Raw genomic sequence first — 72,089 nt, 5'->3', positions numbered from 1 at the left:
TGGGAGCCAAACACGTAAAATATAAAAATTATTATCTGAAAACTAGTTTCAAATTCAATTTTTGAAAATTGTTTTTATACTGTTTTGAAAACAAAAACAAAAAAAATCCTCCTACCAATTAGGCCCTAAAAATATAAGGAAAAATAAATGGATATCCAAATTCTATACTGGAAAAGTAGCAAAGACCAAGCCGCCATAGAGTAAAATTAAAAGTACAAATTAAAGAGAAGTCATAAGCAAGTATGCCATAATAATAATAATTAAGTTGGAGTGTCAAATTTAAATATATAAAAATAAAAGAAAAATAGATAAATAAAAGAAACAACTAATGAACAATGTGATTCATCGATTTGTTGATTGTTGTAATGGAATGGAAATGAATAAAACGAATAATTTTATAATATTCTTTTATTTCCTTATTTGAGAGTTTTAAGGGAGGGAATGGAAAGTCCATTCCATTGTTTGAGAGTTTAAGTGGGGGGAATGGAATGGGTGAGAAGGAATTGGAACCAGATTTAATGAATTTTTTACTAAAACTCCCAAAATACCCCTATATATTCAGCCATATATTTTAAAATAGGAGTCTGATAGTAATATTGTTGTAACATGATTTCATTCATTTCTATTTATGTTACTTTCAAACAAGATTACTTACATTCCATTCCTTTATTATAAAACATCTTACTTAATTCTATTCCATTCATTTCTTTTCCATTCTTATCCCTTACTTAAATAGATTCTATTCCTTTATGATTATTCCTTTCAATTCTGTTACATTCCTTTATGAACTCCCAAACAAAGCCTAAATGCTTCCTTCTTGCAGGCTGGCTCCATGGTCTCCAGTTAGTCTACAATCCAAAATTAAAATTAGTTAACATATATATATATATATATTTATATGTGGGTGGTCAGTAATCAGTGTGTATATATATATACCTTTGAGGTTTTCTTATTCCATGAGTGTGTAAAGTACGTACCTCTCATGCATGTCTATTAAAGATCATGGTGAGAGCTTGAAAGTGCTGCTAGCTAGCTAGTTCCTCTCCTTGCTTCTTCAACGTTGTCAAAATGAGAGAAAGGTAGGAGATAAAGAAGGACAAGGTTTATCGGGAGGAAAGAGAGAGTTTATGGGTGGAAAGTCAAAAACTTAAGCTAAAAATTTAATTTAATAAAAAAATAATAATAATGAGGTGTAAGTTTGTGGAGGCTGCAAAGCTGAAGTGGCAGACTCTCAAAGGGTCAAAAAAAGTTGAAGACTTGGGTTATATAGTAATTATATATTATAGATTACTTATCACCTTTACTTTAGTTTTTTTTTTTTTAATCGTTTTTTATAGAGATAAAGAAGGACAAGGTTTATCGGGAGGAAAGAGAGAGTTTATGGGTGGAAAGTCAAAAACTTAAGCTAAAAATTTAATTTAATAAAAAAATAATAATAATGAGGTGTAAGTTTGTGGAGGCTGCAAAGCTGAAGTGGCACTCTCAAAGGGTCAAAAAAAGTTGAAGACTTGGGTTATATAGTAATTATATATTATAGATTACTTATCACCTTTACTTTAGTTTTTTTTTTAATCGTTTTTTATGTATATCATTTCACTATATGATATATATATATATATATATTTAAAAGGCTTAAGGCCCCTGTACTATATGCATGACAAAAACTTTAAAGAAGATAATTACCATTTACTTACATTGATGATCTATAGGACTGTAAAACTTGCTTCCTTTGCCATGTAAACAACGTTGCTGTCATCCCTTCCCCTGAAATTGCTAGCAATGATCACTTCAAAATGTTTTTCCCTTGAGGCAGCGACTTGTTGGGTATACACGTGTGAGTAAAGCCCTACATTGAATAATGATGAGAAGAATGAGTGGTTAATATAACATATAATTGAGCTTATACACATAGGGCTTAGGTTTTTTGGGTTAATTGCATCTCTATATGTTATATTAATTATTCAAGGAGTCTCCTCAAAGTGTTTATCTCTCCATTGAGTGGTATCAGAGCTTGGTTGATAAAATTTGTGTGAAGTTGAATTTATTCAACTATGTCTTGGCTTTATTCCGTGCCAAATTTGCTTGTAATTCAGCATTTAGAAACCCTATATTTAGGTGAGACTAATGTAAGGGTTATGCATGAGAGAGTGTGAAGATTTGATCAAAAGTGTGCAACAAGAATGTAACTCGCAACTAACTCGTGAGTGGCGACTCGCCAAAATGAAGCAAACGTGCGAAGGGTGTAGGAAGATGAAGAGTTAGGCCAGCTGGATCACTATAGGACAAAAAATATAGTCTGGCCTAGTCTAGTAACTGGCGATTGGAACTCACGACTCATCCCAACTGCGAGTGACTCGCTAGTGCATCCTGTTTTTCTGAAAAGTGTCTTTTCACATTCCATTTCATACCCTACTATAAATACCCTCATACCCACGAAATGTAAAGAGCTTCCAGGGAGAATTTTCAGAGAGAAACCCTAGAAAAAAACAAGATTGATTCATCCCACAACCTTATACACTTGATTCTCCAAATTCATTTACTCTCACCATTTCCATTATCATACCAATGAGAGGAACATAAACCAAATCCTTACCTCACCAAATTTAGAGTAGCGAGAAGGTTCTTGGTGTTTGGGAAGCAGTTCAAGAGAGAACCAATTCATATAGGTTGATGCAATGGGCTAAGTGCGGGATCTGGAAAGTTAGAGAAGACACGGTTCGGCATAACCTTATTGGAGCAAGAAGTTTTGAGGGCTTAGCATTGGGTAGATTAAGCTTGGAGGGTCTATTGCTATTCATGTATCCCAATTGATTTTCTAGTGGATCATTTACCGCTTAGAGGACGGCAGAGAGATTTTTCACCAAGTTCTTCGATTTCACCTTCGATAACACGTGCCAGTGTTATCTTGTATTTACATCTCTCTTTCCATTACTCCTAGCTTTTAATTTCTGCTGATTATGATTAATTAATGGCTTAGAGTAGTTTGCTAATTTGGATATTGCTTATATTTCATATTCCGCACATATATTAATTGAATATATGCTTGTATTAGAAAATTTGTATTTGGGGGTCTAAACATTCACAAGTGTTTTATACACTAGGTGAGTTTTCAATTTGTATAATTTTGGAGATAATATTATTTGGGACATTGATGAGCGCCTTGAGTTCTTCTGCATTTTCAACTAAGCAAATAGCAGTCTGCTTCATGCTCAACAGTTGGTTCTTTAACTGAGCCTTAATCCTTTTGCATTCTTTGTATCGGGCTAATTGAGTTTTTTCTATGTCTTCGTTTGCATCAATCATGACCAAAAGCTCTTTCACTTCTTTGATTTTTGCCATGTAAGTGGCACAAAAATTTGATGTTATCATGGCTTCTTTTTTAATAGGCACACACCTCTGTGCAGAGATGGAACAGATTTGGATTAGTGTTTCTTGGAATCGTATTTTCATGGCGAGGTTCTAAATTCAAAGAAAGCTGCAAAAGAAATAAGTTGATGAGAAACTGCAATTGATGTATTCATATTTGTTTGTCATCTGAATTGAATACAAAACCTTTCATAAAATGACTACCTTGTCAAACAAAACAAAAACAAATGCAGGCGGTGGAATCCTCTCATTTGTTGCAAAATGAAATTCTTGAGGTATGGTCACTTGTTTCTTTGCATTGCAAAACATCCCCAACTCCCCTTTACTTTCAAAGATCTATAAATTAAAGAATATAAAATATATTTTGTTTAGCGATACTAGGTTGTAAAATTAACCAACATAAATTGTCCATAATATAGATGCAGAGTCATACCTTCTTATTCAAAGGTTTTGCCTTAAATTTTGGTTGTTTTTCAAGCTCTTCCTGCTCAAGTTCAAAAGAGCTTTTCACTCTGGAGGGACGGGCCCTCAATGATGCTTGAAGTAAGGGGGTTTTTAGTGTAGTCAGATGAGGCTTCCATGGATTATTATTCTGTTATAAACATAAGGAGATATATAAGTAAACAAAACCAGGAAGTATAGTATAAAAACACAATAAATTTCACAGGGATGATGGGCATTAGTCTCCAAAACAAACCTGATTGGAAATTTCTGTCGAAGCTACAGAAGCTGATTCTGCATTGTGATGTGCCCTAGCCATTGTCTCCAAATGAAATTCCTGCAGCAAATAAAAAATATAAGTCTGATATCTAATATCATGGCTTCTTTTTTCTTCTCATTTGTAGGTGTTGATGAACTCAAACTCGATCTAGAACTCATTGTTGTCTTCTTTCACTTCTTTGGTCTTCTTGTTTGTTAGCTACTACTCATTATACAAAATAAGTTTGTTACATCAAATGCTAATTCGAAAAAATTGGTCTAGTGTTATTAAGCACAATATCACGGTTACAAGTTAAAAGTTGTACAATAGTCTATTGCAATGAAGTTATCATTGCAATAACTTGATATAAATTATTTTACAATTTATTGCAATGATAAATATTAAGATATCATTACAATAACCTAATATCAGTTATTTTACAATCTATTACAAAGAAAAATATAAAATAATTATCTATTAAAATGAATATACTGTTGCAATAATTTGATCTAAATTATTTTTGTCAATTATTTTTAATCTATTGCAATAAGATTTATGTAGTAATAGCTTATTAATAAAAGATATTTGAAACAGTAAATTATTTATTACAACAACATATATATTATTAGATCAAATTGTTATTAAAATATTTGAAATTTATTGCAACAAAAATTTTTGTTGTATAAATCTATTACCTCAAATTCTATTGCAACAAATCACATGAACTATTGCAATGACACAGATGTTATTGCAACAACTCACATCAACTCGCTAATCAATTACATTTTCATTATATATAAAAAATGGATTTATTAAGAAGAATCTAGTGCTAAAAATTATAGAGCAAAAGCTCAAACTTATTGGGCCTTATAGACATGGTAGTCCATGGCCCACATTACATTAGGGTTTTAGGTTGTGGATATAAAAGAGGCAGCATTTAGCTCAACCCCATCTTAAACTCGGCAAAAATCCCCAAATACCATCAATGGCTCACGAGAAATATGGTATTGAGGCTAAAAAAACACTAGCTGAGATGAAGAAAGCTCAAAGGGCAATCAGATATGGGCAAAAGAAATTAGTGTATGCTTGTAAGTTGGCCTATTCTTACGAGAAATTGATTGTATCCATAAACTGCTGTGAGGTCTCATCAATGGGCGAGATGGTGACCTTGATTGGTCTAGTCTTTGAGGTTCTCTTGCTCCATGAGTGTGTAAAGTACGTACCTCTCATGCATGTCTATTACAGATCATGGTGAGAGTTTGAAAGTGCTGCTAGCAAGTTCCTTTCTGTGCTTCTTCAACGTTGTCAAAATGAGAGAAAAGCAAGAGATAAAGAAGGATAGGGTTTATCGGGAGCAAAGAGAAAGAGTTTATGGGTGGAAAGTCAAAAACTTAAGCTAAAAATTAAATTTAATCAAAAAATAATAATAATGAGTTGTAAATTTGTGGAGGTTGCAAAGCTGAAGGGGCACACTCTCAAAGGGTCAAAAAAAAGTTGAAAGCTTGGGTTATATAGTATTTATAGATTATAGATTACTTATCACCTTTACTTTATTTTTTTTTTTTTTAAATTTATCGTTTTTCATTTATCTCATTTCACTATATGATTTTTTTTTTTTAAATTTAAAAAAGGCTTAGGGCCCCTGTACTTTATGCATGACAAAAACTTTAAAGAAGATAATAACCACTTACTTACATTAATGATTTACAGGACTGTAAACACTGCTTCCTTCGCAATGTAAACAGGGTTGCTGCGATCCCTTCCCTTAACATTGCCAGCAATGATCACTTCAAAATGTTTTTCCCTTGAGACAACAACTCAGTGGGTGTACACGTGTGAGTAAATTCTCACATTGAATAACGATGAAAAGAATGAGTGGTTAATATAACATATACTTGAGCACATACACATAGGGCTTAGGCCTTTTGGGTTAATTGTGTCTCTATATGTTATATTAATTACTCAAGGAGTCTCTCCAAGGTGTTTATCTTTCCATCGAGTGGTATCAGAGCTTGGTTGATACAATTTGTATAATTTTGGTGATAATATTATTTGGGACATTGATAAGCGCCTCGAGTTCTTCTGCATTTTCACCTAAGCAAATAGCAGCCTGCTTCATGCTAAACAGTTGGTTCTTCAACTGAGCCTCAATCCTTTTGCATTCTTTGTATCAAGCTGATTGAGTTTTTTCTATGTCTTTGTTTGCATCAATCATGACCAAAAGTTGTTTCACTTCTTTGATTTTTTCCATGTAAGTGGCACAAAAATTTGATATTGTCAATGCTTCTTTTTTCTTCTTGTTTGTAGGTGTTGTTGATGAACTCAAACTCGATCTAGAACTCATTGTTGTCCTCTTTCACTTCTTTGGTTTTCTTGTTTTTTGGCTACTACTCACTATACAAAATAAGTTTGTTGCCTCAAATGCTAATACAAAAAAATTGGTATAGTTTTATTAAACACAATATTACATTTACAATTTAAAATTTGTATAATAGTTTATCGCAATGAAGTTATAATTGTAATAACTTGATATAAATTATTTTACAATCTATTGCAATGATAAATATTAAGATTTTATTACAATAACCTGATATCAATTATTTTACAATCTATTATAATGAAAAATATAAAATAATTATCTATTAAAATGAATATATTGTTGCAATAATTTGATCTGAATTATTTTGTCCATTATTTTTAATCTAATGCAATAAGATTTATGTAGTAATAGCTTATTAATACAAGATATTCGAAACAGTAAATTATTTATTGCAACAACATATATATATATATATATATTGTGGTGTCTGTTAGTTAAAAAGATATAGGAATCCTCAGAAGTGGGCTCGGGGCCCAACGGCCCAATCCGAGGACGCTTAGTTATCCGAGGATAGCTTAAAAAATTTTGTTAAAGGGATAGTATAGGAGAAAGGAGTGGATATTGTATATAGCGGCATAACGCACGTCCGAGGACACCAAAGTCCGAGGTGAATGTAACTTTCATTTTATTCAGGAGACTCCGCAAAGTTGTATCTGAACTGGAAATTGGGTATAAACCTAATGAGGAGTCGGGGAAGGTAGCAAATATCTTTCAGGGCCATCACCTCCACATTAAATGCTTTCTAGCTAATCCTCTGGCCGCATTAATGTGGAGGTGATACCTGAACAGTGACTAAGCAGCTTTATGGCCACTGGTCAAAAATTCCGGTAGGTGCTGGATGGGACAGAAAGGAGCTCCAAAGATAAGAACTACACGTGTACGATGGAAAAGGAGGAGAGAACGGAGTATATAACATAGAAACAAATGAGATAAAGGGGGATTTTTTTCCATAACAAAAGAAAAGGAGAGAGAAAAGCAGACTGAAACCTGGCCGAGTAGAATTTTTCTCATTCAATCAACCTAAAATATCCCTTGTTACTTGATGAGTATAGCATTTCCTGTCAAATAGTACTAGTTCTTGTACCCATGCTCTAAAAATTTATTGTTTGGGCTTGTTGGGCTGAAAACCCATTCATACTCTGGGTCCAATCCAAATTGAGTCCCTATAATTGGCGCCGTCTGTGGGAAGAACTTGATCTGTTGAGAAGGAAAGGCAGGTGTGATACTCGCGATGGAAGAGGGAGCACCACAGCAACCATTGACGGGCCCGCAACAGGTGGATGCTAATCAGCACCAGGCAGAGTCTAGGGGCTCTCAGCACAGTAATCCGTTGGTAGATCACGAACACGGGGGGGATCATGAGGGAAGTACCCGAACAACCCATACAGATAGAAGCCGCTCTCGGGGAAAAGGCCATGCTTCCCCTGTAAAGAGCGGAGCAAATTTGCAGCGTAAGATTAACAAGTTGGAGAGGGAATTGCGATATGAGCGACGAAGGCGTAAGACTCATAACTCTGGGCACTCCTCTGAGGAGTCGGATAACACCAGTTATAGGCGAAGATCAAGAACTCCACCCAGCGAACCTTTTTCTTGTGAGGAGGAGTACCACCGTGGGCGAAGAAATAAGAGTCCGACTCGCCAGGGTCAGGGGAATGATGCCTTGAACAAAGCTCTGAATCAGGTCTCTAAGTCACCCTTCACGCGACATATTGAGGATGCTAGTCTTCCTCGGCGAATCCACCAACCTGTGTTCACCATTTATAATGGTCGAACAGACTCAGTAGAACATGTTAGCCACTACAGCCAGAGAATGGCTATTCATGCCAGGGATGAGGCCTTAATGTGCAAGGTTTTCCCGTCTAGCTTGGGCCTAGTGGCAATGAGATGGTTTAATGGCTTGAGAACTAATACTATTGACTCTTTTGAGAAGCTCACCCAGGCCTTTGGTGCCTGTTTTATTACATGTAGGAGGGTTGTTCAACCCTTGGGGTCGCTACTATCCATGTCTATGTGAGAGGGGGAAACCCTAAAGGCCTACTCGGACAGATACTGGGAAATGTTCAACGAGGTAGATGGGGCTCACGACGACGTGGCTATGAACACCTTTAAGGAAGGTCTTCCAACCGAGCACGGTCTGAGGAAGTCTCTGACTGGCAAGCCTGTTACTAGTGTACGTCAGCTTATGGATCGGATAGACAAATATAGAAGAGTAGAGGAAGATTAGATGCAGGGCAGAGGAAAGTCTAAAGCAGTAACTCAGGAGAGGAGGGATTTCAGGCCGGACCGGTATAATAACAACCGACCTCGGAGGGACTTTGGGGGGCAGTCAGGGCCTGCCAACTCCCAGGTGGTTAGCGCCGTGTTCCGAGAACCAGTGCAACGAGTTCTGGAAAAGATAAAGGACGAGTCGTTCTTTAGGTGGCCCAATAAGATGGCGGGGGATCCTGCGAAGCGTAATCGGAACCTTTATTGCCAGTACCATTAAGACCATGGGCATATCACCGAAGATTGTAAAAATCTGTGGGATTATTTGGAGCAGCTGGTGCAAGAGGGGAAGTTGACCCATCTTCTGCATCACTCCGGCGGTCGAGGAGGCCAGGCAGGCTCAGCGTTTCAGGGGGATGCTTCGAGGGGACCTCCTCTGGGCACAATAAACGTTATATTTGCTGCCCTGGGGAGAACTAGATCTTGCCCTTCCAGGGTAATGTTTGTGTCTCAGTGCTCGGAGGAGGGCTCTAGTTCGAGGCCGAAGAAGGCCAGACCGGGCACCTCGTTGGTGTTAGGTTTCTCAGAAGAGGATAAGAGAGGAACCATACAACTGCATAATGATGCTTTGGTGGTTACGATTAGGATCGGAGGGTATGACGTGAGGAGGGTGATGGTTGATGATGGAAGTGCCGTCGAGGTAATGTACCCCGATTTATTCAGGGGGCTGAATTTGAAACCTAAGTATCTGACAACGTATAGTTCCCCTCTAGTGGGTTTCGAGGGCAAATCGGTCGCTCCGTTGGGAATGGTTAGACTACCTGTGCAGACTGGCTCAGATATGGTGGAGGTGGATTTTATTGTGGTGGATGCTTTTTCTCCGTATACGGCTATTTTGGGAAGACCCTGGTTGCATGCTTTGGGGGTTGTTTCTTCCACTCTTTATCAAAAAGTGAAGTATCCCTCGGGAGGCGAGGTTTCAGAAATTTTGGGAAATCAGACCATGGCTAGGCAGTGTATGATAATGGCCATTCAACATCGGCCAGAGACAAGTACTTCGGCTGCAGCCGAGGATGATTTATAGCAATCAAGGGGTCAGGAAGCCCAGTTCGGCGGGTCCACAGAGGAGATGAGGTGTGAAAATTTGGAAAGGGTGAGCGTTGGTAATGATCCAAAGAAGTACTTTCAGGTCGGGGCTCAGTTGCCTTTGTCAGAGAAAGAGCAGTTGGTTGAGGTTCTTAGGAGAAACGTTGATCTGTTTGCATGGAGCGCCTATGAAGCCCCGGGAGTGGATCTGGAGTTCATTTGTCATCATCTGAACGTCAATCCCTCATGTATTCCGAAGAAACAACCACCTCGGTGTCCGTCTAGGGTACACGTCGAGGCTATTAAAGATGAGGTGACCAAGTTAAAACAAGCTGGGGCTATCAAGGAGGTATTTTACCCTCAATGGTTGGCCAATACAGTCTTAGTGAAAAAGAAAAATGGGAAATGGCGTGTGTGTGTTGATTTTACGGACCTTAACAGAGCGTGCCCAAAAGACCCTTTTCCTATGCCTCGTATAGACCAGTTGGTGGATGCAACAGTGGGCCATCCTCGGATGAGTTTCCTAGACGCCTTTCAAGGCTACCATCAGATCCCACTGGCATTGGATGACCAGGAGAAGACCGCTTTTCTTACTCCCACTGGAAATTACCACTACAAGGTAATGCCCTTTGGTTTGAAGAACGCGGGGTCTACTTACTAGAGAATGATGACGAAAATGTTTAAGCAGCAGTTGGGTAGAAATATTGAGATTTATATTGATGATATGGTCGTAAAAAGTAAGATAGTGGCCGAGCACGTGACGGACCTTAACCACACTTTTGAGATTTTAAGAAGGCATAAATTGCGACTGAACTCATCCAAATGCTCATTTGGGGTAAGTTCAGGTGGGTTCCTGGGTTACATGGTGACCCACAGGGGAATTGAAGTTAACCCTGATCAGATTAGAGCCATAACTAGTTTGCAACCACCTCGGAATCCCAAGGAGGTCCAGAGGCTGACCGGGATGACCGCCGCATTGAATAGATTTATATCTAGGTCGGCGGATAGGTGCAGACCTTTTTTCTTACTGCTCCACAAGTGGAAAGGATACGAATGGACTGAGGAGTGTGCCTTAGCATTTCAGCAGCTGAAGGAGTATCTATCTCGGCCACCCATCATGTCTAGCCCTGAGGTAGACGAGGTTCTTTTTTCCTACCTGGCGATCACCATTTATGCGATTAGTTTTGTTTTGATACGAGTGGACAATGGAGTACAGCGACCGGTCTACTATGTAAGTAAGTCTCTTCACGAGGCCGAAATACGCTACCTGCCATTGGAAAAGGCCATTTTAGCAGTGGTACACGCCACCAGAAAACTTCCCCATTATTTTCAGGCGCATACAGTAGTTGTCCTGACTCAATATCCGATCAAGGCAGTACTTCAGAGTGCAGACTATACTGGTAGGGTTGCCAAGTGGGGCACAATTTTAGGGGCTTTTGATGTCAAGTATATGCCCCGTACTTCCGTGAAAGGACAGGTGCTCGCCAATCTAGTGGCCGAGTTTGCTGAAGGTCCCGAAGAAATAGAGACAAGCCCAGGTGGCATGGATGAAAAATCAGTTGGCCTCATTTCCGCACAACCTATCTCATCCTGGACAGTGTATGTGGATGGGGCAGCAAATCAGCGGGGGTCTGGAGTGGGACTGGTATTGATATCTCCTGAGGAAGTCATCATTGAGAAGTCTCTTAGGTTGGGATTCTCAGCTACTAATAACGAGGCGGAATATGAAGCCCTAATAATAGGGATGGCAATGGTCAATAAGCTGGGCGAAAAAACTGTGAAAATCTTCTCGGACTCGGGGCTTGTGGTGGGCCAGGTCAGAGGGGAAATGGAGGCTCGGGATACAAGAATGCAGGAATACTTGAACCAGGTTAGGCGTATACAAGCCAATTTTGAATTTTTTAAAATAACCCATGTCCCTAGGAGCGGAAATGCCCATGCAGACTCTCTAGCTACTCTTGCCACCTCCTCGGCTCAAAACTTACCTCGGATGATCATGATCGAGGACTTGGGCACGCCTACCCAAGGAACAACGGAAACGCTACAGGTCAACCAAATCAGTTCACCACGTAGTTGGATGGATCCTATAATACTATTTCTTGAGAAGGATATACTGCCCGAGGACAAGTCAGAGGCAAAAAAGATATGAAGGAAGGCTCCCCGTTTTTGGCTATCCAAGGATAAGAAGTTGTACAAACGCTCTTATTCTGGGCCTTATCTGCTCTGTGTATGCCCTGAAGCGTCGGAAAATCTTCTAGAAGAGCTACATGAAGGAATTTGCGGTAGTCACACTGGAGGAAGGTCTTTGTCTCACAGGGCGATTACCCAAGGGTACTGGTGGCCAGGCATGCAAAAGGAAGCGCAGGAGTATGTAAGGAAATGTGATCAATGCCAAAGGTTCGCGCCAAGTATTCATCAGCCTAGAGGAGTTCTCAATCCTCTTTCTAGTCCTTGGCCTTTCGCACAGTGGGGCTTGGATATCGTTGGCCCTTTCCCTAGAGCAGTAGTAAATAAGAAATACCTGCTAGTTGGCACGGATTATTTCACGAAGTGGGTTGAAGTTGAACCTCTGGCTAACATCAGGGATGTTGATGTCAAAAGGTTCCTGTTAAGGAATATCATTACTAGATTTGGGGTTCCTCAAACTCTCATCTCGGACAACGGTCTACAGTTTGACAGCAAGGCTTTTAGAAGGTATTGCTCCGACTTAGGGATAAAAAATAAGTATTCCACCCCAGCCTATCCACTGGGAAATGGACAGGCCGAGGCTGTCAACAAAGTCATAGTCGGTGGACTTAAGAAAAGGCTGGATGATGCAAAGGGAAGATGGGTGGAAGAACTTCCTCATGTTCTCTGGGCGTATAGAACAACTCCCCGACAATCAACGGGGGAGACCCCATTCTCAATGACGTATGGAGCTAAGGCCGTGATCCCTATTGAAACAGGCTTTCCGACACTGAAAACTAGTAATTTCACCCCGGATGGAAATGATGAGCTGTTGAGGAAAACTCTAGACTTAATAGATGAGCGACGAGAGAAAGCTATGGTTCAACTAGCGTACTATCAGCACAAGCTGAAGCAGGGCTATGATGCAAACGTCAGACTAAGGCCGTTAGCTCTAGGAGACTTGGTGTTGAGGAAGGTCTTGGGAAATACCAAGAACCCAGCCTGGGGAAAGTTGGGGCCCAATTGGGAAGGGCCATATCGTATTACATCTATAGCAGGGATAGGGGCTTACTATTTAGAAGATTTAGATGAAAAAACTGTAATTCATCTCTGGAATGTAAGCAACCTGAGAAGGTATTATTATTAACAAGTTGTGCTTTACTTTCATTTATAATTTATCTTGCTACTGCAATATGTGCTTCTGAAACGAATAGAAGTATTAAACAAAAGTTAAATCATGTCAGGTCCTCGGACCACAACTTAGTGGAAATTAGTACACTACGAATGGAAGTATTAAATAGAAGTTAAGTCATGTCAGGTCCTCGGACCACAACTTAGTGGAAATTAGTACACTACGAATGGAAGTATTAAACAAAAGCTAAGTCATGTCAAGTCCTCGGACCACAACTTAGTGGAAATTAGTACACTACAAATGGAAGTATTAAACAGAAGCTAAGTCATGTCAGGTCCTCGGACCACAGCTTAGTGGAAATTAGTACACTACGAATGGAAGTATTAAATAGAAGCTAAGTCATGTCAGGTCCTCGGACCACAGCTTAGTGGAAATTAGTACACTACGAATGGAAGTATTAAACAGAAGCTAAGTCATGTCAGGTCCTCGGACCACAGCTTAGTGGAAATTAGTACACTATGAATGGAAGTATTAAATAGAAGCTAAGTCATGTCAGGTCCTCGGACCACAACTTAGTGAAAATTAGTACACTATGAATGGAAGTATTAAACAGAAACTAAGTCATAATGGAAGTATTAAACAGAAGTTAAGTCATGTTAGGTCCTCGGACCACAGCTTAGTGGAAATTAGTACACTACGAATGGAAGTATTAAACAGAAGCTAAGTCATGTCAGGTCCTCGGACCACAACTTAGTGGAAATTAGTACACTATGAATGGAAGTATTAAACAGAAGCTAAGTCATGTCAAGTCCTCGGACCACAACTTAGTGGAAATTAGTACACTACAAATGGAAGTATTAAACAGAAGCTAAGTCATGTCAGGTCCTCGGACCACAGCTTAGTGGAAATTAGTACACTATGAATGGAAGTATTAAACAGAAACTAAGCTATAACAAACTATTTAGACATTAAACTTAGTTGGAATCTATGTCTTCTGAAAGGGGTTCGTGTGACTAGAGATGCATATCGAAGTAAATGCTATGAGCATCACTTAAAGCGTTTCAAGGGGGTCAATACCCCTCCGGATGAAATGTAAAAATGCTATCCTAGGTACGTATACTTTTCTAATGAATGCTACAGGGAGCCTTTATAAGGCCACGGAGGTCACTATTATAGCCTGTTTTGAGTTCTCAATGATTGTGTATAAAGTTATGATTCTTCCCTATCATGTAACTTTCATCCTTTTTACAGTCGAGATCATAAGAAAAGTAGATAAACAACGTAAGTAATGAAGAGCAATCATACATGAAATTATATAAGTAATAAACGAAACCCCAAATATCTCATATAAGTTGCCAAAAAAAAAAAAAAAAAGGAAAAAATGAGATGAAAAGGACATTCTGAAAGAGAGGAAACCTACGAAATAAATGAAGGCCGGATATCAAAATCTCCCTTTTTCCCGAGGTAACAAAAAGCGAGATTTTGAGGGGCTATTGTGGGGTCTGTTAGTTAAAAAGATATAGGAATCTCTCAGAAGTGGGCTCGGGCCCAACTGGCCCAATCCGAGGACGCTTAGTTATCCGAGGATAGCTTAAAAATTTTGTTAAAGGGATAGTATAGGAGAAAGGAGTGGCTATTGTATATAGTGGCATAACGCACGTCCGAGACACCAAAGTCCGAGGTGAATGTAACTTTATTTTATTCAGGAGACTCCGCAAAGTTGTATCTGAACTGGAAATTGGGTATAAACCTAATGAGGAGTCGGGGAAGGTAGCAAATATCTTCCAGGGCCATCACATCCACATTAAATGCTTTCCAACTAATCCTCTGGCCGCATTAATGTGGAGGTGATACCTGAACAGTGACTAAGCAGCTTTATGACCACTGGGCAAAATTCCGGTATGTGCTGGATGGACAGAAAGGAGCTCCAAAGATAAGAACTACACGTATACGATGGAAAAGGAGGAGAGAACGGAGTATATAACATAGAAACGAATGAGATAAAGGGGATTTTTTCCATAACAAAAGAAAAGGAGAGAGAAAAGCAGACTGAAACCTGGCTGGGGAGAATTTTTCTCATTCAATCAACCTAAAATATCCCTTGTTACTTGATGAGTATAGCCTTTCCTGTCAAACGGTACTAGTTCTTGTACCCATGCTCTAAAAATTTATTGTTTGGGCTTGTTGGGCTGAAAACCCATTCATACTGTGGGTCCAATCCAAATTGAGTCCCTACATATATATATATATATATATATTATTGGATTAAATTGTTATTAAAATATTTGGAATTTATTGCAACATTTTTTTTTTTTTGTTATTAATCTATTACCTCAAATTTTATTGCAACAATTCGCATCAACTATTGCAATGACACAGATGATATTGTAACAACTCGCATCAACTCGCTAATCAATTACATTTTCATTATATATAAAAAATGGATTTATTAAGAAGAATCTAGTGCTGAAAATTATAGAGCAAAAATCTCAAACTTATTGGGCCTTATAGACATGGTAGTCCATGGTCCACATTGCATTAGGGTTTTAGGATGTGGATATAAAAGAGCCAGCATTTAGCTCAGCCCCATCATAAACTTGGCCAAAATCCCCAAATACCATCAATGGCTTACGGGAAATACAGTATTGAGGCTAAAAAAGCACTAGCTGAGATGAAGAAAGCTCAAAGGGTAATCGGATGTGGGCAAAATAAATTAGTATATGCTCGTAAGTTGGCCTATTCTTACGCAAAATTGATTGTATCCTTGAACTGCTACGAGGTCTCATCAATGGGTGAGATGGTAACCTTGATTGGTCTAGTCCTGAAGATAATTGGGCCAATTTCAAGGTTTAACCAGTGGCAGGAGAAAGACCAAAGGCTTCTTCAATTTTGGAGAAAATAATTAAGAAGGTTGGTGATACTGAGTGAAAGTTTGAAGAACTGGTGTGTGTGTGTATATATATTTATAGTTTTTGTAAATAATTACGGTTGGAAGACTTTTTTTTAAACCATATCTTGTCTAATCTAGTCTAGTCTAGTCACTTTTGTGTTTAAGCTTTTGTGTTTAATGCTTAATGTTGGTATGTTAGCGTTTCTTACGACTCTATGACATTTTATGATGAGCTATAATCTTTGTTCTTGATTTATTTTTTACATTCTATCTTTTACTTATTTACTGTTACTATTCTTCTTGATTATTCAAGCCTGCTTGTGGTCAATGTAAAAACCTATTGCCGTAGTTTTAAATTTACCGTAATAGATAAATTAAAAAAAAAAATTATTATTATTTAAAACTTATTGTGGCAGTTTTAAAACTGCCTGTATTAGGTCTTATTCATGTAAAGCCCTATTGTGATAGTTTTAAGGTGTCTTATAGTGGCGGTTTTGAAAAACGAGTAATGAAAATATCAGACATGATTTCATGAAAAACTACATAACTGCATGCCCCCTTCCTCAGTTGTTTGGGTTGGCTGCTGCCTCCCTACGTGCTGCCTCTCTACATGCTGCCTCCCTACGTGATAAGTCACTTGGAGTGAACATGGTTAGTGAGTAATTCACGTACAGTGATAAAGTACTTTGGTTAGTGGGATGAAACTTTGGTCCTTTCCATCAACGATAACATCGGCGTCACATTTGATCCCAATCACCTTTGCACCATCACCATCATCTTTGTCAGCCCTTCATTTCACAATAGAACATGGTTTTTTTTTTTTTTTTGGGTGGTGAATGATCTATAATTTATCTAGCTAGTAGCAAAGGAGATAATAATTAAGATTTGTTTATCTATTTGTGACAACCAAGTGATATTTGGCCTTTTCTACCTAAACCTGTTGCTAACCAAGCTTGGGACATCATGCTGTCACAAGATTTAAGTCAAATCTAGTAGGACATATCTGGATTTCTCTCGTTCTTGACCATTCTGAGTGTTCTTTCTTTTTTATTGGATTGACCCTTTTCGATATGTAATCCAATCCATTCTTGTAGGCTACAAAGCACTTGTATGAGTGTATTAGGCCTAGGCATGCTGCATGACACAAAATTGAGGCAAAAATAATTCATGCTATATTTCTTTCCAAATGATCATCTTTGAATTGCATTTCCCCACAATATCTCTGCAATGCTCCCTATTGTGAGATTATTATTTTTTGGACGATGTGATTATAGCTTTTTAGTGGTTGAAATGATGGAACTCAATCTTCATGATCTAACAGGCAATGATTCTCTATATTCTTAGCTTTCCTATGTAAAGCTGTTGAATGGAAGAAATTATGGTCCATGAAGTTCAATGAAGACTCAAATACACATTTGGAAAATTGCGTGGGATGTTCTCCCCACTAGAGAATTCCTTATCGAAAAATTGCTGGGTTGGATCCATCCTGTCCCCGGTGTCATCATCCTCAAGAATCGGTGGTTCATGCTTTGTTTGAGTGCCCTTTTGCCATTATTGTTTGGAGGCACACAAGTATCCCCATCAATCTATCTTCCATCCCACCAAAGTCAACATCTGAATGGGTTAAGTCCATCCTTAATCTTGTGTGTCTCCTTGGTCTCTGCCCATCAGTTGGCCCATCTTTCTCCCTATTAGTTGCAGTAACGTGTGACCGCATCTGGTGGAGCAGAAACAAATTGATTTTTGAAGACCTATCCAACCCTCCTAATCGGCTTGCTGCTGACATCTATAGGTCCTTCAAATCCCATTCTAAAGCATGGCTGTCCATATCCCCCTCCACTGCCTCTCAATGGCGCCCCCCACCAACTGGTTGGATCAAATTCAATTTTGACGTTGCCATTCGACCAAATGCGACATTCATCCCTATTGTTGGCTGTGATCCTAATAGTATGATTATCTCAATTTGTATAGCAAAGGAACCTTCTCAATCCCCGATTTGGGGCGAAGCCAAAGCTGCCCTCCTTGCCATGTCCACAATAATAAATCTTGTTACAAGTTTGTGATTTTTGAAGGCGATGCCAAAGTTGTCATTGACTCTATAATTTGCTCATCTTCCGATCCTCCATGGGATCTCTTTCATTATCTTAGACATCCACAACCTTTTTCCTTACTTTTCTGTTGCAAAATTCTCTTTTTGTTATTGTTCATGTAATGAGCTTGCTCATCATTTAGCCTGTTGGGCGTGTATCTCTCCAACTTGGGGACCCCAATCCATCTCTTCCATCCCTCCATGGGTTTTTGTAAAGAAGCTGATGGATTGGTTCTCCCTTTGTTGTCATTGCCTTTTCAGTAATATATCATCTTACTTACCAAAAAAAAAAAAAGAAGTCTTAGGCTATTGAGCCATGGGCAAGATTTAGATTGCAAGGGAAATATCTTGAAGATTAGGTAGACCGTATCCAAAACACGCCTTCCAACATCCTACTTTGGCCAGACCAACACTGGACAATGACCCTTTTTTATTTATTTTTTTTTTTTTTATGTATCCTTTGGTTTGGTAAGCATCTCTAATGTCATTTACATTGAGTTTTGTAAACACCTATGGTTGATGATGCTTGTTTGATGTTTGATGCTTTTAGAAAGATTGTGATATCAGCTAACTTTGCCCTTCATGCATTTAGTCAATAGACGATTCATTTTTTTTATTAGGTCCTTTAGTTCTTCCCACCTCTCCAAGCACCCCCTGACAGGGCTCTTAAAGTCGACTTTTATAATGCTCATTTTCTCTTGATAAGTAATTTCCTTTTCTACCCAAAAATAGAATAAGAAAATGCTTTTTTTGGAGTCTACATAAATTGGAAAATAACTGCCAGTATCCAACTCTATTTCTCTTGCAGTCTAGTAACATATTACAACCTTTGACAGTTCATTGTTCCACATAAAAGCTCTTTGGACACATCTTTAGCCAATAAAACCACAATTGATCCATCCGTTAAAATCAGTTGTAGAATAGTCTGATAAGGAGAGTGACAAAATTTAGATATTTATCTACTATAAGAGCATTTGATCAATTTGTACAAAAATTCTTTTTTATTTTAGTATAAAAACCTACTCTTTTTTTTCCTATTTTACATACTCACTTTTCAAAATACCACATATCATATTATCTATTTTGCATTATATTTTATTAAAATATCTGTAGATATTGAATTTCACACCCATAATTTATCCTTGGGTGATGACCAAAATAATCATTCTAAGTACCCAAAAATCATGATGCATTTCATGCATTAAGTCATTCATCACATATAATAAAAATGATCTTGAGGTTTTAATGATTGCGACGATATGCTTGGTTTTCAAATTGGACCGTCAAATTGAAAGATATCACAAGATCAAGTTTTCATGGTCTGTATGCATTTATTTGGATGGAATTGATCACACATAGTTAATTGAAATTAATTTTAATTGGTCGACAATTGAAATTAATTAAATGAATTTCTGTGATTGGTAGTTATTTTTTAATTAAAATAGGTCTAGTTGCATGGGAATAAAAGAATAATCTAATAATGTTAAAATTGAATTGATAATTAAGTTTATAGGATAATTATCTTTGGAATAATTATATAAAAGATTTAATTATCAAGTTATGGTGAATTTTGTCAAAAATATGAGTCCAAGAAACATCCAAGTGCAGTTCCTAGTTTAGAAAAATGCCCAAAAAAGAGTCCAAAATGTACAAGAAGACAAAACTGAGTGAAGCTGTTAGGAGTGCCAATTGGCACTTCAACAGTGCTGATTGGCCCAAATTGCAAAATAGGCCCAAATACGTTTTGTTCAAGTCAAAACTCATCAGATTCGATTTTTTAGGTATAAAGTCTTACCCAATTCATGTATGCTAACTTTTAAAGCAACCCTAGCTTATTTTTTAAGCAACACACCCCTATAAATAGAAGAGAAAACCCCAAAATTTAGCACCCCTCTTCCCCCTTAACGTTAAAGAACTTCTAGAAGCTTTGCTTTAGGATTTTNCCAAGTATGATTATCTCAATTTGAATAGCAAAGGAACCTTCTCAATCCCCGATTTGGGGCGAAGCCAAAGCTGCCCTCCTTGCATGTCCACAATAATAAATCTTGATTACAAGTTTGTGATTTTTGAAGGCGATGCCAAAGTTGTCATTGACTCTATAATTTGCTCATCTTCCGATCCTCCATGGGATCTCTTTCATTATCTTAGACATCCACAACCTTTTTCCTTACTTTTCTGTTGCAAAATTCTCTTTTTGTTATTGTTCATGTAATGAGCTTGCTCATCATTTAGCCTGTTGGGCGTGTATCTCTCCAACTTGGGGACCCCAATCCATCTCTTCCATCCCTCCATGGGTTTTTTGTAAAGAAGCTGATGGATTGGTTCCCCTTTGTTGTCATTGCCTTTTCAGTAATATATCATCTTACTTACCAAAAAAAAAAAAAGTCTTAGGCTATTGAGCCATGGGCAAGATTTAGATTGCAAGGGAAATATCTTGAAGATTAGGTAGACCGTATCCAAAACACGCCTTCCAACATCCTACTTTGGCCAGACCAACACTGGACAATGACCCTTTTTTATTTATTTTTTTTTTTTTATGTATCCTTTGGTTTGGTAAGCATCTCTAATGTCATTTACATTGAGTTTTGTAAACACCTATGGTTGATGATGCTTGTTTGATGTTTGATGCTTTTAGAAAGATTGTGATATCAGCTAACTTTGCCCTTCATGCATTTAGTCAATAGACGATTCATTTTTTTTATTAGGTCCTTTAGTTCTTCCCACCTCTCCAAGCACCCCCTGACAGGGCTCTTAAAGTCGACTTTTATAATGCTCATTTTCTCTTGATAAGTAATTTCCTTTTCTACCCAAAAATAGAATAAGAAAATGCTTTTTTTGGAGTCTACATAAATTGGAAAATAACTGCCAGTATCCAACTCTATTTCTCTTGCAGTCTAGTAACATATTACAACCTTTGACAGTTCATTGTTCCACATAAAAGCTCTTTGGACACATCTTTAGCCAATAAAACCACAATTGATCCATCCGTTAAAATCAGTTGTAGAATAGTCTGATAAGGAGAGTGACAAAATTTAGATATTTATCTACTATAAGAGCATTTGATCAATTTTTACAAAAATTCTTTTTTATTTTAGTATAAAAACCTACTCTTTTTTTTCCTATTTTACATACTCACTTTTCAAAATACCACATATCATATTATCTATTTTGCATTATATTTTATTAAAATATCTGTAGATATTGAATTTCACACCCATAATTTATCCTTGGGTGATGACCAAAATAATCATTCTAAGTACCCAAAAATCATGATGCATTTCATGCATTAAGTCATTCATCACATATAATAAAAATGATCTTGAGGTTTTAATGATTGCAACGATATGCTTGGTTTTCAAATTGGACCGTCAAATTGAAAGATATCACAAGATCAAGTTTTCATGGTCTGTATGCATTTATTTGGATGGAATTGATCACACATAGTTAATTGAAATTAATTTTAATTGGTCGACAATTGAAATTAATTAAATGAATTTCTGTGATTGGTAGTTTATTTTAATTAAAATAGGTCTAGTTGCATGGGAATAAAAGAATAATCTAATAATGTTAAAATTGAATTGATAATTAAGTTTATAGGATAATTATCTTTGGAATAATTATATAAAAGATTTAATTATCAAGTTATGGTGAATTTTGTCAAAATATGAGTCCAAGAAACATCCAAGTGCAGTTCCTAGTTTAGAAAAATGCCCAAAAAAGAGTCCAAAATGTACAAGAAGACAAAACTGAGTGAAGCTGTTAGGAGTGCCAATTGGCACTTCAACAGTGCTGATTGGCCCAAATTGCAAAATAGGCCCAAATACGTTTTGTTCAAGTCAAAACTCATCAGATTCGATTTTTTAGGTATAAAGTCTTACCCAATTCATGTATGCTAACTTTTAAAGCAACCCTAGCTTATTTTTTAAGCAACACACCCCTATAAATAGAAGAGAAAACCCCAAAATTTAGCACCCCTCTTCCCCCTTAACGTTAAAGAACTTCTAGAAGCTTTGCTTTAGGATTTTCTTTTCTGTTAAGCGACCATAGTTTAGATCTTAGAGAGATTCATTCTCTCTGATCTCTAAAGTAATCCCTTCTCATAAAGTTAATTCATGCAAGTACTAGTGTGTAAGTCCTTTTCTTTTTATACTTTCATGATTTACATGTTTGTTTGCATATATGTCCATGATTATTCATGTTTTTCTTTCATGCTTTATGACTAATATATTCATATGCTCATATGTTCACATATTTATGCATAATAGATCTAAGATGATTTATGAAGTTCCCTTTATGAATCTCTAAATTATTCTATCAAATCTCATGTTTTCTCAACAAATAAAAACATATCTGAATTTTCTTCTTCAAATTACTGTTTTTCTAAACAAATAAAAAATAGATTTGAATTCTTCTATCAAATCTCATTTTTTCTTAACAAATAAAAAACAGATTTGCATTTTATTCTTAAAAATACTGTTTTTCCTAACAAATAAAAACAGATCCGAATTTTCTTCTTAAAATTACCATTTTTTTTAATAAATAAAAACATATCTAAATTTTCTTCTTAAAATCTACTCTTTTTTGTTCTAAATAAAACAGATCTGAATTTTTCTCCATATATTTCTTATGTTCTAATAAATAAAAACAAAATCTTGAATCCCTTTTTCAAAATTTCCTCTTGTTTTAAAGAGGGTAGATTCATAAAGCTCATTTCTTGAAGTAATCTTAAATTTATTATTTAAAACATGTTGCATTTCATCACTATATATGAATGGGTACTTAAATGATCATTAGAGTTAGAAGACTGGATTTTGTCCAAGTAGGATGGGTGCCTAACACCTTCCCATCTTGTAACCTAGCCCCCGAACCAAAGATCTTAGGTTTGTAGAGTAGTTTTTGTTGGTAGATTGTAACTAGGACAAAAGGCTTTGTTTCTTTTTTTTACTTAGATTGTAACTAGGACCAAAGCTATGTAAAGTTCTTTTCTATCATTTGTAATTGTTCAAATAAATGAGAACTCAATGTCATTCACGTAATTTGTATTTATTTTTAGTTTTTTTCTTATTATTATTTTTTTTTTTTTTTTTTTGTAATCTTAAAAAAAAAAAATAAGTGGCAACTCCACAATAATCGATTCTCAAAAAGAGAGGTGCTGATACTTTCTCTTTTGATTGAGAGCCCCCTGTACATGACACCACTAAGACATGGGATAATGCATATGTGGTTGGATCTGGACCTTACATGTGGAGTGGTTGTGAGCAATGGAAGAGGAAGCATTGGCTAAAAGATCATATTCTTGGTATGTGCCAAAGGCATGACTGCCTTGGGAAGGAAGTAAGATATGCACTTGACATGGTACTCAAGCACTCACAAAAAGGGAAATAGTGACTTTCTAAGGTCAGCAACTATGAGAACACCCCTTATTGGTTGAATGCATATTGGACCACTTCAAAGACATGTGTATCATTCACAGTCTCCTGATGTCCCTCTTATTGGCCAGGGCTTGTTTCCCAAGCAATGGCAAAGTCACCTACCCACAGGCCACAGTTCCACGTTGGCGCATTCTCTCTCCTCCAGTCACTAGATAATACCATAGTTGTGAAAAGGTTCAAAATAAGAAAATGATGACTTGACATCTATCTTTGTACTTAACCATATTCCTTAGATTATAAGAAGAACATGCAGCTGTATTTTAAGGGTAAGAACCGAAGTAGATCTTTTGAAAAGAGAGTAGAAAGTTGATAAGATAGGAAGGTAGAAAATATGGTCTCTCTTTAAGGAAGAACACCCTTATTGTACAAGAGTTACCTTTTTTCCCCACATAATACAAAGCTGAGCAAAGCAAGAACATTCCATTCTTGCTCAAATCGTGGGTTTTCACCCCTTTCTTAGGGGTTTCCACGTACATCCTGTGTCTTTTTTTACGTTCTTGCTATCACTTTCTTCTTCTCTAACTTTTGTCATATCAAAGCTCGTATCTTTGTCACTTGGAATCTTTTTCATGTAGATGTACTGTTAGATAACTTATTTTATTCCTCTATATAAGCTCAAATCTAATTTGCACGTACACCCCCCAAATGTCCGGCCTCTCATAATATCAATTTTTCTTGCTTTTTTTTAAAATTGTTTCTCTTTCTTCATACACAACCATCATTAACTCTCTTCCTTCAACTTCAAGATATGTGAAGGCAAAGAAAGAATAAAAAATAAATGCAAAATTAATAGGATTAGTGTCAATTTACACAGTTACTGTTGTAACCATGTATATTTACACAACTTTACACAGTTTAATGTGGATGAATTTTGACTTGGTTGCTAAAATGTGAATAATTTTTATCCAATGCTATAATACATCTTTCTATAAAAAAAGAAAAAAGAAAAAAGAAATAAATAAAAACATGTTATATCTTTAACTAATTTGACGTGTACACTCAACCATTAAATGATAGCCATGGTAGTTCCCATACAACCAAACTCAACAAACAACAAGTCACATAAAACATGAGATGTCTTCTAAAAAAATAAATAAATAAATAAATAAAACATGCATGAGATGAGCAAGTAAAGTGCACATACTTATTTTAAGAGTAGGTAGCCTATTTAGGAACAGTGTTTAAGTATTATTATTTAGTGTTGTGAAAATATGTGTTTGAATGTTATAAAAATATGTGTTAGAAGTGTTATTGCTATTTAAACACTGAAAACTATTGTTTAAGTGTTTAAACAACAGTGCCAAATAGCCCCAAAGGGCACTATCATCCTCAGTTTAAACTTGTATTTTACTCATAAGAATCGTGAAATATAATAACATAAAGGCTTAATTACTCCTATTTTGATTTGAATGGAAATAGTTTTTGAGCATAAGAGGACAACGTGCAGTGCTTTTGAAGTCTATATGTACAAAAGGATTATAAAATGCATTATCGAATTTAGAAATATAACACAAACTATGCAAAATTATATTTTATTAGTCCATGATTTGGCATGAAGGGGACTTTACCCGTGTTGGTTCTGAAAGGTACTACTTTTCTTTAGGACTTATAATTTTGCTGTTAAAAATTGATGGATAGGTTTTTTTTAAGGAAAGTGCGGTGAACATGTATGCACATTAATTTTTGTTTTTCATGATTTTTCTTGCATCAAACAAAGATACAATTAAAAAATGAAAGAAAGGAAATATAATTTGCTTAAGCTAAGGCTCAAAATGAACTAACATGCAGCTTGCATATGCTAAAAAAGCACACAGGCCAAAAAGAAATAAAAAAAAATAATATGAAGGAGAAATTGATACGGTATTAGGTGAATATAAATTATTTTCAACAAAAACCAATCTATATTTGATTCAATATAAAAATTAATATCCAATTGAGAGGAAATCGATATAAAGAATCTTCAAAGTACATAAACTGATAAAATATCAATATTCAAGTGCCTTAAAGTATAAGTTAAGACATATTTTGTGAGTTCCAATTAGTTTAATTCGTAAAATCTTTTATAGTTGAATCTCCACTTACACAAAAAATCGATTGGTGCCATAGTTTGATAATAGAGAGTTATCATTAAGAGTGGATGTCATAAGTTAAAAACTCTCTAAAAAAAAGTTAAGATGCAGTTTATTTTGTACCATTTATTATTTTTAAACTATTTTAAATATATATAATAAATAACTGTAAATAAATATTGAAAAAAATACGTAGAAATTTATTTCAATTGGTGCAAGTTAAGCGTGCATTTGAATGGATTATTGACATGCGTAGTTTTTTGAAATGTTCATTACAAACTTTGATAATAATTCAAGTCAAAGAAAAGTTTGACTTTGATTGATTTAGAGTTATTTTCTTTCCGTCCACTATAATTGAAATTTGAAAGTACTATCCATATATAATTTTAGTTGCATGACTTTTTAATAGATCATGTAATTTGTTAAAATTTAAAAGATAATGACTTTTATTTTCTTGGATTTACCATTTCAAGACTTTCTCTCTCTCACATAGCACAATGCTTTTTATGTTTTCACTTACCATTTTCATATTTTGCACTCCTGCTACTTTATATATACTTGCACATAGCTTTTCATCTTCATGTCATAGGTTAAGTGATTTTTTTATATTTTGTTTTAGCTAGCCCTCATAATTTATTGGTTTCTTTTGTAATTTTTATCTACTATTCAGTATAGTATGGTATTGGTACAAGCCTCGACCATAAAAGTAAAAAAATTATGATTATTTTGGATTTTTTTTTTTTTTTTTTTTGTGAATCAAGATTACCTCAACCTTAGTCGCAATCTCAAATTTAGTTGCAACTATTCAAGAATAGCGTGCAAAATGTGTACATAATACAATTGTATTGTTAGTTATCTCTAGCAAAGCTATAATTACGTAGTTCTTCACATAATTTTTATATTCTTTCTCATGTGTCTTTCACGTGTAATACTTCTCCACTTGTATTTTTCTGATTACTTAGTTATTAGTGCTATTAATTATTGACATTGTTACAATTTGTTAGAATTAGTTTCAAATTATTTAATTTGTTGTTACAGCTTTGATATACGATTATAAGTTAATTAGTTTGCTCTACATCTCTATATAAAGACAAAGTTCTTGTGTAAAATTAATAATACAAGATTAGTTCTCTCAATTTCAACTTAAACTTTTCTTGAATTTTAGCATTCTCTTTGTTTTTTTGTTTTTTGTTTTTTGTTTTAAGATATAGAGGCCCTATTAGAGACAATTAAATATTGATAAATGGAAGTATATTTAGCCAAATTTTTTTTAATTACATTCTCTTTATGTTAGTACATAAATGATATTGTTTTGTTTAGATTATGAACAAGGTGTTTGAGATTGGGGTCTTGGGATTTGGTGGTGAGAATAGAGTGATTGAGGAGGTGTTCGGTTTTAAAAATAAAATCTACATTTTATCTAGATTTTATTTTACTATTTTAAATATTAAATTTATAATATGGTACAAAGTCCTAAAAATGTCTAATAACTATGCAGTTCCAATCTCATTTTATATATATATATATATATAATGAGATAGGAACTACATAGTTAGAAACTTAGAATAAGAAAAATTTATAAATATGAATTAAGAATATTAAATTTAAAATCATTCGGCAATATTGTGAGAAAACATCATAAATATATATATATATATATTAGAAACTGTGGGGGGAAAAAGGCCCAGCCCAACATAATGGGCCGAAGGCCAATTGGAGGGCTATTTTTCGACCGAGAAGAAGAAGATGGAAAAGTTAGGGCCCATCTGGAAGTGGGACCCTTAGAAGGAAGAATTATCACAATCCGAAGAGGATATCTCCTGTCCAAAGAGCTTGTAATTCTCTGACGCAATATTTTAAATCAATTGAATGTGTGAAAGGCCAAAGTGACCTTCCGAGGACTCCACCTGATCAAGATAAGCTCTAAGTATGCTATGGAACGATAAGGATGGAGAAATATCTAAGGGGAAAGCTGCTACCACCGTATTTAATGCACTGCAGCAACTTTTCTGGCTGCATTTATGTGGAGAAGACCCCTAAACAGTGCATCCTAACCTACCGCCACTCACACAGAGCTAAAAGAAGATGTTTGACGTGACATGTACTCAAGCAAACTCATGGATGAGGAACAAGTGGACGATGGAGATGAGGAAAAGGGTGACTATATAAAGGAAGGAAGCTCCTAACAGGAAGAGTGGGAGAGAGAGAAAAAGAGAGCTTGATTGGAACCCTAAGATTTTTGTTCATCAGATAAATAATAGTATAGCTCTTCGGATTTTCAGATTTTACGTATAAATTCATGTTGGCTTGTGTTTGAAAGTTGTGATCCATTGTTATCAATCCAATACTTAACCTAGCTCTTTCACCCATACTCTACAAATTAATTGTTTTGGACTTGGGCCACAAATCCCAACCCTACAGAAACAAACACCATAAATGTTATATAACAATATAAGTACTACACATTATAATAGACTCATTGCACACGCTTTACGCATGCAATAAGATTTTTTTTTTTTTAAGGTTTAGTGAAATAATGTTTAAAATAAGATAGAAATAATGTCCTAATTTTTAGGACTTTGATAAAATTTTGAAAGCCTAAAAGTTAAGAATTCTTTTAAAAATAGTAAATTACTTTTTTAATTGGTTTGTATTTTTAAATTTAAAATTATTCAACTAAAAGATGGTGGTATTTTAGAGAATTTAAAATTTTGTATGAGAATATTTTAATATACATGAAAGTTCAATATGGGTATGAAACACCCTTGAAAGTTTAGACTCCCAAAAACAAAAATACCAATACAAGCTATATAACAAACAACGTATGTGCAGAAAATGATAAATAACTTATATCGGAATAGAGACACAATCTAAATCATAAATAATCACACACACAACAGTAATTAAATGGTAAAGATAAAGGCAAGAGAAATGCAAACACCAGGACAACATTCGATGTGTTATTGAAGAGGAAACTGAAGCCCTCGGCGTAAAACCTCTCCGCCGCCCTCCAAGCGGTCAATAATCCACTAGAAAATGTAGTTGGGATACATGAATAGTAATAGACCCTCCAAGCCTAATCTGCCCAGGTACCTAAGCCCTTCAAGCTTCCTGCTCCAACGAGGTTGCGCCGAACCTTTTTCTTTTCTAGCTTACCGGATTCCGCTATAGCCCATAGCATCAACCAATCACCATTGGTTTCTTCCCAAACTGTTTCCCTAAGTACCAAATGGACCTTCTCACAGACGTGGGTGTGGTGAGATAAGGGTTTGGTAAATAACCTCTCAAGGGTATGACAATGGAGAGGAAGAGAGTAGAGGAATTTGTAGAGTCTCTTTAGATGAAGATTGGGGATGAGGCAATCTTGTTTTTCTCTAGGGTTTTCTCTCACAAAATTCTCTTTGGATGCTCTCTCAATATGATGGGTATAAGGTGTATATATAGTAGGGTGAGAAGGGAATGCAAAACGTCAGTTTTTGCCAAACAGGGCAATTGGCGACTTGATCTCGCGGCTTGACCAAGTCGCGAATTCAAGTCGCGACGTAACGCCTGGCCAGACTGGAACTTTTGTCCTGTAGCGTGACAGCTGGCGCGACCCTTCATCTTCCCAGTGTGCCTCTCACGTGCCAGCATTTCGCGGCTTGCCAGTCGCGATCCACCCGCGAGCCCTAGCCGCGAGCCTCTGTTTTTCTTGCACACTCTTGAGCTTTTCTTCACATCTTCTCACACACTACTCTTACAATTTTCTCACCTAAATACAGGGTTGCTAAATGCTAAATTACAAGCAAATTGGTCACGGAATAAAGCCAATTAAATGGTTAATTAAATTCAACCTTACAATACAAAAGGTTAAAAATCAAACATAAAACTCTCTTATTAATAGTATAAATGAGTCTTGAAAAAATAAAAATTATTTTCAAATGCAAGGACCAGCATCGTGCCCGACTTTATCTAGTTATCTAAAAAAAAAAATGTGGTGGTTCTTTCTTCTCCTAGTTTAATGCGGTGGCGTCCTATATCTTTTACTAACTTGACAGACACACTCGACAAATTACATTACATCCTGATACATGATACAACCAAAGTCAACAAACAAGTCCTCACAATCAAACATGAGATAAGTTGGTAAAGTGCACTATCATCCCTGCTTCCAAGAAGCCACCAAAGTGGTGAAGGCAGTGAAGGATGACCCACCACTAGTCCAAGCCGCCATAGCCATTGCTCTCATCTCTAGACTTCGCTGTCTCAGAACGTTCCCTTCCTCAAATTCCATCAACTGTCTCACCTTCTTTTCCACCTCCTCTGCACTCACCAACCCTTCTTCCTCTCCTTCCTTACAAGATACCATTGATGTTGATGTGTCAATGGGTATTGCCAGCTTCATTTCCTCCACCAAAACTACAGCATTCAAGTGCTGTTCAGCGTACAAAGGCCATGACACGATGGGCACACCATAGCTCACTGCTTCTAGCAGCGAGTTCCACCCACAGTGTGTCACAAACCCACCTACCGATTCATGTCTCAGAATAGCATTCTGGGGAGCCCAACACTTAACAACCAAACCCCTTCCTTTTGTCCTTTCCAAAAACCCTTCTGGCAATAGGATCTCTAACTGTGGTTGATCACTAGTAGAACCCTTAGGACTCTTCACCACCCACAAGAACCTCTGGTTGCTCCTCTCCAGCCCATGTGCAATCTTTTCATGTTGTGCTTCAGAAAAAGTACCTTTACTACCAAAGCACAAGAACACAATGCTTCTGCTCGGCTGTGCATCTAACCACGCCAAAGCTTCTGATGTTGAATTGCCGGATTGATCTTTAGCATCTGTGATCAATGGCCCAATGGAGTAAATAGGCAGTGTTGCACCATTTGAAATACATGCACCACTTGCTATGGCATTGACTGCTTGCGGCTCAAGTATGTCAAATGTGTTTACTACGACCCCTTTTGATTTGGACATACAAGAGGCATAGTTAAAGAAGTAATGATAAGCAGGGCCATCCCGATCAAGCAAAAGTTGAGGCATGTAAGAGGCTTTGATGGGTGGTATTCCAGGAACGTGCAAGAGAGTGTCGTTGAGGTCCTTGAAACTTTTGGTGGTTTGGTTGTGTAGTGTTGGCAAGTGGAGAAGGATTGCGAGAGTAGAGGCACAAGAAGTGAAGTAGTAGTAAGTTGGGATGTGGAGGTTATCAAGGCCATCATAGATGTAGACAGAAGAGGTTATGAGAGCAAGGATGGAGGAGGAGAGACACATGGTTTGTAGAGCATCAACAACGAATGAGGCGTTGAGGCGCATGCACTCCAAAATCATGGCTGCCTGGTCTTGGGTTTCTTGGTGGTGTGGGATTGATGGAAGGAAGAAGAAAGTGATTGGAAGATTGGTTTTGGAGATATGGTTGATGTATGAGGAAGTGGTGGTGGATGTATCTAAAGGCATGGTCGGAACTAAGATTGTTATGGAGAAGTGGGGATGATGTTGTAGGATTAGCTTTCCTAGTTCTACTAAGGAGACCATGTGATGGAAGCCAGGAACTGGATGCAACACTATGGTTTCTTTCATTTTATTTTATTTTTTCCTTTCTTCTTCTGTGCAAGAGAGGGTGAGCAATTCCTAGAGGGGAAAAATAAGGAAGAAGAAGATGAGAAGAAAAAATTGAAGAAAAGCTTACGGTGATGAGATTTATGGATGCTTCTTCCTAGACGTGCTTCATCATGAGGAAATTGCTATGCTAGGGTGAGTGGAGAAGATAGGGATCGATGTTGGGTTATTTAAAAGGTTGAGTATGAGATTACTTATTTTACCTGCAAAAACCATGTCCTTGCAAAGACTCAACTAGAACCCTGCTGAGATGCTGTGTTGACCACACAATCCAAGCAAGTAATGAAGGTGAAATAAGAGTAGTATAAAAAGTTGGGAGTTAGGAACTCGAAATTGAAAAACTGGCATTACATCACATGCATGTATCACCCTCTCACGTGCGATGGACCCAGCATGGAATATTTTCTCCATCACGTGGGGTTGGAAATTTCATGTAACCTTCCTATTTTACATTGCCCAAAGTAACTAATGTGATTCTCAGCAAAAAAAGAAAAATTAAAAGTAATAATCTGATAGTTGATTAGGAATTTTATTAAACCTCTATATTAAATTCATTAGTCAACATCATTACTTAACTAAATAATAATAATAATAATTTGTTTATTAATATATATATACACTAATTAGCAATAATCCCAAAATTGTATGAAATAAGCCGGGTGTGCATACAATATTCATAACATTTATAGAAGGCATAAATTTATAGGGAAGTGTTTAGCAATGTTTATGTCACACCCAAATGTTACACATCGTAATTTGACATCAAATACTTTCTGAACCAAAATCGTAACTTGAACTTGAAGTCATAATTTCAATGTCAAAAACTTTGTCATAATTTCAATGTAAATAATGTGTTCGATCGTATGTAACAACCAGATTTTTTCAGTGCAGAAAGTGTGCAAGTACGGTTGTATGTAACAACTTGTATGCATCAGTATTTAGCATTTACTGACTAGTAACAGTTCATTTTGTTTAGCATGTTCTAGTCATTACGCAACCCAACCAAAAGATTTCAACCTAATAGCTTTCAAATTTTGAACCCATTGCAAGCTCAGTCCTTACTAGATGGACAGATAATACCATGCTAAACGTTTTACTTCCTCCTATTGCCCTCACAACTGAACAGGTAGCATGTTAATGCCTACAAGATAATTTTGCTTTCTGGTTTGCGTAAGAAAGCATCTTCAACCAACTAAAAGTTCTCAAACGATGTCAAAAAAGATCTGTCAACAACCTTCTTTACAGAAGTCTCCACCACCTTGCCTAATTTGTTCAAAGTTGCAAACTCGAGATAAAAGCACGAGATCATTAAAAAAAAAATTAAAAAAAAAAAAAAAACTCTATGTTAATTGTATCATGAAAATTTCAGTACTTTTATCCTTCATCTCTCTACAACACCCACCACCACCTCTAGCAAATCAGAAATCATAATAAATAAACTAGAAATACAAAACTCAGAGAATAACAAATAGAAGAAAGGTCCTCTAGTGTGTAATCACTCGCTAAAGTCTGTGCTTCCACTGCGGGAGCTACTGGTATTGCGACTGTGTAACGAGAGACCTCTCACATGGCCAGCCAAACCAGAACCATCCATCTTGTTTTCCTGAAAGAATCTCTCCCTCTCCGTGTGTTTTGCAGGTGGAGGAGGAATTGCAACATGTGGAAGATCCCTCTCGGTCTGTTTTGGTGGGGGTGGAATGGCAATAGGTGGAGGCGCCCTCTCAATGTGTCTTGGTGACGGTGAAACTGCTACACGCGGATGATATGTATTCCCTTCGCATGATGAATCCAAATTCACTGGTCGTATAAGTGGACGGTTTAGCCTTTCTGCTGGAATGGATGTTCCAAGTAAGCCCAAGTGGGGCGGTCTTCAGACTGCTCTTCATCTTCAGGTCTTACACAAGCTTTTCCTTTTCGTAATCTGTCAAGTTTTGCAATCAAGAAAGAAGAGTTCAAATCAGGAAATTTTAGGACTTTTCTTTAAAAATTCCAGCACTGTCCCTCCCAAAAATCAAAGGAAAATGACCAGGTTAGAGCACAAACAATACACAGATTTTGATAATCGATATCAGAATTCAGAAGCCCATAAAAGCCAGGAGAGGTACTCAAAAAAAAAAAAAAAAAAAAAAAAAAGCCTAAGCACAATATAGACGGACATACCTTCGGAAAAGCTGTTCAGCCTCCTCTTCGTCCTCTGTTTCTTCATGACTGATGTGATTCGCAGTTGATGTAGACCTACCTGAAATGAGGGCATCATGCCTTGCAAGAACTTTCTGGAGTTGGTCATTTAATTCAATTGCTCGAGAAACCACCTTCTCATCCCTAAGTAAATAAGATGGGAGTTAACTAAAACCACAAGAGATAAGTACATGTAAAACAAATATATGTATGAAAGCACATGATATTTATATAAAAATCTGCATGTGTATGATGCAGTAAACACATTAGTAAGTTGTCCGGTGGGCATATATTTTCATGTCCCTAGGATTTGCTAGTCATATCTATGCTTTACTCCAAAAGGGCTAGTGATAAATGAAGCTAATAGTTGGGCATATAAGCAAGATTGACCTAGTATACACTCAATATGGAATTCAACACACACACACACAATACTCTCACTTTAAATCCATACAATATTATTTTATTACAATTTCCCTACTAAAATCTCTGAAGACAAATAAAATGTAAATAAAAAGTACTTAATTAATTAAATAAGAAAAATTGATTGATATAGAAAATAAAATGTAAATGTAAGTTATAATTTATATCTTCATGCTTGGCATCAATTTATTTTTTGTGTCCAGTGTTGTTGAGACTTAGTAACCATTTCCAACTATCAAAATGAGGGTTTATTAGAAAAACCCTTGAAATATTAATGTATTATAGCATTGTAGAAGGATTAAAAACAGCCAAAAAATTATTGGGCACATAGGTTAGGGGATGTTGCAATAACAGTGATACCATGACATTTTATAGGAGAATTTTTATTTCTTGACCAGATTAGGAGAAGAAATTTTGAGAATGGATTAATATTAAAACTCACCCCCCCCCCCCCCCCTCCCTCTCTGGGCAGCTCTGCTCATGATATAACACCCTCTGTCATGACCTAGAGGTGCACCTAGTACATACTGATGAAAGACCCTCTGTCATGACCAAGAGGTGCACCTAGTACATACTGATGTAAGACCGTAAACTAGGAATCAAAACCTAGGAATTTTAGAGGTCTTAATAGCAAGTGAAACAAAAGCTAGGAATCAATGCCTAGGGTTGGCTAGAATCAGTAACAAGCCATTGTGAAATTTCATTAATCAAGCAAACTGTAAACTGTCTCATTAGAGTACAAGAGTGCTTATATAGATTACCTACTATGACTTAATCCTAGATCTAATTGATTTAGGAAAAGCTTATTATTGACTTACAAAAATACCTGACTCTAGAAAATTTTAAATAAAATACTAATAACCTAAGTATATAATAAGACCTCTAAAATTAATCTAACGGAACAATAAAAAAGAACAATTGACTCATAAAATGAAATAAAACTGGATTAAAATAAATGTCTTCACGTTTTCCACATCACCGACATATATTGACGCAAGTTCAATTTGACTAGGTCTGTTGACACTGTAAAACCACCTCCTGGTTGACATAATATTTTACACAGGCATAGCTTATATCAAGGACACCCGCTAAGTTTATTTTGAGAACAACAGCCATCTCAAGGAGGAAAGTATGCTGGGTAATCAATCTGAGTCATTGGAACTTGCTATAAAACTGAACCATGGTAACCACCATGAACAACATAGTTAGATTGGATTGTCCCACATCAGTAGTTGACCTAAACTTGGCTAACAGAACCTTTATGGTGGTTATATCAATATTAGCATGAGATGCACATATGCATACTTTTGAATATAATGATTCCTTGCTTTGTCAAAGAGCTTAATCAAAGGATTCTCACCTTATGGTTAAAATAAAATTCAGAAAGGACTGTGTGCACAATAGCTACAGGGAATAAGCAAAATGGCTATTGATTACTTACTGGCAAGATGAACCCAGAAAGCCTTACCGAGAAGTCATCACAAGATGCATAACTCTCTGCTTTTGGAACGAACACTGTTCCACAAGATCAAGTGTAAATTCATCCTTTGCCACCTGAAAAAACAATATCATAACAGTCAACATGAGATGCAAAATTTATAATTTCATAGATATATTTCAAGACAACACATTGATCAAACTAACTAACCTGCAATTCAAATATATGCTGATTATTGATTCAATTGAATATGAGGTAAACAAAGTGAAATACAATTCAAATATGTCATAGTCATTTGCCTCAACTTAATATAAGGTACACATACTGATGTGCATATTTGGCAAGCGGCCTCAAAACCAACAATGCCTTTATACATAATCAACCCCAAAAATATAACTACATGAAAATTTTTGAATGAAACAAGAAAAGTTCAACACAAGTTTTCAGAAACTTTTTAAACTAATAATATATTCAAACCAAGAAATTAGCAAATGATGCCAGAGTTTTTACTAGCACAAAAAGTTGTAAGGCTCACACTTATTATCTTCTTCAAGTAGAAGGCATCAGAACATTTTTTAATAAGTATTTCATTAAGCAGCCAGAAAGGGGCACAACTCTAGTACACAGAGTATAGAAAAGAAAGAAAAGGTACAATAGTATTATCTAAATTTTTTCATATCTGCTAGAAAATCCACCAGGTTCCAGATGAAAAAAGTAGACATTGACATCCACTCATACAGGGATTTAAAGAATAACAATTTCAACTGCACTGACAATAGCTCCTGCCCTTTAAAAGTGCATATATTCAGTTCTCTCCATATGGTCCACATTAAGCACAAAGTAATTGAGCTCCAAGTTTCTGTACTAGTATGCTCACCAAAATTCCCTTTCCAGCAAGCTATAAGATCAACTACTGACTCCGGCATCACCCAAATTGGAGAACATTATACTAAAAGGGTAATCGTCAACACTAAAACTACCAATCACTTTCTGTCTTTCAAGTTGTTAGGAGCTTCAATTAAATTGGTATAAGATTCCATGCTAGACATCACAAATCTCACACCCAAAATAAGAAAACCAAATATGAGATCTAAACAACTTCAAATTGAAGAAGCATTGCCAAGAGCCATGTAACTCAATTGACACCTCTTGGTGTTTCTAACATACAGGTTTAAATCCCCCCTCCCCCAACTACTGAATCATCAAAGAAAAAAGAATGGAGAAACATTATAATGAGAGATATCAAAGACGTGTTATAAAGATATCAATACAACAAAATTATCTAGTGCAATAAAACATATCAATGCAACTCAGTTTTCTATCAGGCCTTCAAATTCAAAAAAAAGACCATAGTCCACCATCATACCTCAGGATGCTGAGTATCAACAGCATCAAGGACTTCTGTTAAAACCTCCAATGCATTACTTGCCTTCTGAATTATACTGTATGGAATAGAAACAAAAATTTGCATGATTTTGCAGGCAGAACATATTAACATAGTTAGAGAGAGAGAGAGAGAGAGAGATTTGTGTTTTGAGGAACACATATGAATATCATAAACCATGCAAAATATGCGCATAGCAATATTGATGACTCCTGAATTGGCAACATAATGACTGCCTACCATTTATTAAAGCATTACCCATCATTAATTTAACAAACCAATCTAAAGGTGGGCCAAAATCAAGAGAGTCTAGATTTGACCATGAGGACATTACACATCAGTAGCAGGGAGCACAGAATGAATACTTACCCAAAACAAGGCCTAACAAAAGGATCATAAGTTAATATTACAACAGATGTTTGTATACCAGCTTTGGTTATAATTTAGGTGTAGCAAATAGATCAAAATGGATTACAAATTGGTCATCCTCAAGGTCATACATGATAGAAATCACACAGTGCAAAGCTCATAAAATAGGCCAAAAGTTCATTAATAAATTAATTCAGAAAATCATTGATTCTCTCTCATTTCAATTGTAATTTCCCATTTCTGTAATGTTTTAGGCTATCTTAGTACATGGCCGGTGTACATGAGGTACTTCCTCTTTATCAATAAAATTTATTACTTACTAAAAAAAAATTAATAAATAAATAAGCAAAACACACCTAGACTCAGGAACAATCTGAGGCTCTGCTTGGTGAGCAACCCCTTCATTTCTAGAGGAGGCTAGTTCCCCATTAGGTAAATCATTCTTATTTTCTTGTGACGTAGGATGACTTGATTGGACAGCGTGGGGCCTTTGAGGAAACTGTACTCCTGCATTCTGAAAGACACACGAAGATTAAAAAAAAAACAAAAAGCCCTAAAAAACAACATATCCAAAATATATAATTAAGAGTTCTGAATCAACACAAAGATAGAGCCATTTACTTAAGATTTCTGGATTATTGCCAAGAACACAGACTATGTGAAGACCCTGTCCAAGACTGATACTTGCCTTTGCTTTAATACATAAAGCTCATATAGTATATTATCCACAACAGAGGCAGATGTTCCAACCATGAAAGTTAACATAACTAATATTATAAAGAAGCTGATAAAGAGTGAGAAGTGAAAGGAATTTTTTTTAGCTTTATAACTGTTTAGATCATCATCTTCTCCAAACGAACTTCAAATTCCTAAGTGGACAAAGAAGAGAAGAGTGAAATTATCATTTACTCATGACTTAAAGAGGCATATGCTTTCTATCCCCCTAAATTTTGTCCTTGAAAACTCCTTGAAAGTACTGCTCATGAATAGATACAATGAGGAAGAGCTAGACTTTTGTATATATTAGTGATATTATTGTGTCTTGAAAATTGGGGGTTAAGGCTACCTAGGATTCACCTCTCCCAAATCCCACAGAAGTGGGATCTTTTTTCACCGGATATGACCTCTATCATGACTTGAAAATGTGGGAAAGATTAGCTAAAGCATTAGATAACATATTGCCGAATGCACACTTCATAAACCATGTATATCATTTCAAGGGGAGAAAATTGTCACAAATGATTATTACTCTCATATTAAAATGATTTGAAACAATGGATGACACAATAAAAGCAAGGTGGGGTGGGGAGACTTCTCTTGCAATATGCTTTCCTGATTTACTCACGATTAGCCATGAGAAGGAGGCGAGTGTAGCTGATTTATTGGAGTCCTTGTCAAACTTCATGGATACTATTTATGGTGCCTCAGTGAGGGGAAGTGGGGAGGATAAAAAGATGTGTTGGGCACTAGATAAGCAAAGAGGCTTTCAGGTTAGTGGTTTCTATTGAATCTTGCTTCATACTAGTGTCCAATCTTTTCCTTGGAAAAGCATATGGAAACCAAAGTCTAGGGTGCTGCACTTGAGGACTTGAGGGAGGGGGATGCCAACACTAGATTTTTTCTTAGAATGGCTAATTCCAATAGAAGAAATAACAGTATTGAGAGCCTTATGGTTGATGGCAGCTTGCCTTCTGATCAAGGAATGATTGTTGATTGTATTACCCAATTCTTCATGAATTTATACTCTAGCAGCAAGTTGATCAACCATTTCTAGAAGTCTTGGTATTTCCAATGATATCCGGCGATAATGCAGACTAGCTAGATAGACCCTTTGAGGATGCAGAAATTTTCGATGGCATACAGAATTTTAAAGGTGATAAATTGCTTGGACTAAATGAGTTTCCAATGGCTTTCTTCCAAGCTTGCTGGGGGATTCTCAAACCTGACCTTATGGCTGTGTTTCGTCACTTTTTTGCTAATAAAGGTAAGATTGAGAAAAGTTTGAATGCAACATTCATCACTCTCATCCCTAAAAAGAATGCAGCAATTGAAGTCAAGGATTTTCGTCGGAGGGGGGGGGGCGGGGATTTATAAAATCATTGCTAAGGTCATAGCCACCAAACTTCGCACAGTCATGGAAGATATAATTTCAGCTTCACAGAATGCTTTTGTGAGGAATAGAGAGATTCTTGACCCTGTACTTGTCACTAATGAATGCCTTTGACAATAGGTTGAAAACTGGTTTGCCAGAGCTACTTTGCGAACTAGATGTTGAGAAAGTTTTTGATCATGTAAACTAGGGATTTCTTATGCAACTACTAGAACAGGGTGGGTTCTCTACTAAATGGAGGCGGTGGATTTCCTTTGTATATCTACAATTTTCTTCTCTATTCTGATTAATGGTTCTCCTTGTGGGTTTTTTGAGAGTTCCAGGGGATTGAGACAAGGTGACCCATTGTCTCCTTTGCTCTTTGTCTTGGTTATGGAAGCCCTTGGAAGAATGTTGGATAAAACTATCCATGATAGTCACATGTCAGGCTTTGGTGTGGGTAATTTAGAAGGAAGATCCTTGGCGGTGTCTAATCTTCTATTTGTGGAGGACACTCTAATTTTTTGTGAAGCTGATCTGGATCAGATTTGGTTTCTCCGCACGATCCTTATTTGGTTTGAGGTGGTCTCTAGTCTAAAGATAAATTTGGGCAAGTCAGAGTTGGTTCCTGTTGGTTTGGTGCATAATTTTGACTTATTGTTGAATGTCCTTGGCTGTAAACAAGGTACTCTTCCAAGGAAATATCTGGGTCTTCCTTTGGGAGCTAAATTCAAGGATAAGACAATATGGAACCCAATTTTGGATAAGATTGAACGAAGATTAGCAGGATAAAAACGTTTGTACTTATCCAAGGGAGGTAGAGTCACTTTAATTAAAAGCACGCTATCTAATTTACTCACTTATTTTCTATCTTTATTTCCTATACCTGTTGCAGTGGCTAACCGAATTTAGAATTTAGAAACTTAAGCAGAATTTCTTATGGGGTGGCATTGGTGATGAACCAAAATTTCATTTGGTTAAATGGGCTACCGTTTGTACTCCCATTTCTTCGGGTGGCTTGGGGATAAGGAAGGTAAGACTTTTTAATGAAGCTTTGCTTGGGAAGTGGCTATGGAGATTTGGGATGCAGAAGGATGCCCTTTGGAGGCAAGTGATAAAGGTGAAATATGGCTGTGGATGGGGTGGCTGGTGTACTAGGGCTGTTCCTTTTTTGATATCAATAAACTTCTTACTTATCAAAAAAAGAAGAAGACATGTTTGAATTTTGGATTGGTGTTATATGTGCAAATGTAACGGGGAATCAATAGATGGCGGCTACATATGGATGGCTACTCTGCATTGCATGATGTGGTGTCTTTGGAGGGAGAGAAATAACGGGTGCTTTGAAGATATAGAGAGAACTATGACTGAGCTAAAACTACGTTTCTTTAGAACTATATTAGATTGGATGTCTATTTTACGTAGTCAATCTCTATGTTCAGTTAGTGATTAGATAGACTGACATAATTTTCGTGATTGATTGTATTGTCCCTAGTCGTATACTTCCTATACACTTGGGTGACTCTAATTTGATATTAAGAAATTCTTATTACTTATCAACCCAAAAAAAAAAAAAAAAAAAACTAGGTTGTCCATGTTCCATTCCACTAAACCCCTCTTTAGATGCCATAATATCTATTTCTTAATTAACAACTAAGAAGGATTGCTATGATTTAGTTGTATTCCATAATAAATTTTCATTAAAATAATCTTTTAATGAAAAAATAAGTAAAAGCTTAAATTGTAAGAAACCCTATCACCTAGTATCACTACATTAACACCATTTGACATTGATATTGCTAGCCCCTGCCCAAAACCCTACATCACCTCTTTTATGGGAAATAGACAAAGTTCAGTAAAACTACATAGAAACCTCCATCACCACTACAACCTGTACCACCACCACTTGTAACATAGCTTGATGGCCACTACCATCATCATTGGAACACAAAATTGGTGTACTTGATCAATTGGTTATAAATATCCACAGAAACAATGCATTTATGTTCCAAATGTTTATATGTTATCAAACAAACTCTATCAAGTCCATATGCTATACTAATCAATTAAATGTCTTGAAATTCTCATAAAAGTGACAAAGATTACAAAGGTGCCATTTGTTACGGCTTAATTTATAAATCAATCCAGCTTATTTTCTTAGGGGCAGCTTTTTAAAGCTTACTTTTTCTCAGGCACAGCTTACTCAAACCCAACTTATTTTAATCTCACCAAAATAAGCTATACCAAACACGCACTAAGTGATCATTCATATTTATCTCATATTCATTTAAATTTTATTAGATTGACACTTAATGTAAACATGCTAGTAATTGTGAGGAAGAAAAGGCAAATATATTTATTCTCTGTACTTTCAACTTCATACAACACACTTTATAAGATCCACTCTCATTTTTGTCTACACATGCCATGATTTTGACCCAACCATATGCTATGACTCTAAAGTATCACAGATGCTGCAGTTCTATACCTACCACCAAGTCATAATATGCATCATAATACTGGGGGAACTTTCCAGAAGCACCACCAAGGGATGTCTGTGTGGCATCTAGAAGAAGAAATATCCGTTCTCGTACAGGCAAGTCTGACTGCAGCCAACAAAAAGGGTTGAATGAAAGGTAAGATAATCAAGTAACAAATATATAAGATCGCCCAGTAGTCAAAAACTGTCACATGGGAGCACCTTTTTCTTCACTATCTTCACAAGAATAGGGAGAATCCCTGTATCAATCACCTGCTTATGAATATGTTCTCCAATATTGTTCATCAACATCTCCAACAGCTGCAAAATCAAAAGATAAATGCATGGTTGAATAGCAAGCCACAAAACAACAGAGCATTACAGAAATAGACCCATATGATAACCATATCTTATGTTATAAGAGGGGGCGGGGGGGGGGGGGGGGGAGATTTGGGAAACATCAATAAAATGCAAGTGATAATTAGTTAAAACCAAGAAAACATTTCCAAAACCAACATCCAACTCACCATAACGGCATAGAGCTGAGTATTTGGGTGTTTACTCCCCAGTCGTTTTTTGATAGCTTTAATAACGTCTTTAGCTTGCCTGCATATTTAGAACCAACAAACCATGTTGAGCAAAAGATGACAGAAGCAAATCAAATGAGAAATTTTATAAGTGAGCTTCACTTGTTGATGAAGTAATTTGTGCTAGAGTCAAGCCAAAACCAAAACAGGCTTGAATTTCAAGCCAAAGAGTTTAAAAAGCCATGATGGGGCAATGTGAATCTAGACATGATTACATCAGTATACAGCAGTGTTAGGAATCATGCAGCACTAGTGAGAAATCCACTTGAAAATTTAAGAGAAACATTATTTATGAACAGCTAATATGTTAAAAAAAAAAAAAGAAGATGAATGATGAAATTGGGTCAGAACTCAGAAGAGAGCTGCCATTAATCAATTAGAATGGTTTCACTTTAATTAAAAAAATCAATTAAATCTTGACAGCATGCCAACATCGGATAAGTCAAGTGACATTCATGCTTGTCAACAGATTGAGCTCCAAAACCATAAAATCTTTGTTTGTTCATACTCTTTTTTATTGGTCCAGGGTGTGGGGTTATACACACTGTTCTGTTATTTCTGTGTTTCTAGATTCCCTTAGCTCCAACATTTGATTTACTTGTATTCTTATGATCCTTTGTGTTCATCACTGTGAGCACTAGGTTTTCTTTCTTTATCAATAAATTCGAATTCTTACCTATCAAAAATTAGGATTTGGTTGAGTTCCATCAGGATATAATACCCAAGAGGGGCACCACAAGCCAAGTTTCATTGCCCTAGAAAATGCTAATATCATTTCCGCTACTGAATATATAAAGCCAGAATACTGTAAGCTGATCATTTCTCTATGGTATTCAAAAGTTGAAAGTTGTCCACATCCAGCTTGAATATAGACAAGCAAGCTGAGACAAACTCAAACTTGGTCAATTTGATCTACGTGAACAAGTCTGGCTTGAACATCACAAGGGCACACTCAAGCTGGCTATTGGAAATTACCAGTTTGTGCAGATAATTGTATGCATGTTAGTAAATCTTTAATTTAATATTATAAGTCTACATGCATGCATACTTGCTTGAGACTACATACAGAAATTCGTATGTATGAGATATCCCAAATTAAAATTTGTTGCAAAATTTTCAGTGATAAACAAAAGGGTGCTAAATCTTATTCTCACAAAGTCATAACCATCAACAAGAACCAAGAATTCTTTAAAAAGAACGCTTGAGATGCATTTAATTTAATAGTTGTCTTCTGTTTGGTAGAATGCTTTGTGCTTCTGCAAAAAGGCACTAGAAAAGCACACCTGAGACGTGCTTCCTTAAACAAGCTTCGTTACAGCCAAGCAAAGCAGTTAGATCTAAGGCCATCTCCAATCTCCCCCCACCCCAACCCTATGCATATCTAAGGTAGTACATGCTTTCCATCTTCTACGACTATCACATTTATTAGTTATAAGTGTACAGACAACTCTTAACATTTATAAAGTTCCATACGACTTTTTTTCCGCAAAAACCATTTTCTTTATGCAACATGCAATATATAATTATACAGTGATACATACAAAATACTCAGGATCTAACATCCAGCAAGCATCATTTTCAATGGATTGTCCAAATCAATATCTCCTGCTTTTTGTCAGCTTAGGGGAAGGGTAAAGCTGACTCAAAAGCAATCCAAATAAGTCAACTAGTCAATTGAGCAAGATCCATGCCTAACCAAAATAAGCCCAAATGATTCCCTTTTAAAAATCCCCTTCCATTTGATTATTTGACACAAATCAAGATACAATCACCAGATAACATCATACCTACAAAAAATTCCCGCCCAAACACGCATCTAAGGCTGCTTTTGGCAATGTGTAAAATATTTTCAATTGTTTGTCTGTGTTGTGAAAAATACGCCAAAAATTTATTTTCTGTGTTTGGTTTTGCATGTAAAAATCTATTTCCATTAGCCCAGCCACCACAGTCACCACCATAAACCCAACCACCACTGGCCACTATAAACCGAGCCACCATCAACCACCACATAACCAATTAAACTAAAAAAATCATAATCAACAAACCCACCACCGATCCACCATTGAAACCCACAACAAACCCATCACATAACCTGAAAAAACCCACCCCAGCCAACGTTGAAACCCACAACAAACTCTTCACATAACCTGAAAAAACCCACTCCAACCACCAATCCACCATCCCAATCGGTCACCATCGACGCTAGAACTCACCCCCAACTCATCAGATCTATGAAACCCAGCCACCAATCCTCCAAAACCCAATAACAAATATTATTTACAATAATAAAAAGAAAAAAAAAACTCTAAAAAATAAATCCAAAGAGGGCGGTGAGATCGTTGAGGCGGCGACGGCATGGGTGGGCGGCGTGTTGTAGATCGGTGACATGCAGTTCAAGAGTCGGCCTTGGTGGTCAAAAGGAAAGAGAGAGAAAGAGGGTGGAAGAGAAGAGTAAGAGAGAAGCCGAGAGGAGGAAGATAGAGGGACAGTGGACAGAGCTTGCACTGCGGTCCGAATCTTCTGGTGCTCTCTCTCTCTCTCTCTTCGAGTTGCTGAGTTGTGAGGGAGGCTGGAAAGGGGTTGAAGGTAAAATAACTATGTAATTGGTTTTATGAAGTTAGGGGCTCTATTTTACATTCAACTGAAATTTATTTTCAATTTGACCATAATTTCATGTGTACCCAAACACCCTCAAGGGTGTAAAATTTTTTCCCAATTTCGTTTATAGTCGAAACAAACGCAGCCTAACTCGTCTGAACCTAGTAGTTCCTTAACCTTATGCCTCACAAAACTCCATAATCAACCTCGCACAACACTCGTCTAAAATAACACCACGCAAGAAGCTCACTTGATAGAAACCTGTCCCTTTTAAAATTTTTCTAAGTTGATGATACTGTCCACCTCAACAGTTCACTTCATACACCACAGATCCTTCTCCCAAACACCCAAAAATGGTCCAATCTTCAAATATTGGAGAAAATTGGAAGAAATAAATTGGAGGGAAGAAAAATAATAAAAATTATATAGACTACTTTCAGAGCCATTGAGACTTCATTGCCCTACCATCTTGCATCCCTGCATGCATGGAGCCATCAAGTTCCAAGCAGGTGGACTTGTAAATGCACAACTGTGAGAGATCAAGGTGAGGAGGAAATTAACCAACCCAATGTTTTGGACTCCATTAAGTTAGAAATGCTACTTATGCTAAGTATCATATCGATCACACTTGAAAACCTCAAATATCTGTATGGAAACATCTTCCACCATTAATTACCAAAGTATCACAACCTAGATTTGTTGTAAGCCTATATACAGAATCACAAGCCTGTTCCCATCTTAACTCAGTGAATGAGAACTACTTATCTTAGTCAAACATTTGATGTAAATAAGCTACAAATGTCTTCTCCAAACCTACTTATATTTTGGGGCTAGATTCATTGGTTTGATAAACCCAAAGGCAATGACAAAACAGGAACTGTTTTAGACGTGAACCATTTTACATTTGCAGTTGCTGCCTTAATTGATAATATGTAGAAACAAAGATAATCATACAATAATGATTAGTATGAATAGAAATTCTATAACAAGCACTAACTCTGCAAGCACATTTTCTGCTGCTATAATTATACAATATCTTAAGAGAAGTCCACAACATTTTCACAACAAATTCTAAATGGCAAATTATTACTGGTTCTAATTAAAATCCACCATTGAAATTACTTATTTACCCACCAGTAACAACTTGCCACTTAGGATTTATTGTAAAAATGTTGTGGGCATAGTATTTCTCATATCTTAAATACCCATTAATAGATCAAAAACCTTAGACAGACAATCAAAACTAAAATCTTACAGAGTTTCTAATCTTCTACTCAATTAAATTAAACCAAAAGACTCAATGAATCATACCTTTGATCATGAGCAACTAATTCACAAATTTGAATGTTTTTCGCCCAATCCGTTTCAGCCAATTTCTCACTTGTTGCAGAACTGACAAGCTCAGCTGCCATCTTTTGCTTAATTCTAGACTTCAAATAAAAATATCACAAAATGTGTTCAGGTTAGAATTTGGAAACACATTACGATTAAAGAAAAGAGGAATTGATTTATTTCAGATGTAATTTTTAAAGTGGGTAAAACAGCGACTTTTGAGATAACATCTCAGATGTGTATACACACATAAAATACTGACATCTCTGCACATGCGACAGTTCCTCATTGTTGTCATTGTTGATAGACCATGTTTTGTTGTCATATATAAGGAGAATTAAATCCACATTGGTTTCTACATCACACAGTTATTTCAAAATAATTCATGACTATTCAAAAGGCTCAGTAACTCTCAGGAGTGTCTTATCCACAAAACAACGATCATATGGCCTCACATGTAGATATGGGTGCCAATATAATCAAATGCACATAGAAAAGTTATATTTATTTATCGGATTAGCTTTAGCCTATACTTGCAGTTTGAAAAATATGAACACCCAGACAGTTTAGTTTAGTTAATGACTTTTCACTCTCACTAAAACGTTTTTTTGATAGGTACACTGTCACTCAAATTACATTACAATATTTCTCTGACGCTAAAATTCACAAGCCCAAATTTGCATTCATGCCGCAACTATCATACCCCACTAGATTTTCAAATTAAAGCCTATCACTTACTCCCAAGGAAAATCAGCATGGTACCAGTTGGATTTGAGGACTTAAAACCAGAGGTTTGAAGACTAATTGCTAGTATAACTTGCTAGATATGAATTTTAACAGCAAATAATAAATTTGAGCTTTGAGGATTTTGCTTCAACAAAAACACATGTAATGTTACCAAATTGTAATAACATGATCTAACACATAATCACTTCAAAATCACATATTAATAAAGCTTAAATCTGCCAACTGCCTTGAAGCTTAGAGGCATTGCCTGCTCTCGTTCTAGAAGAGAACCAGGGTTCAAATCCCCCCGCCCTCATTGTTATAACTATCGAATTATCAAAATAAATAACTAAAGCTGAAATCCATCTTTCTCTTCAAATGCTTCCATCCAAATGACCAAAATTGAATTTCAGCATAGAAATGAAACAAAGTAACTAACTTCGAGGACCCGAGTATCAATAATAATATAATAATGCATTAAATGATTAAAAGGGGAAAATTTAAACATACAATTCACTGAAAAAAGGCAGGAAGCCCAATCAAGCACAAGTGTTCAATAATTGGAACCCACTTAGAATCCAAAACTGCATAGCATACTACTCTGCAATAAATCAAAACAAGATCTTTATGAGGTTAGAAAACAACCCAACAGAACTTCAATTCGTTATAAATACTAGTACTTTAAACAAAAACAAAAGCAACAATCATTAATATTAGATAAACTTTTTAAAAGAAACAACATTGAATTGCAAGCAAAGATTATAAATTAAAAAAAAAAAAAAAAAAAAAAGTGGAGCAAGAAATAGGGTTCATTCAAAAATCAAAAAAAAAAAAAAAATTTATTTACAAAATTGAAGAAAACAAGAATACCAGAGAAGATAGAGAAGAAGACAGAGACAATGAGAAGGAACGTGAAGAAGAGCTGGTACACCCTAGAGAGTCTCAGCATTTCCAAATCACTCAAACTCTCATAAATAAATTAAAGATCTTTTTTTGAACTTTTTTTTTCTCTCTCTATCTTTTTTGGTAGTATAAATAAGTTGATGGGTTTTGTGTGAAGAGGACGGTGGGTGAGGGAATCAATCTAATAAGAATCTAAAAAAATGGGTTTGTGTTTGTTACTACTTTTTTTTACTGAATAATAAGAAGTTGGGATGGTTATTAGAAGAAGAAGAAGATGCAATTAGAAAGAAAGCATAAGCATCACCGCCATTCGCATTTGGCAAATGGACCTGTCTGTCTGTCTGTCTGTCTGTCGAAAAGGTAAAGCTAACTAGCTATTTAACACCTTCTTTCCTTTTAAAGCACAATTATATATTTTTGGCTACTCTACACTCACCCACGGCTTCACATCTTTTCTATTTTCACTTCACACGTATGTCCTTTCTATTTTTCTTTTTTCTTTTTATAACGATTTTGGTCCACGAGACTAGCATCAATTTTTTATATATTACTAAGTTACTAACAATATATATATATATATAGGTATAGAAGTTTTGGAACAATTATTAATTACTTCAAGATGATTTTTTATTCTCACTTAATATATATGCACTTTCAAGTTATGAATCAATTATCAATTATATTTTATTTCTAAAAATTCTTAAATCAAAATTAAATAAATAAGTCTTTCATTATGGAAGATGATTTTCTAATCAATTCTTTTTTTTTTCTTTTTTCTTTTTTTACGTTGAAAGGGAGATTACAGCTATATTAATTACAAAGTCAATTATAATTTTTTTTTTTTGTATTTTTAAAGAACATTGTTCATCAAATATGGATGATTTAGTTGAAATGTATGAAAAACAATTATTTTGTGTATATCATTTAATTGATTTTTAAAGATAATTTCAATGTCTATTTTGTGATGATTGTTCTTATCATCAGGCTAAAATATCAATGAATTTTTTGTATAAGAAGGGATTGGGTTCAAACCTTCTTGTTCGATAACAAATTTTTGTACCAATTGAACAAACTAAAACCTAATTTTAATTAATATTTTTGTTAATATTCAATTAATGTTGTTATGGGTCAACATGGAAATAATAATAAGAAGAATCTTCTTTGATATCCCACACCCGTTCGGTCCCTTATCTCAGCTCCAATCAAATTTGAAAGTGCATGATAATTGTTAATCACTTTTTATTTGTTTCTTTATTTTCTTTATCTGTCTGGCTCGTTTATATGTTCAAAAAGATAGGCAATTGTTTGAAACTTTGAATGATATTTTTGAAATAGAAGAAATTCTTCTTCTTCTTATTTTTTTTTTTTTTTTTTTTTTTTTTTTATTTTTATCAATCCCTGTCTTAAGTTCTTGATCCCCTAAGATTTGTTATTAATTATAGGAATGAAATACAAATCAATGTTCTCAAATAGTCAAATATAGTTGGGTCCTGGGGTTGAGGTTAGTGTATCTACCTAATCCATTGACCCTTTTTTTGGTAGGCACATATGACTCGGTACGGGCTAAAAATAATAAAGAAAAATAAGAAATATTAATAGAAGTGTGCAGTGCCCACAAAGAACGGGTTGAAACTTGAAACCGACATCTTTTGTCTTTTTCTTTTTTTGGAGAAAGGAAAGGGTTGAAATCCAATCTATAGATTCCATATACCGCTATAAAAGAGGGTAGGAGATGTGAGGGTTTCTCCCTTTTAATTATTAATAACAAATCCTCATTAAATAGTTGAAAATTAAAAATTAAAAAAAGAAGAAGATAGAATTTAAAACACAAAATATGATAAGTTTAAGATTATTAATGTAAAAGTTATATTTAAAAATAAAAATATTTAAATGTAGGATGGTGATTAAGAATGGTTTTAAATAATAGAGGGATGATTATTCATTTAAAATGAAGAATAATGTTAGAGATACAAACTATTTTATAAAAAAATTTACAAAGTGCTTATGTGATGAGTGATTATTGATAAATGAAAATATGATATTAATAGTGGGTCTAAATGAAAACCAATAAGAGATAAACCACATCAACATTTTATAAAAATATTGTAAAATAATTTGTGACTGTAACGTTACTCCAAAATAAAATTGTTTACAATCATATTATAAATATAGTGGTGATAAAATTAACTACATTTATAATAGTAACTAAATAGAAGAGAAGTAAACAAAAGAAGTAAAACGTGTCTTAAAAATTTGGACACAAAAATTTGCAGTTTTTTGTTTTTGTATTATAACGATTAAAATGGGTTATTATAATTAATAGATAGTAAATATTGTTAACAAAAAACCTATTTATAAAATTGATCTGGTTGTAATAACAATTTAACAAAAAAAAAAAAGCTAGAAGTTGACTTTTGAAGTAATAAGGCCTTCTTAACAGTTCAATAAAACCTACTTCAAGAGTTAAAAAAAAAAAAAAAAAGTTAATTTTTTCACAAATCCCAAATGCATGGTATTATTATAAGAGCATCTTCACTAGTATACTTAAAATGCAAAATATTCTCTATAATAGAGAATGTGACAAAAAAAATGGTCTTTAATAGATTTTTTAAACTCTAAATTCTTTTAGCTCATGAACAGTAACTCATCCAATCTGATGGGCTACTGTTCATTCTTCAAATGTTTTTTTATTATAATAATTATGTGTTGAATAAAAAAATGTTGGAAGATATTTAGTTATTAAAAAATAAATAAATAATAAATAAAAAAATAATATTTTGAATGAAATAAAAAATTTGTTAAAAAATATATTTAAAAAAGTGAGTAAATAAAAAGTAAAAATTATTATTTATTCTTCAAACAATATAAAAATTTAATGAATTTATAAGAATAACTAAGGTCAAAGTTACGGCTGAGACCATCTGACGGAACGTAGGCGTATGGGACTGTCGGCCCCCCACCTCGTTTTTTAAGCCAAAAATAAAAACATAAACACCGATGGGGGACGTTATCATGTCTCAGTATGAAGCATATAAAGTAAGCAAGAAAAAAGAAGCGAGTGTCCGAGGTAGAGTGTAGTCGCGTGGGTGGTGATGAATGTAATCTTAATCTACTTTGAGAAAAAGGAGGTGAGGGTGAGTGTGAGTGTAGGACTAGGTGGACACTGGATTGGACAACGTGTTAAGGTTTCTTCATTGTTGTGCTTTGCTGTTGCTTGCTTCTCTTTTCTTTTTAATTAATTAATTTATTTCTTTTAATTCTTTTTGGGCAGACAGACAGAACACAATAGATTTAATATCATGGCTAGGCCTGGCTGGGTGGCTGCTAACCTGCCACTCTTCTGCAACCTTTGTGTTTGTGTTTTGTTCACTCATTGTATAATCAGATCATGTTGTTCCTGTTACCTACCACTTCCCACACGCAATCTTACCAATTTATAGCCATGCTGAGTTGAAGATTTAAGCATTATTTTTCAATGACTATAATTTTTAAATCACAATTTTTGCCACAATTTTAATATAGTCAGTTCTAACTTCTAAGTGATTGTCTATTACCATTCATCAATCATATTAAACTTATATAATAGAAATTATGACACAAAAAAGTGTATTCTTAAGCTTTTTCTACTTCATTTAATAGGCATTTTGTTAATGAGTCCTATTTTAACCAACTTTTCCTTTTTTCTAGAAAGTAAAAATTATACCACTTATACCTTAAGAATTTTATTAATAAAATACTTGCGATTGAAGTTTACACAAATATTTGTTATAGGGCAAAATTTAGGTACAATACTTTAGATGTAGTACCTTAAGTTCTCCTCTTAAATTTAAGCCATGTGTATAAAATATACAACTCAACAAATGGCATTACAAGGAATTTCCGTCTCTTTTTTCCTCTCTTTTCCCCTACTTTCTCTCATCTTTTCCCTCACATGCGTGAAAACCAGGTAACTTCAAATACTTTCAGCCTTATTTTCCCAAGAAACAAATAGATTTCAAATAAAAATTTTGGCTAAAACTCAACAAATTTCTAGCAAAACCCCTTCACAACCACACCTCACATTTTGGCCACCATGTGTGGAGTGGTTTTCACCCACATGAAACCCCATACAATAGAGAACTAGGCTAAGAGAATAAAGATGACGGTGGGGCATGGTGGCTGTGGAGGGATTCATCGTGGTCAATTTAAAGGAACAACTCTCAATCACTCTCTATCTCTCATTGTGGTTCTGTTGATCTGGTTTCACCTTATTAATCCATGGCCTGAATTTTTGGTTAATGGCCTTGCCCCTTGTTTCCTATGATCAGTTGTTGATCAACAATGAGAAGAAACTTTTTTTGAGAGAGGAACTATGGATTGCCACTATTGGATAATAAAGAGGAGAGGATTTGAATAAAAAGCCAAACAAATATTTAAAAAAGAAAAAGAAAAAAGACACAAAAAAACCTGATCATGTCTTTGAAGGAGGAGGCTTAGCAGAAGAAGTTTGGTGGAGTAGATTTGAAATTTAAAATTGAAATTATTTGGTTCTCTATAGTAGGCCAGTCTAAAAAAAAACAAAACAAAACAAAACAAAACAAAACAAAGTGATGGAGCTTTATGTTTTTATAATGCATGTTTGTTGAGTAGTTTATATTAGACACGTGGCTTAAATTTAAGAAGGAAACCTAAGGTACTGTACCTAAATTTTCCCATTTGTCATAAATGTTCCTAGCCTAGAGAAATTTCTATTGTTTGCTCTTTCCTACTATCCTCTCTCTCTCTCTCTCTCTCTCTCTCTCTCTCCTTGGTGGTGGATCTATTGTTTGCTCTTTCCTACTATCCTCTCTCTCTCTCTCTCTCTCTCTCTCTCTCTCCCTTGGTGGTGGTGGAGTCAAGTCATCTTTCATTTGGAATTGATAATGGAGGCGACTACATCTTTTGATTTGGGATGATGGTGGAGTCAACTACATCTTTTTATTTGGGATGTTGGTAAATATGGCATAAACTTCTAAGTTTAATAAGGATTTGAAAGGCTAGTGCTTTGTCTTGTGAGCAATAGTATATATATAGATATATATATTTGGGGAGATGAGTTTTAAATCACAATATGGGGTACCACAAAGGATGTCATTATCAATATGCTATTACTCGAATCCTGTGGAATGGTATTTGGGTCTTGTATAATGGTTGAGTTTTTCAAAAGAATTGTTTAACATCTATTTTTTTTAATGCAATTTTCAATAAAGTGTATTGGGTAGATTATCCTTAACAAATGCCCATTAAATCCTATTTAATACGAATAGATATCAAATAATATTTATTGTGAATATTAGTAATTTGTTGAAATATAAATCATTCATGTATTCTTGAATGGTTATAATGGTAATAACTTAAACAGATCATCTAAATAATTTTTTATTGAGTAAACAATAATACTTATTAGAACACACACGAAAATAATAATATTAGTGTTTTAAACCGGGTTTAGATCATCTAAATAATTTGATTTTAACATACTAATACAACTATAATATTATTTTTTTTAAAAGTTTTTATTTTTTCCACTAAACTATTTGTAATTTCGGAGTTAAACATTAACCAAAAAAAAAAACTATTGTTGAGGACAAATTTTTCACACCGCATGGCGTCAATTCATTGGCGACCTGCACCACATCAACACTATCATGGATTTTGGGAAAATATCTTCTAAAACCCAAAAGAGCCCATATTTACACAAAAAAGGCGTCAAAGCCCATGGTTCAATCTCATAGCATATCATCTCATTTTTGGCTCATGAGTCTCATCGAGGAAATTTTGGGAGTCATGGTTTGGAGGGCCAAGTAGTATGTTCAATAAAACTCCAGTGGTTTAAAGTTGATAAAGGAAAGCACGTTGCTTGGCATGTTTTTCCCAATTTCCTGAACTTTGACATGTTAGTGTGCAATAGGTAACATTTGGTAAGCCTCTCATATCACATAACACTTAAAATGATAAAACTCCCCATGCTTTTTACATAAAAATTAATGTCCATCATATGATATAAGTTTTAAAATATAATTATATTATATTATTATTTTCATATAAATCAATTCCAAGCACATGGCTAAATATACATTAGTATCTCATATCTAGCATTAAATGCTCTCCTTACTCTCCAAGATTTGGTTAAAATACAAAAAGACCATTTTTACATCTCTAAGACTTCATCAAACATCAACCAACTAGTCTATTACTTACCAAAATTATATATGGACTAAACATATAATTTTTCAAGGGAGGAAATTTAGTTGAAAATACCAATAACAGCTCCAAAGGAAGCTGCACAAGCTACAATAGCTCCAGCGGAAGCTATAAATAGCTTCTGTAAAAGCTGTAACAGCTCCAGCAGAAGCTGTAGAAGCTCCAGCAAGTTGACACATGTCCTAAAATGATGTCATTTGCTCATTAATGCCTAATCCCAACAGCTGGCTATCAGAAACAAGAGGATCCCACAAAGTTTATCTTGCCATTTTTAGCCAAACCATGACTTTAATGCCAAATATTTTGTTCCTCCAAGCAAGGTGTCATTAGGATGACATCTTTCAGCTGTAATAGCTGTGATTGACAACTGTTACAGCTATAACATCAGCCTTAAAGTCTTTAGCTTTCTTCTTTTGGCTAAAAAACAAAGTCCCACCAATGAAACCACTTACTTTGCCAAGGATTTTTCCTTATTTGTGAATTTTCCCTTCAACTAAGTTCTAATCTAATTACATACTTGGCTCTATATAAAGAGGACCAAGCTACACATTAAAGGGAGACCAATCCATCCCTCTCTCACCCTCTTATGCAGAAACTTCATTCATTTTGCTGCAAAATACACATTTTCACACTTCTCCATCTCTCTTAGAAAGTCCCTCTTCATATATAACAACACAACACATATATTACAACATACCATTATTCATTACTCATCTTTCCCACACTCTATTACTCTGAAACTTCATCATTTTTGTTGCCCAAAACACATCTCCATCTCATTCTTTATTTCTTATACAAAATCTCCCTTCTTAGAAAGCAACATAACCCATAACACAAATAATCTCATGAATTCACTATATTTAACCTTCATATTATCTATCTCACACTTCCATATATTTTACAAATACATTCCTCACAAAATACCCATACATACTTTTCATAAATCTTTAAACTCCATATCTTACAAAGTATACATATACAAGATTCATGTCCAACGAAGTATTTACATATAATTCCTATACATATTACAAACACCATATCTCACAATATATATATATATATATATATATATATTTCTCACCATCTCTGCACATCTCAAAATATATCAAAATACTCTTCCAATAACACATTACAAAAGCCCTTCCTCATGGAAGGCATATGGACATCAATATTAAGGCCTTTCTCTTAAAAGGCACAAAGACTTCATATCAAAATCATTCTCATTGAAGACATACATCACTAATACTTAAAGCTATTCTTATGAAAGGCACGAACCCACTCATGTTTGACTAAAAACTAAAAGGGCATTACATGGGGAAAATCATTTAAGTGCATGATTAAGGGGACAAACTTAACCAACCGATGCACACAGTTGGGCATGCTCTCTCTCCCTTCATTCCATCCTCTTTTTCCTCTTTTATTTGTAACTATTAAGCTTTTGATTCTTATTTAGTATTATTATGATGAAGGCCATAATGTTTTGGAAGCTATGGAAGTTTTCCCTTATGTTGACTTAATAATAATAAGGAAAAAAAATATGATTTTTACCATGTAAACACACTTACTAACCTGAAATTACCCTACCGCTGGAGATAATACCATAACATTAGAGGATTGATTTGAACCATCGAACCAGGACCATTAATGTACTAATTAAGTATTGTAATGTGTTTTTTATTGGGCTTTTGTTGTTGTTTTGTCATGTGCAGCCTTTATTTCTTGCTTGGATAGACTTTGTCATCACACCAAAAGCCTTTAGGTACCATTTCCAGAGCCCATAGTTGATTTTCGGCTTGGCTTCTCAACATCTTAGATAGAGGCAATAATTTCCCCCGCAACAACTATAAACACAACTTTTTTTTGCAACTTTTTCACATGATATATTGTAACTAGTGCAACATCATTTTCGCTGGTATTTTTACGAATATCACTTTTATTGTACACCAATCACAACTTGTCACCTCAAAATTGGTGAAAAATATTATGCAATCTATTATGTCATTACACTTATTGAACACTTAACACTTAAACTTTGGTTAGCAATGAGCTCTCCATTGCCTTCATTGCATCATAAGACTTTAAGATTGCCTTCATTGCATCATTGCATCATAGGACTTAAGATTGCTAATAAAATACAAGTATAAAACAACAACAATAACCAATTCTCAGTCCCAAATTTTTAGGGTTTACCATGGATTCTCAACTAATCAATTAGGGTCAGCCATATATAATCTTCTCTATCATTCTATTCTATTTGAAGTCATATTATCTATTACTTTCTTAATTGACATATAATTTTTTTTTTTTTACCATTTCTACTAATGTTATTTTCATTATCCTCTACCTTTGTTAATAACAATAAAGGAATTTGCACTTTTTCACCCTAAAATTTCACCACATTCACAATGTCCCCCAAAACTATAAATTTACTTGATTGACATCCCCAATTTGAAAGAATCATATAAATGTACCCCCTACCATCAAAATTAGGCATTGAATTAGATAGAAAGGTGTAATTATAAAATTGACCTTATTTTTTGAAATGAAAATTTCCATCTAAATTTAGACCGTAGTATGTATATTGATACAATTCTCTTGAGGTGTCAATCAATTGAATTAATAGTTTGTAGAGGATATAGTTTTTTGGACAAATGATGGTATCCAAATCTTTTCCATTATTGTTGAGGACCAAAATTAGGAATGGCAACGAGTCGAGTTCGGGCCGGGTTTTTCCATACCCGGACCCGACCTGCGGGGCAAGACCCGTGACCCGGACCAGGCTCGTTTAGGGTACTGGGTTTTTTCCCGGGGCCCGGACCCCCCCCAGCCGGGCCCAATGGGCCCCGTTTAGGGATTGAGCCCAATTCATGGCCCAACAAAAAAAAAAAAATTTAAGCCCAAATTTGTTTTTGCCTACATTAAGCCTGCACTGCCTAATCCGTGGCCCAATTTGACTAATCTTATTAATTAAAAAAAAAAAAACACAAGCACAAACACAAGTAGCAACAGCAACACAAATACAAATCAATCAAAATTGAAGTATCAGTCTTATTGAAATGAGAATTTTAGACAATAAATAATAAATAAACATAAAAAATAGAGGAAACAAAACTCCATTTATAGACCGATTCTTACATGAATCCTCAAACATCAAATACCCAAAAACAAAAACTATTAAGAGGAAATGAACCCAAAAAAGAAATGAACCAAAAAAAAACATGAAGAACTCAGACAATAGCTTCATCAGCGGTGGTTTCAGTAATCTTCGCCTGACCTCACAAGATCCGTGCTCCTCCGTGACAAACGGCGACCACCACGAGATCCGTGCTCCTCCATGAGGGTGATGGTGGGTAGGTAAGTGAATGAGAGTGAGGGTGAGGATGAGATGTGAGTGAGAGTCAGTGAGCCAGTGAGAGGCGAATGAGATGTGAGGGTGAGAGTGAGAGTCAGTGAAGGGGAGGTGAGACTTGAGAGAGGCGATTGAGTTGAGAGTTGAGAGAGAAATGAGTTTTAGCATCGGACTGAGGGAGGGAGGCGAGGGAGGCTAAAGAAAGAAATGAGGGAGGGATTACCGAATTAGGGTTAGAACGTTAGATTATAGGTTTATATATATAGAGATAGGGTATTTTTGTAATTTAGGGTACCGGGTTTTTAAACGGGCCGGGTCTTGGGTCGAGTCTAGGTTTTTTTTGATAAAACCCTGACCTGACTCGGACCCGCTTTGGGTTTTTTTTTAAAAAACCCATACCCGGCCTTATTCCTAATCGGACTGGGTAAAATCCGGCCCATTAGGGTCGGGTACCGGCGGGTCGGGCACCCGCGGGTTGGGCAAAAATTGCCATCCCTAACCAAAATGTGGTCAAGATCCAGACACATGGAAGTAAGAAAAGCCCAGCCCCGCAAGAAAAAAGGAAAAGAAAAGAAGAAATAATATAAAGGAGATAATGAAATAAAGAAGAGCCCATCCCATAAGGGTGAAAAAGATGGATCTTGGGCCTTAGAAAAATAAAAGGATAAACAGAAAAGTTGGCCTAACAACACAAAGAAATCCTGATGATCGAAGAAGCCCAATGAAAAGAAAGAAAAGTGAAGAACAGGTAGGATCTGGGCCCAAATACACAAGGATCTACCAGGCTTAGGAGGCAAATCCTCGAGGAAGACCGAAGCATGCCAAGCAAGATATGGATTGCTCAGGATATGTCTTAAAGGAAGCATAAAGAATGAAGGAGGTCCTGTTAACATCAGTTCATGGGAGCCAGAGGAGAGTGATGGGGACATATGGTGATTTTGGGACCAACAACTATTGGAAGAACCCAGGACCTCAGGCAGAGAAGGTAAACCAAGAAGGAAAGAGGCCAGAAGCCTTTCCAGCTACACCATCAACGAGGAGGAATCCACCCCATTTGGAGGAAAGAAACAAGTTCTAAGAAGTCAACATCAAAGCCTTAGAGTTTTGAAATGTACTTTAGACCTTGGGGAAAGAATAAGAAAATTGTTAGGATATGTGCCCTTTAAATCCTATTGTATAATACTATGTATGACATTATATTATAATTAATAAAGTTGTTTTATTATTATCTAAAATAATGATAACATGAATATTTGAATATTATCATATAGTCCATGAAATGCATAGTATGTGATTTATGTGATTTAGTCACAGAAGATATAAATCACATGTTCTTTGTAAACTCAGAATTTTAGTTCGTAGTCGGTGATGAAATTGGGCATTTCATCTGCGAAGACTATAACATATCAACTAAGATGATTTGTCTTGATCATGGAAGTAAAGACTTTTAGTTAATATGTTGATATGTTTTGAGTATTAAGACATATTGAACTGGACCATTGTGAGATTTATTATTCTACTAATGACTATCAAATGAATAATAAATCTCACGACTTTTATTTACATCAACTCTTAATCTTGAGAAAATAATAAATATGATCATGAAGTGTATGTTGTTTGATATATCAGGAGTGAGATCTAAAGTCACGATTAAAATCTCAGTATGTTGGGCAGCCATATTTAATATTGAAGGAACATATATTCTTAAGATAGAATTCATAATCTCTTAACAAAGATATAAAATATTCGCTTGGGAGAAGTTTCATGGGATTGGTTATTCAGAATGTTAGGCTTAACTACTTTAGTAAGAAGTTACTAAAGTATATATCTATAAAATTGAATTTCATAAATATATGATGAATAACTTAAAGGATTAAACCGGGTACTCAATGATTAAGATGTAGTAATCTTCAAAATGGCAATCAACATTCATGACTTGGTATTACTTCGAATATTTTAATGAAGGGATTGAATGTATAATAAAGTCTTGAGATATAATTTATTAATAAGGTCTAGAGTGTAATTATATTTATATAATAATATTAAATATAATTAATGGTAATTTTGGACTTGTCAAGAGTTGATAGAAATGCCTAAAACCCATTGGAGATAGTGTCTTATTTGTCCCTTTTGGTATCACTCCAAACCACATATTAAAACCCAATTGGAATGTCCCAAAAGGCTAACTCAATTAGGTAATCAGTTATATTTTAAGGAGAGAAACATACAAAATTTTAGAAAGAGTTATGAAAATGGTGTGTATGTGAATGTAAGCCACTCTCTTATTCTCTTTTGAAAACATACGTGTAAACTGATTGAGAGACCACACTTCTTAGGCATAAGTGAAAATGGAGTGAAAATTAAAAGTGTTCCCAAGTACCTCTAATCTTTGGTTTTGAATTTCATTGCACCAAGGTATGCTCTCTTGTTCTTAAATTCTGAAATTTACATAGTACATGTTATCAATTGCGAATAAAGTAAATCCGTCATTTTTTCTGCTGTGTGTGTTTTGTATGCGATACAAATTATGTTTTTCCAACAATTGGTATCAGATCGGTCTTCATTTTTAAATTTGTATAACATATTTTGTGAGTTTTGGAATTAAAGATAGTAATTTCATGATGTTAGAAGATTCTACAATCAATTTTCTGCATGTTTGTTAAAATTATTGTTTGATAAAACTGATATTGATGTTATGATGTTGTTTAAGTTTGATATTAAGTATGTTAGATTGAACTTGAAGGCTATACCATCAATGAAATTCAGTTTTTGATCTCAAACTCAATCTATTATGTTCATATGATGGTAGTTGTTCATGAAAAACCGTTGAAAATTGTTTGGTGAAATTTTAGAAAATTTAGTTTGATGAGTTTCGACCGATCGAGAATTCCCTTCAATCGATTGAATAGGAATCTAGAATTGATTGAGTCAACCTGAGACTTTGTGATGAACCTCTTCAATTTTTCAACCGATCGAGAATTCCCTTGGATTGATCGAATTTGCCTTTTCGATCGATCGAATAGGAATCGAGAGTCGATCGAATCATCTAGAAAGTTTGTTAAGATTTTCTTCGTAATTTCGATCGATGGAGGGATACATTCGATTGATCGAAAGCTGTGAATTTTGAATTTTCACTAAGTGTTTTCACATTTGAAGGTGCAAGGCTATGTGTGATGAGATTAAACATGATTTCTAATTAAAAACCTTTCTTTTAAAATATCTAATGGGAGAGAGATACAAGGGTTGCATCTCACGGCCTCTATTGTAGGTTCATAGTAGTATGAAATATATACTTTATCTTTGCTTCGAGCTTTGCATTCCATGCGAAGAGTATTTATTTCATGGTGCTACAAGATTGAATTTTCTAGTTTATAATGGTTTGATCAAACACCTTGTCTTAGCCTTAAGCTTTGCATTCCATGTGGAGGGTGTTTTGTATCATGGTACTACAAGATAAACCTGTCAATGGTTGATGAAATGTGGCTACACATGGCTCTAAACAATGATATACACTATACTAAATACCATAGTATCCTCTATGCTGTATGATGCTATGTATGACATTATGTTGTAATTAATAAAGTTTTATCATTATCTAAAATAAAGGTAACATGAATATTTAGACATTATCATATAGTCCATGAGATGTATAGTATGTGATTTATGTGATTTAGTCATAGAACATATAAATCACAAGTTCTTTGTAAACTCAAAATTTTAGTTCGTACTCGGTGATGAAATTGGGCATTTCATTTACGAAGACTATAACATATCAACTAAGATGATTTGTCTTGATCATGGAAGCAGAGACTTTTAGTTGATATGTTGATATGTTTTAAGTGTTAAGACATATTGAACTAGACCGCTGTGAGATTTATTATTCTACTAATACCTGTCAAATGAATAATAAATCTCACGATTTCTATTTACATTAACTCTTAATCCTGAGAAAATAATGAACCTAATTATAAAGTGTAGGTTGCTTTGATATATCAGGAGTGAGATATAAAGTCACAATTAAAATCTTAAATTGTTGGGCAACCACATTTAATGTTGAAGGAACATATATTCTCAAAATGGAATTCATAATCTCTTAACGGAGATATAAAATATTTCTTTGAGATAAGTTTAATGAATTTGGTTATTCAGAATGTTAGGCCTAACTACTTTAGTAAGAAGTTACTAAAGTATATATTTATGAAATTGGATTTCATAAATATATGATGAATAACTTAAAGGATTAAACCGAATACTCAAGGATTAAGATGTAGTAATCTTCAAAGAGGTAGTCAACATTCATAACTTTGTATTACTACAAATATTTTAATGAATAGGTTGAATGTATAATAAAGTCTTGGGATATAATTTATTAATAAGGCCTAAAGTGCAATTATATTTATATAGTAGTATTAAATATAATTAATGATAATTTTGGGTTTGTCAAGAGTTGATAGAAAGGCCCAAAACCCATTGGAGTTAGTGTCTTATTTATCCCTTTTGGTCCCACTCCAATCCACATACTAAAGCCCAATTAGAATGACTTAAAAGGCTAACTCAATTAGATAATTAGTTATATTTGAAGAGAGAAACATACAGAATTTTAGAGAAAGTTATGAAAACGGTGTGCATGTGAGTGTAAGCCACTCTCTTATTCTCCCTTGAACATATACATGTAAACTGATCGAAAGACCACACTTCTTGGGCATAAGTGGAATTGGAGTGAAGATTAAAAGTATTCTCAAGTACTTCTAATCTTTGGTTTTGAATTTCACCGCACCAAGGTATGCTCTATTGTTCTTAAATTCTGAAATTTACATAGTACATGTTATTAATTGCGAATGAAGTAGATCCGTCATTTTTTCCATTGAGTGTGTTTTGTATGCAATACAAACCATGTTTTCCCAACAAAATCTTGATCTTGGAGAAGTGTTTGGACTTACTCAGAAGGGGTCTTCCATAAAAGGAAGGTCAGCTGGGGAGCTTTAGCTGTCAGACCTTAGAAAATGAAGTAAGAGAAGAAAAAGGAAATGACCAGCCACCAATGTTTTAGACATAACATTGGTTCTGGTACTCAAAGTACAAAAGGATGGATTGTTGACATGAAAGAACCCTAAAAAAGGCACTATAAAAGGGGGGGGGGGGTGCAGAGCCCAATCTAAATGGGGCATTCAACAAGAATCATTCAAGATACAAAAGAAAGAAATCACTAGAAAGAGAGTTCTTACTTAAGAAAGAGTGAAAAGTGAGGCATTCTAAGGGATCTTGAAGCAAATACTTGAGGATACACTTGGACTTAAAGAGATTCAAACCTCACAAGTCTTGGAAGCCCAAGGAGACCTATATAAATCTGTGATTTTTAAACTTACTTGAGCCTTGTGATATATCCTAGCAAAATAGGACTCAATGTACCCGAATATTCAATATAATGAAACATAATCTCATTATATTCAAGGATCTCTGACATTTTACTTACACTTCTTTTATTTTATTTGTTGTCATTCAACCAATATGTGTGTGTGTGTGTGTGTCTGTTGTGAGATTCATGTCTTGTGCACAAATTGGCTCGTAAACTGCCCAAAAAGGCTGCGGTGGGTCAAGCCCAGTCCAACTAACGATCAACCACCATCTTTTGGGAGGCCCAAGATCCTTCACTACCATTGGGACTGTGTACCGTCCAAAATAGGAACCCACAATTATCTAACTATTTTCTCAGGCATATGTAGTTCTTTTATACCGTACACACCAAGTTATTACATAGAGGAATCCTTGATAATAACTTAAAAGTCCAATATTATCTTAGTTTTGGTAGGCATTATCACATCTATTTTGTGTTTATTTCCACGCTTACACGTAAATATTAGAGTTTGCAAGTTTTCTCTAAAATATACTTATTACGTGTATTTTTTTCTCTTGTAGGAGATTTAAACTAATGAGCATAGCATGCAGACATGAAGCCAAGAGAATCCAAGGGTGAAGATCAATTGAGAAGTGGCTTTTGCAGAATTTAGTGAGTCAAAGATGTGTGGAAACATAAAAGGAAAGAGAGAAATTCATTTGAGCCAAAGATGGAAAAAATCCTGGCATGGAAATATTCTGAACAGTTTTGGTATTTTGGCCATATCTTTTTACTCCGATATCTAATTAACTTGATTCTTGCAGCCACGGAAATAGGACTTAAAGATCTAAAATTTTGTAGTTTACCAAAACTACAAAATCTGCCATATTAAAGGCCAAAACTGACCTGGAAGTTGATCCACTGTTGAAAAAGGGGAATTGACATTTTATATTTTCATTTTTGGGAAGCATGTGTTTTAGGGTTTTGAATGTTAAAAATATTAAAATAATATAAGGGCAGTTACATTTTTGGCTGCTGGGAAACCTTATTTTTCATCAATTTTTAAGAGTTTTTATTTTCTATGGAAGCTTAAGAACCTAAGCTAGAGTTAGAGGTGAATTCCCAATGTTGTAAGTTGTCCACTATTCAATCCAAGCATATTTTTCACGTTTTGATTATTGAAATCAATTGTATTTTTCTTAATTGTTTTGCTAGATTGATATTTAATTTCTAATTCTTTCATAAGTTTATTTTTGAATCTTTTTATTGTTAGAATAGGGTTTTATAATCTCTTTAGTAAAACATTGTAATCTTGTTAGATATTACTGTTGCTATAGTATTGCCTCTAGGGTATGCGACATTCTTGAGTTTTTCTAGCAAAGTTATTATTTTCTAGATTAAATTGTTGGAACAATTGATGAATATAATCAACTAAAGAAAGTTTTTTTAATAAAGCTTATTTATAAATCTTTCAATCGGATAGTTTGTGTTTACATACCCGATTGTGTACTAAATTGTATTGGTAGTGGATGCTTAACAATACTAGTGGACAAACCCTAACGCCCTAGTGATTTTAATTATTGAATTCACCAAACTTTATTTTTCCTAAGTTTCAATCATATTTTTCTACATATTATTGGTGCTTTTGACATGTTCTTGTTTTCCTTTTCTTAGTGGAACGACAACCTTAGCTACACTACAATTTCTGTTACAAAATTGGACGACATCAATCCCTTAAGGGTAGCCCAAATATGCTAGCAAGAAGTTTTGAATCCAAAATTTTATGGATATCATGAGGCCTTAGCAACCACTAAGCCAAATTCTTAGGGTTAAGAGGATATTGTAAAAGATGCCAAAGTTTAGGATAAAAAAGTAAATTTTTTCATAAAATAAACTTAGGCAAGATGATGTAATCTCTCATTAGATTGTTGGATTTAAATGCATCATTTCCAACATTTTTTTTCTTTTCATAATATTTTCCTTTGCAACATTGTTTGTTTGTTACCAAAATCTTGTCTTGATGACTTCAAGGCTATGTCATGATCTTGCTTCAAGACAATATTGAAGATGGCATATGACTTCATACTTTAAGGTTATGAGTTTGATCACAAGGCCTTAGCAACCACTAAGCCAAATCCTCGGGGTTAAAAGGATATTGTAAAAGGTGCCAAAGTTTAGGATGAAAAAGTAAAATTTTTCATAAAATAAACTTAGGCAACATGATGTTATCTCTCATTAGATTGTTGGATTTAAATGCATCATTTCCAACATTTTTTTTTCTTTTCATAATATTTTCCTTTGCAACATTGTTTGTTTGTTACCAAAATCTTGTCTTGATGTGACTTCAAGGCTATGTCATGATCTTGCTTCGAGACAATATTGAAGATGGCATATGACTTCATACTTTAAGGTTATTGGTTCAATAATGCCTTGACAGGATTTTGGCCAAGATGTAATGATGTAATGGTGATTCAAGGATAAATGTGTTAATCGTGTTTAAGTGCAGAACTTAAAATAATGTGATTAGTGTTAGGGTAACTCATTTGAGGCTACTTCAAAGTAAATGCTACTCAACTAAATGTAGGAAAGTAAATTCAACACTACATCAAACTAACTGATACAAATTGGAAGTAAGGCATCATGAAGAAACTTACTTGCATTAACAATACATTTACAATCGAAGCTAAATACGATACCAAAATGGGAATTACAAGGATAAATTAGTATACTTTTTAGGTGTTGGTTTCCCAATCTTTTGAAAAATTTGATTTATTTATATTTGAGGATGGATAGTTGCCACAGTTGTGGTTTACATTGAATAAAATACATTATGTTGTTTCTCAAAATAAAAAGAAAAGATTTCAATTCCTTCATTTAATTCCAAATTTATGTTGTTGTTTGGTCAAACAATGTTTGGCTACCATGTAATATGCATATGAGATAAAATAGGTTTGACATCTTTGACACCCTCCCATTCTCTCCCTTATTTTTTTCCCAGATGAACAACACGTGGTAGACATACCATCTAAAGGTCAATAAAACCCGCATCAAAATACATATTTTCTCTTAATTTTTGTATTACTTTTTCTTTTCTTTGCCCCTCCGTCTCCCACCAACCAACCCCCCCCCCCCCTCCCTCTCTTCCAACTTTATCATTGTCCTTGAAGTATCAAAGGTAGCAAGATCAAATTTTGCTGAAGAAGAAAGGGTAAAAGCGAGACAATAAATTGGAGCTTGTGATGGATTGAAAAGTTGGAACAAAAAGCTCAAAGATGCCAATGTGATGAAGTCAAACTCAAAAATTCATCTAAGTTGCATTGTTTAATTGATTGACTTTGTGTGTTTCACATTTTACTTAAGGCAAAATTTAGTTATAATTCTTTATGTTATTGACTGTTAGATATCTTAAAGAAAAAATATTTATTACGATGTATGTATATTATAGCATCATTATCAAATACTAACACCAATACAAATGATTTGCACTAAGAAAATTATTTACATTGTGTATGTGCAAGTTAGATTTGAACTTATATGAGAGAATAGATAAGCTATCTAACAGTACATCTCGATGAAAAAGCTCATGAGTGACAAAAACGCAAGCTTTGACATCATGATGTCTAAAGAAAAAGAAGTGTTTGTAAGAATGTAAAGTAGACAAAGAATGTACATGGAAAACCCTAAGAAAAGCATGAAAAACCATGGTTTGAGCAAGAGAGAATCACTCTTGCTCTATTCAGCTTTTGTATTGTGTGGGAAAAAGGGTATCTCCTGTACAATAAGGCGTTCTTCCTCAAAAGAGAGACATTGTTTTCTACCTTACTCCCTTATCAACTTTCTACTCTTTTCTCAAAAGATCTACTTAGGTTTTTGCCCTAATAATCTAGCTGCATGTTCCTCTTATAGTCTGAGAAATATGGTTGAGTACAAAGACAGGTGTCAAATCATCATTTTCTTATTTTGGAACTTACTACAGCTAAGATACTATTTGGTGGCTGGAGGAGAGAAAGTGCCAACATTAGCACCATGGCATGAGGGTAGGTGACTTTGCCATTGTATGGGGAACAATTCTTGAGCAATAAGAGGGACATCAAAGGTGTTGAAGATGATACATGTGTCCCTGAAGTGGTCCAACATACACTCAGCCAATGAGGGGTGTTTCAATAGTACCTAACCCTAGGAGGTCACTATCTCCCTTTTTGTGAATGCTTGAGTGTCCATGTCAGATACATATCTTACTTCCTTCCCAAGCAGTCACACCCTTGGCACGAGCTAAGGATAATATCTTGTAACCAATGTGTCATCTCCCTTGCTCACAGCCACTCCATGTGTAAGGTCCAAATCCAGCCACATTGACGCTCTCCCATGCCTTGGTTAGTGTACTGTACACATTGTATTTTGAAATAGATGAACGAGGAGAGAAAATAAAGCATAGGAAGGAAGTGCTAGGTGAAAAGAGAACTGCCTTAGTTTGGTTGATATGCATGGTTTTAAAAACTAGAACAGTTGAAGAGCAGAATTTGGTTCGATTCCTGATTTTACTGTTTTTTTTTTTTTTTTCATTTTTATTAGATTGGTTTAGGGTTTGGTTGAACCGACTGGTTCGGTTTAGTTTTTAAAACATTATTGATATAAAAGAGAAGAAAAGAACTAAATTTTGAGTAATAGCAAATCTATTTGAGCCTACCATTTATGATGTGCTCAAATTAGGCAGATGTGAAGAGGAATGCAAATAAGGAAAGTTATAGTTGTCCAAGCCCACCATTTTTTTTTTTTGGGAGTAAAAGCAGATCTATCCGAGCCTACCATTTACCAAGCCCACCATTTATGATGTTCCCAAATTGGGCAAGAATGGAGAGAAATGTAGTAAGAATAAGAAAAGTTATAATTGTTAGAGGCATTCAAAGTATTATTATATATATATATATATATGTCGAAGGCCTTGTAATTGAATTGACACATTCTCATACATAAATTGCTTGGAGATCTAGGAGAAAAATGGTTTGAGTTACAGAATTAGCAGTATGTTGTAAAGTTGAGAGAGTCTAACAAATAAGCCTCACACGTGCTATTGAAAAAAAGATCTCAGATAATTGTTTCATAATATAGTTCGGGCATTTGAACCAAACACAAATTTTTTTTTTTTTTGAGAAGACAAACACAATGTTAATTACAAGATACGAAACATGTTTGATATTTATCATATTTTTATATACATTGACGGAGTTCCTTTCATTCACAAATGGCCAAAAATAATTTATTTTAATTTTTGATAGACGGATGCCCAAAAAAAAAAAAAAAAGAACCATGTGACTCGGACGATTATCTAAATTGCCAATTATTGGTTTGGATAAATATTAGTATATTAGTATATTATTAGTATAACACTATAACATGACATGACAACAAATAGGAAAGAGAAGATACATAGTATTATAAATATAATAGTAATAGTCCTCGAAATTGAGCTTCATGACGAGGTGGATAAAAATACTGTGAGAACCAGGTCATCAACACCTACAAAACTCAAAGGGCCACGAAGTTCGCACTGAACACCTTCAGCTTTGACAAAGTTTAGCATCTCCAGCAAAGCCAAATGTCTTTTATAAGTACCATGATCCGCAGAGGCATCTCTAACACCAAGAGCCTGAGATCTACTAGTTGGTGCTTGGCTAATAGATTCCTGACCCCTGACGATACCATCTCTAACGTAAACAACATGGATAAGACAATCGAAAATACCAGTGTTGGTGTTAATGGTAATCGTAGTTACAGTTCTGGAGGAGTGGGATTGCCTTCATACATGCGTGCAGCTGTGTTTCGGGAACCCAATAAGCCCCTCACCATTGAAGAGTTCCAAATTCCTCGCCCCAAAGCCGGCGAGGTTCTCATCAAGACCAAAGGTCGATGCCTATATATATATATTTCTAACATTGCTAGTTTTTTGTTTGTGGGATTTGCATTTGATGTTGTTTGGTTGCTCTGACAAAAAAAGAAAAAGGAAAAAAGGAGGAGTGTGGTTCTAGTTTTGACTTTGGTTTTTTTTTTTTTTTAAAGATCTACTGAACTGATACAAACGGTAAAATTGAATGATTATGATGAATTCTTCAGGTTCTTACAAAAAAGATCAATATTTTATTATTAGATTGAATGATGATGTGTACACTCTGTCAATTGATCAGATTTTCTGTTTAGCTTTGTTTGGTTCCTGAAAAAAATGTTGGAAAAGAAGACTGATTACCATTTTGTGAATTGTCAAATATTTTAATGATTTAAAGAGCTAAGGAAGCAAGAAGCTCCACTGGGTCAAAAGGGTTCGTCTAAATTTAATTTAATTTTATAAAACCCCTTTTCCATTATTTGCTTGGTTATAGAGTGAAAAGAAGTAAATCATTTATAGGGGATTATACTACGCACCATTCGCAAATAATATAATTATAATGGAATCATCTATTTGTTTAAGAGCACTCAAATTCAATATGGATGAAGTTGATGACAATTTAGCACATTTTTGCAAGCCAGCTGCCTCCTTTGAAATATAGCTTGGTATTGTTTTTGAATTTTGAGAAGACATCTAACCATAGATCTTGAACTAAGACTTGAGTAATTTGATGAATCTTCTCCTATTAATTAGAATTTCCAAGGCCTCAGTGATGTTTTCAGAAATTGGAAGCTAGACTGTTGTGTGATATTTTACAGTTCCTTTTGATTTCTGCTCGTCTTATATTGGTTGTGGTTATCCTCAGTTTTATTGTTTAAGCCAGCATATGCATTTAATTACTTATATATGATGATTCAGCAGTGGCATCTGACATTGTATCTTTGAATGCAGCCTGTGGAGTCTGTCACTCTGATCTCCATGTTTTGAAAGGTGAACTTCCATTTTCTAGTCCTTGTGTTGTGGGGCATGAGATAACTGGTGAAGTTGTTGAACTTGGGCCACTCACAGACCACAAATTAATAGAAAGGTGCAGATATATTTATGGATTAAAATGGCCTTCTAGTTCTGTATAGAAGTGTTGTGATATTGTAATGTAATATCTTCACTTTTAAAAAAAAACCCATTTAGGTCTTCTTGACCTTTCAGATATCCAATTGGGTCCCGCGTTGTGGGGGCTTTCATCATGCCTTGTGGTAATTGTTCCTACTGTTCAAAGGTAACAAATATATTACTTTGAGATGCTACATTTTCCCCCTATCCAGTTTTTAATGTTTTTAATCTTTGATGCTATCCAAGCTGCTTTTGTGAATGCTTTAAGTATTAACATCCCCCCTGGAGAAATTTGTAGCACAAATTTGATATTTGATATCAACATAATTGAATAAAGGGCCATGATGATTTATGTGAGGATTTCTTTGCTTATAACCGAGCTAAAGGAACTCTTTATGATGGTGAAACTCGGCTGTTCCTCCGCGATGGTGGTAAGTGTGCATTTCATGAATTTCAAATAACCATATCTTAATTATTATATGCCCATGCGTCTTTGGTATATTATATGTCAACCTTCTTTAATTTGTTTTTTTTTTTTTTTTTAAGAAAAGATATATGCATAAAGTTACAAAATATATGCTTTATATGCATNGATGAGCTTACTTTATTGCACTTTACTAGTTTGAGCTTTGTAGTGCATGTTGTGTGGGAAAGATGTTTATGGTGTTTATCACTTTGTCTTAATCTTGAAGTCACATGTTTTTTGACTGTCGGACTTGATCCTTTGAGAAAGGCATAAATAACATCTCACCACTGTTTACTAGCCAATCATGAACACCTTAGTACATATCATAAGACTTTGTGCTCGAGAAAGTGTAGCACATGCACAAAAAGAACATAAGGTGTTTCTCGGTTAATTGCTTAATGCTTAAAATTGGTGTGTACTATTAGGCTTGATGCCATTTCACATAATTAAAATTGGTGTGTACTATTAGGCTTGATATCAATCCACAAATAATGAGGCAAAATTTCAAGAAACTTACATGATTGCAAGCTTATGTTCTGGAGATGTGGGAGTTATATGATGTAACTCTTTTGGTGATAGTCTCTTTTAAATTATGTGTAATGAATTTATAGACTTTGTGATCAATTTCTATTCATATATCACCTCACATGTATCTCAAGTTTTTGCTAGTTTGCACACACTACACAAGTTACTCTTTGCTAAACACTTTACATGTTATTGTGTGTGTTTTTGGTCTGATCAACCAAGTTTGAAAATACCGTGAGTATTATGCAAAACTTTTTTTTTTTTTTTTTTGCTTGAGAACTTAAAAGGAGAATGGTTGAAATTTTCTTTGAAGAAACTGGGATTAAAACTTGGGTTTTTGAAAAGGCATTCCATCTCATACTCATGCATTTTGTTCATCAATTCTAATGCTTTGAGGAGTTTGTGTCAAAATGTGTTTGTTCTTTCAAAAACTATGTTTTTCTTAAAAAATTTTTGTGAGCCTCTGCTGTGTTTGTGATCGATCCATTTCTGTTTTTCGATCGATCGAAAATGTGCTTCAATTCTTGTAAAAGTCTTAAATTGATTCGATCGATCGAATGTGATTTTCAATCAATCGAATATCGTGAATCAGTTTTTTTTTTTTTAAAAAAACTCAGATCTAACTTTTTCAAAGTCACTTTTCAAAAAGTTTCAAACTTTTCTCTTCTCTATTCGACTTGGCAAGGCTCTACAGCGATTTTTTGTCGTTTTCTCCAAATTTTTTGCAAGTTTTCTCTCTCTTTAGCCGGTATGTCCATGTTGTTATTTTCCATTTTTCGCTTTGTTGTATTTCGGAATAGGTTTTTCGACTATACAAAATTTATTTTGTGAAATTGATCAATGGGTTTTTGTGGGGGATGATATAGACTTGATATTGATAGTTTAATTTGAACAAGTTTGGGTTTTGAGAAAAATTAAAATTCTAGGGCTTGCATTGAATCCGAATGGGGTTTGTTCAATTTGGTTGAAATTGATGAAATTGGCTTGTTGTTTTGATGTAATTAGGCATTATAATCTGTGTGTTGTGTCCTATAATGCTCAATTCATCAATTCTGTTTCAAAACATTCAAGTGGTTTTTCAAATTTTTAGGTTTTGTTAGAAACTCTATGCTTAAGCCAATTTTGTGCAATTGAACTTAATTTGAATTTTTGCTTACTGCATTAGTACATGTATCATGACATTGTGGTTGTTCATGCATCATATAGATTGTTGTTCTATATCTTTTTGAGCTAACTTGCAGTCTGCCTTTAGTTTTTGTGTTATTTTGGTTTTCTCTTTGTATCTATGTCCTTTCCTTAGCACTATGCATAGGAAGACTAGGGCTCGTAGGTCTGTCCCCTCACCTACTCCTTTCCCTCCTTTTGACCGAGAGAGGTTTCCGAGTGAGAAAAACCAAGAGATTTATGAGAAGCTGAACCTTAAGAGAAATATTTAGGCTGAGCGTTTTGTTCTTTTAGATGAGATTGATCCTGCCATTAGGGCAAAATTTGAGCGTAGGGGCTGGTTACCTCTGTTGGATGTTTCTGATCCTCCTCCTCCAGCTACCCTGATTAGAGAGTTCTTCTTGAACATCTCTATCC

General features: G+C 35.0%; 4 protein-coding genes across 4 annotated transcripts; 2 read left to right on the top strand and 2 right to left on the bottom strand.

The window, feature by feature from the left end:
• The first annotated feature begins 8,670 nt into the window (after nucleotides 1-8,670).
• LOC136061961 (uncharacterized) lies at nucleotides 8,671-9,735 on the top strand. Its single transcript, XM_065760448.1, has 2 exons — nucleotides 8,671-8,899; nucleotides 8,954-9,735. The coding sequence occupies exons 1-2, from the start codon at nucleotides 8,671-8,673 to the stop codon at nucleotides 9,733-9,735; spliced, it is 1,011 nt and encodes a 336-aa protein (XP_065616520.1).
• A 19,631-nt stretch (nucleotides 9,736-29,366) lies between these two features.
• Nucleotides 29,367-31,393, bottom strand: LOC112038347 (anthocyanidin 5,3-O-glucosyltransferase). Its single transcript, XM_024071157.2, has one exon. It carries the CDS (start codon nucleotides 31,073-31,075, stop codon nucleotides 29,654-29,656), a length of 1,422 nt encoding a protein of 473 aa, XP_023926925.2. The 5' UTR covers nucleotides 31,076-31,393; the 3' UTR covers nucleotides 29,367-29,653.
• A 1,045-nt stretch (nucleotides 31,394-32,438) lies between these two features.
• On the bottom strand, nucleotides 32,439-47,991 carry LOC112038341 (TOM1-like protein 5). The gene is given in 12 exon segments (XM_065760444.1): nucleotides 32,439-32,981; nucleotides 32,984-33,035; nucleotides 33,275-33,436; nucleotides 35,184-35,269; nucleotides 36,520-36,595; nucleotides 37,263-37,420; nucleotides 41,488-41,601; nucleotides 41,697-41,795; nucleotides 42,002-42,080; nucleotides 45,971-46,089; nucleotides 47,228-47,318; nucleotides 47,588-47,991. Coding segments are annotated over 10 exon segments (1,299 nt in total). The 5' UTR covers nucleotides 46,072-46,089; nucleotides 47,228-47,318; nucleotides 47,588-47,991; the 3' UTR covers nucleotides 32,439-32,609.
• Nucleotides 47,992-67,975: 19,984 nt separating this feature from the next.
• Nucleotides 67,976-70,008, top strand: LOC112038343 (uncharacterized). The gene is made up of 4 exons (XM_065760461.1): nucleotides 67,976-68,429; nucleotides 69,359-69,494; nucleotides 69,614-69,683; nucleotides 69,855-70,008. Exons 1-4 carry the CDS (start codon nucleotides 68,123-68,125, stop codon nucleotides 69,987-69,989), a joined length of 648 nt encoding a protein of 215 aa, XP_065616533.1. The 5' UTR covers nucleotides 67,976-68,122; the 3' UTR covers nucleotides 69,990-70,008.
• Nucleotides 70,009-72,089: the final 2,081 nt, after the last annotated feature.

Source organism: Quercus suber, unplaced genomic scaffold, assembly GCF_002906115.3.
Source record: "Quercus suber isolate HL8 unplaced genomic scaffold, Cork oak 2.0 scaffold_368, whole genome shotgun sequence".
Classification (NCBI taxonomy): Eukaryota; Viridiplantae; Streptophyta; class Magnoliopsida; order Fagales; family Fagaceae; genus Quercus; species Quercus suber.
Note: the sequence above shows the minus strand (reverse complement) of the source record. Positions and strands in the feature narration are given on the sequence as shown.

Excerpts from the sequence above, each read along its gene's own strand:
- LOC112038343 (XM_065760461.1), top strand. The coding sequence starts at position 68,123 with ATGTCTTTTATAAGTACCATGATCCGCAGAGGCATCTCTAACACCAAG. Across the intron at positions 69,495-69,613 it reads GACCACAAATTAATAGAAAG|ATATCCAATTGGGTCCCGCG; the intron begins GTGCAGATATAT and ends TTGACCTTTCAG. Across the intron at positions 69,684-69,854 it reads ATTGTTCCTACTGTTCAAAG|GGCCATGATGATTTATGTGA; the intron begins GTAACAAATATA and ends AATTGAATAAAG.
- LOC112038347 (XM_024071157.2), bottom strand. The coding sequence starts at position 31,075 with ATGAAAGAAACCATAGTGTTGCATCCAGTTCCTGGCTTCCATCACATG.
- LOC136061961 (XM_065760448.1), top strand. The coding sequence starts at position 8,671 with ATGCAGGGCAGAGGAAAGTCTAAAGCAGTAACTCAGGAGAGGAGGGAT. Across the intron at positions 8,900-8,953 it reads GGCGGGGGATCCTGCGAAGC|ATTGTAAAAATCTGTGGGAT; the intron begins GTAATCGGAACC and ends ATATCACCGAAG.